General features: G+C 53.9%; 1 long non-coding RNA gene and 1 other non-coding gene across 2 annotated transcripts; both read left to right on the forward strand.

Annotated features, from left to right (window-relative positions):
- Positions 1-12,255: 12,255 nt before the first annotated feature.
- LOC143681218 (uncharacterized) lies at positions 12,256-48,306 on the forward strand. Its single transcript, XR_013174474.1, has 4 exons — positions 12,256-12,584; positions 15,740-15,837; positions 46,173-46,324; positions 47,865-48,306. It is a non-coding gene; the product is annotated as an uncharacterized LOC143681218 (long non-coding RNA).
- Positions 48,307-50,783: 2,477 nt separating this feature from the next.
- Positions 50,784-50,892, forward strand: LOC143681840 (U6 spliceosomal RNA). The gene has a single exon (XR_013174896.1). It is a non-coding gene; the product is annotated as a U6 spliceosomal RNA (small nuclear RNA).
- The last annotated feature ends 19,412 nt before the right edge of the window (positions 50,893-70,304 follow it).

Here is a 70,304-nt window from a genome sequence, read left to right on the forward strand (position 1 = left end):
GGCCAAGCTTATCATAACAAACCCTGACACTCGGCAGCATTTTACAGTTCACAGTATAACTCATATGTCTCATCTGATCAGCCCAACAGCTCTGTAAACTGCATTTTGGTTTCCTTCCCATTTTTACACCAAAGAAAACAAAGATCAGAGAGGTTAAGTGACTTGCTCAAGATTACACCGCAATTAAGTTCTGGAATTAGGATAAAAGACATGGGCCATCTCCTTCCAATTTTTATGCCATACCGGCTCTCTGATCTCAGTGTTAGAAGGCAGGAGGTTGACATGCCTGTCTGGAGGGCCAGAAGCTGAGGCCTGCCACCTCCGAGCATGTCAGGGAAGAGCAGTGCATGTGCTTCACAGGCCTGCCAGGGCTTCTGAGTCAGGATCTGCATTTTCACAAAACTCCCCCAGGTGAGTTGTGTATAGTCAGGCTTGGGGGTTCAGTCTTGGTTTTGCCACACTGGGGAGTCCCTTAGCAGCTGGGAATGGGTCATCTGGGACCTGTGCAAAAATTTCCATCCAGGATCCACTCAAGAGATCTTGACCCTTCCACAAGACCAGGGTATCAGGGGGCCCTTAGAGACTCCCCAGGGGCTTTAACATGCCACCAGGCCTGAGAGCTGTGGGGAGAGACCGTCCCGGGTTTATTCCCCCACTTTCTGAGGGGGCCTTACCTCTGGGGAAGGACTTGGATGTGTTTCACTCCTCCACCCCCAATGCTCTAATTTACCTTTCATGACTCATCCAGCATTTTGCCCTGAACCCCAGTCTTTTCCTTCTCCTGGAGACCTGGCTTTTATAAGCTCCTCTAAGAGTGCCAAGTGCTCTGTGCGGTGACAATGCTGATGGGATGATGTATTTTATTCCTTTCCTCTGCCAGGAAAAAGGAGTGAACATGCAAAGAAGAGGCTGTGAGCATAAAGGAAGCTCCAGCATCATGCGCCCTGGCGGTGCCAAAGCCTCGAGGTTAGGAGGAGCAGCGGGCACCCTCCCTCCTCCTCTGGAGCCGCCCCAGGGCTGGCAGAGCAGGTGCAGATGGCAGGGAACGCCGGGAGGGCAAGGCCCAGGCAGGAGTGGGGTCCCAGGAAAAGCCCGCCACCTCTGGGGAGGTGTGTTCTTCCAAAGACAAACTAACCAGAAAACCCAAACCGTGTTTCCCTGTGTGTGCGGAATCGTGCCTTCAGGCTTGGGAGCGAGTCTGCTCTCCTGTGAGCCCCCTGCCCGGGATATCACGGGAACAGTCCCCTCGCTGCCTGCACTCCACTGTGTCTGAGACATGCGGGTGAGGCGGGCGCAGCCTGGTGCAAGGGTGCCTGTGATCCAGCTGCTTTCCTGTCCCAGCCCACACTGCAGTCACACCCTCACCCAGGGCCCCTCGGTCACCCGAGTCCGTGGGGATGTGTGCAGACTGGCAGCTGCCCCTGTAGCCTGTCGCCTGCCCTGCCTTCACCCTTTTCAAGACTGGGAGGCTGCTGGCTCATTCTTTGAGCGCCCTCTCTCCAGACCGGCCGGGTTCTGCCACGGCCCCTTCTTTGCCAGCCCACTTCCCTAGCTCAGTGCCCAGGCCAGGAACCGGCGGGCCCTGCACGGAGGGTGAAGGCTCTGCTGGCCCTGGGCCGGAGGCAGGAAAGCTGCTGGACACATCACATCTGGAGGCTCAGGTGGTTCTCTTTCCCCCAGCCACTCCTGAACGGGTCAGTGAGATTGCCCACCCAGGAAAAGGCCAAAGCCAGGACGCTCCGGGGACTCTGATGTCCAGGCAGGGGCAGAATGGTTCTCACATACTGCACCACAGCACGCTAAGGCCGTTGGAAGAGTTCGCCAGCTCTGGTCATGGGTCTGGGGACACAAGGGGGGCGGGTGTGTTTGCACACGCGTGGACTGGGCTGAGAGCCAGCACACCCCCTCTCTCCTTGGGTTGGGACCTTGGCAGTGCCAAATCCCAGCTCACCACTCCCAGGCGGGGGCAGAGGGCGTGGGGGGTTATTTCCCAAATTCTAATCCTACGTCCAGCTGACGGGGTGCAGGGAAATCTCACACTTGTTGATCCGAAGTGAATGCTCGTGCTAGGAAAAAATTAGTTCTAGCTGCTTCCGGGCTCAAATATGCTCCTTAATTGCCGGCCATGGAAATGAACAGGATGGAGGATGGTAAGGACACGTCAGGGCCCGAGGCTGGGCTCGCAGCTTCCACCCTCCTCCAGACAGAGTGGCCACCCTTATTCCATCACTCTGCAGCCCCAGCCTAATAGCTTTCAGATTTGCCCTAATTTCTTTTCCAGGAGCACCTGGGGGCCCGGGCCATCTGTGTATCTGTCTAAACGACCGTTTTGGTAGGAGGAGAAGGGGAGCTGCTGCTCTCACCTGCAGCTGGGCAGACTGAGGCCCTGGGAGACCACTTGGCTGTGTCCACTACTGCCTACTCGCCAGCCTGCGGGCAGACCAGCACCCCTGCCATCCAGCTCGCAGTGCGGCCCCAGACAGGGGTGGGGAGAGGCATTGCAGGGGCGCGGGGAGAGGCATTGCAGGGGCGCAGGGAGAGGCGTTCCAGGGGGACACTAATGCCGTGGCTCCAACCCGCTGCTGGGCCCCCTGAGAGCCGGGAACCGGGACACAAGGCAGCCAAAAGGGCACATGGCCAGTTTGTGGCCCTGTCCAAAGACCCTCGGTCCTTGATGGGACTGGTGGAGGTTGCACCGTCCAGTCTGGGAACCATGAGCCACATGTGGCAGTTGAAGCCGCCCGGGGTTACCAAGGAGCTGAACTTCTAAGTTTATTTTAGTTCATTTACCTCCAAGTAGCCCCGTGGCCTAGGGCTGCTGTCCAATCAGACAAGCTGGCCGGCTTGTGCGTGGGCTCGTGGGTCAGAGAGGGGTGGGGGGCAGGGTCAGGAAGGAGGTAGGGTAGGCGTGTGGTGGGGGCATGCGGGGGGGGCAGGGGGCCAGGCGTGGGCACATGGGGGGGGAGGTGGGCACGCAGGGGATGGGGCTGTGGGGGGGTCAAGGAGGTGGTGTGGGGGCTGGGCACATGCGGAGGGGGGCCGTGGGGGGTGGGGTGTGCAGGGGGTCCAAGAGGTGGGGGAGCTTGGCATGTGGGGAAATAGGGGGTGGGGGGAGGTGGCCATTTAGAGGGTGGGGGTGCGGGGGGCATCAGGGAGGCAGGGGGAGCTGGGCTTGTGGGGAGGTGGGCGTGCGGTGGGGGCTGAGCGTGTGGGGAGGCAGGCCGCCCCATGGGAGAGCTGTTCTCCACCGTGGGCATGTGCGGGCTCAGGGGCAGGCCGTGTCCTCTCCAGGTGGCAGTCCAGTTTGACACGGCTGTCTTTAAACGTGGGATAGCTGTGACTTTTCTCCAAGTCCCCCTCCTTCATTTCACGGATGGAGAAACTGAGACGCAGGGAAATTTCTTGTCCTCCCCAAGGCCTTGCAGTCAGTGGGGACATGGCTTCTTCCCTGGGATCCAGGGTACCCTCTCCCCCACCCGCTGTGCCTTTGGTCTGAATTCTGCATTGCCAGCTCTGGGGGCACCCCTTCTACCCTGGCGTGTGCATGTGCCCACGCCCTGGGCGGATGGGTCACTCCTGTTTCCTTGCAGGGCAGGGGGAGCTTTCCTGAGCCTCCCACGTGCCCTTGTCGTGGGGGAGGACTTAGGGGCTTGAGGCAGTCTGTCTACAGGTCTGAAATGTCTTTGAAGTCTCATATTTTATCTTAAAAAAAAAAAGAAGTGCAATCTTGGCAGTCTCCTCCTCCACATACTTGTGCTTTTATTTACTTGAAGACGCAATCCTCCTTCAAAGCCTCGAGTGAAAGGGAAGTTTCAGAGAGAAGCAGCACTTTTTCCTCGTGTGTCACCAATCTTCTGGCCACAGCTCACGTCACCGTGTGCCTTGGACCCCAGTTTGCTAAGTGCAGATGCTCGGCGGACAAATTTAATGATAATTTAACTATCTCTGCCATCCTGATTTTATCATCAGGTAACCGAAAGGGCACGGTTGGTTTGGGGTGTCGGGGTTACTCGTCTTTCCCAGGGACGTGTGGGTGGTTTGGGGGCAGCCCTTAGGTCAGGCTGCCTGCCCTTGAATTTAAGTATTTCAGGGGCATAAAGCAGAGGTGAGCCCAGAGGAGAGCGGAATCAGGATCCAGCGTCTCCAGGCCTCTTGTCTTCCCTGGGAAATTCACTTGGGAAGTTGCGGGAGCTCCGGGGCCAGAGTGCATTGTGTAGGTTGTGGGAATGGCATCCAGGCATGTTCCTGGGGAGCACCTGGGGGGCACCCCAGGCCTGGGAGCATGGAGGCGGGGTGGGGCAAGCAGTGGTCAGAGACGCCAGAGGCTCCAGGCTGGGCGGGGTGTGGTTTCTTGGGGCATCACCTTGGTTTCTCTGTTTTTACATTTCCCCTCCTCACCCCAAAGCTTTCAAGCCAGAGGATGTGAAGGGAAGTTGTGGCTTATTGAAACTGGCGGTAGAGCTGCAGCAACGTGTCCTGAGGCATTTTCGGTGAGTCGTGGGAAAGGTCGTGCCGCTGGGGACGGGTCTTTTACAAATCTCAGGGTCTGTTTGGTCTCTTTCCTACATCCTGTTTTGTAAATCTTGAATTCATAAGAAGGCATCATGGTTTCCACTATCACTCTTCCAGTGTTTTATCTCCCCAAAATGTCACCCCGGTATTTCCAGGTGCCCACTAGATACCTCCTCCCTATTGAGAGAGTAGAAGCATCTCAAATTTAAAATTTCCTAAATGAGACGTCTCACTTTTTCCTTCCACACCTGCTCAAATCCTGTTCTTTCTCTTTCACTCATTCTCTCGAGTTAGAGAACCCCAGCACCTGCTCACTCAGTTTCTCAAGTTAGAGAACCCCAAGCCACCCTTGATTTCTCCCCTCCTCCCGCTGCCACAGTCTGTCGGTGGCCTGTCCCGTCCCACGTCGTGTCACATGTCGGGCAGTGCCCCGTGGCCGTGACTCAGACTCACGCCCTCATCGTGCCTTGCCTGGACAGCTGCTGCATGTCTCTACTTCTTTCCTGGCCTCCACTCCCTTCACTCCCTGGAGTCCTTTTGCACTGTCTCCTAAAACCATTTTTTAAAAAACTGAATTTAGCAGTCTCTTGCTTAACATTCCCCATGGGGCTCCTTTCCTCCCTGGTCTCTTGCCGTCATGAGTGGCTCCACGGGTATCTGGACCAGGGAGCTCATAAGCACCGACTCCTTCAGCGGAAACAAATGGGCATCGACTGCCTTCACCCTGGAGAGGCAATGGTACCTGAGACAGAGATTTGGGGAAAGTAGCCGAAATGTATATGACTACATCAGACGCCATCTTTGTATGTGGATTCAGAACCATTTTGGTGGTGACAAGACAACTGACTTTGGCATGATTCATGATTCCTTGGATGGTGCAAAGAAAGATAAACCCAAACCCAGACTTGTGAGGAATGGCCTGTATGAGGAGAAGAAGACGTCAAGAAAACAGTGAAAGGAGCCCCAGAATACAACGAAGAGAATCAGGGGCATTGCAGAGGCCATCGTTGGGGCTGGTAAAAAGAAGGCATAGAGATTCTTCAGTGACTGGATCCCTGATCATGAGATATTTCACCAGAAGATTAATAAAACTGAAAACTGAAAACAAAAACCAAAACAAAAAACCCCTCCCTGTTGGGCCCCATTGTTCCGGAGTTAGCCGTGATTCCCTCAAATGTTGCAAGTGTGCCTCGAGCTGACCCCAGACTCATCCTTCAGCCTGACCTCTTGGCGTGTCTCAGCTACACAATCAAGGTGAAGCCTCACCGCCCCGTGTGTCGCCCTCAAGTGTGCTCTGCTCCCGTGACTCACACGCTGTGGCGCATGCCTTCCCCCCATCGGCACTAGGACTTCCTGTCTTCTCATTTCCTCACCCACCTTTCAAGTCCAGTTTCAATGGTTGGCCGCCGTGGAGATGCTCCCCTCCTCTTCTGATCGGGCTCGGTTGCCCTGACCCCCGAACTTCCCGTGGCTTTGGCCACAGCCGCCTTAGGGCCGCGATGCTCTGCAGTTTGTTACTTTACAATTTATCCATATTCTCCTCTAGCTGATGAGACTGAGGATATATCTGGTTTATCTCTGTCTCCTCAGGGCCTGGCACAAAGCAGAAACTGAGTAGCCTTCATTCAGAAACTCATCTTCCTCTTCCCAGTATTTTTTCATCAGCAGCACCAACTATCTGCTAAGTGCTCGCAGAAATGTTGTTGGCTCCATGAGCCAGTGGTTTCCACGTGTCGATTCATGGAGTCAGTACCATTGAACACACTGGCAATGCAGTGCTCTGCCACCACAGCTTCGCGGCCTTGGAGACTTGGAAACCAAAACTTCTGAAGCCCAACAGTCCATCATGGTGGTCATATTTTGAGTGTTTCATTTTATATCTGCCAGAAATAATACTAAGAATGGAGGTAGCTACTAATTACTGAAGGCGTGCCACATGCCAAGTTTTGCATTAAAAATTACCTCATACAATTAGCATTTCTTTAAAGTCAGATATGATTGAATGGAAGGCTGTCATCAGAAAAAGCTTGGAATTTATATAAAATTACCTCCTGCACATCTGAAAGACTCGAATTGTTGTTTAAGCCCTGCAGACATTACCCCACTAATCCTTTCGTAATGATCTCATCTTAGGAAATAACATTGGCAGAAAGAAAGTTGCATCTCTCTCATAATAACATAATGAGCAGATTTCGGTATTTGCACAATAACTCACAGTGATTTCAGGGCATTTTAGACCAAATGTATAACTACTTAGATGGCTCTTGCTACCATTGTCTCATCATTTTTAGAAATTAACTGGAGACAGAAGTGGGGGAGCAGACATCTGGGAATTTGGGGATCTGCAGCACTCCAGGTCCACACCCCAGGTCCAAGTGGTTTAGATACTTACATGCTCAGTGTTTTTTGCAAAATACTGCAGTTAGGAAATTTGGTTCATGGAAATGCAACCACCAAACTTCGAACCAGAATGCAAAACATGACCTGCGGTAGGATGTGACATGTGGGGCCGACACGTGGACCTCGAGTGTAGATCTGGCCTGTGGGGTTTGGGGTGTGGACTTGGAGTATGGACTTGGGGTAGACCAGGGGTGTGAACTTGCTGTGTGGACCTGGGGTGTTGACCTGAGGTGTGGACATGGTGTGTGGACCTGGTATGGATCTGGGGTGTTGACTTGGGGTGTGGACATGGTGTGTGAAACTGAAGTGTGGACCTGGTGTATCGACCTGGTGTGGACCTGGGGTGTGGTTTTGGGGTGTGGACCTAGGGTGTGGTTTTTGGGTGTGGTCCTGGGGTGTGGTTCTGGGGAATGGATCTGGGGTGTGGGCCTGGTATGAACCTGGGGGTAGATCTGGGGTGTGGACCTGGGATGTGGACTTGGTGTGGACCTGGTGTGGACCTGGGGTGTGGACCTGGTGTGGACCTGGGGTGTGGACCTGGGGTGTGGACCTGGTGTGGACCTGGGGTGTGGACCTGGGGTGTAGACCTGGGGTGTGGACCTGGTGTGGACCTGGTGTGGATCTGCTGTGGACCTGGGGTGTGGACCTGGGGTGTGGACCTGGGATGTAGACCTGGGGTGTGGACCTGGGGTGTGGACCTGGGGTGTGGACCTGGGATGTGGACTTGGTGTGGACCTGGTGTGGACCTGGGGTGTGGACCTGGGGTGTGGACCTGGGGTGGACCTGGGATGTGGACCTGGGGTGTGGACCTGGGATGTGGACCTGGGATGTGGACCTGGGGTGGACCTGGGATGTGGACCTGGGATGTGGACCTGGGGTGTGGACCTGGGGTGGACCTGGGATGTGGACCTGGGGTGGACCTGGGATGTGGACCTGGGGTGTGGACCTGGGGTGTGGATCTGGGGTGTGGACTTGGGATGTAGACCTGGTGTGGACCTGGGGTGTGGACCTGGGGTGGACCTGGGATGTGGACCTGGGGTGTGGACCTGGGGTGTGGACCTGGGGTGGACCTGGGATGTGGACCTGGGGTGTGGACCTGGGGTGTGGACCTGGTGTGGACCTGGGGTGTGGACCTGGGGTGTGGACCTGGTGTGGACCTGGGGTGTGGACCTGGGGTGTGGACCTGGGATGTGGACCTGGTGTGGACCTGGGGTGTGGACCTGGGGTGTGGACCTGGGATGTGGACCTGGGGTGTGGACCTGGTGTGGACCTGGGGTGTGGACCTGGGGTGTGGACCTGGTGTGGACCTGGGGTGTGGACCTGGGGTGTGGACCTGGGGTGTGGACCTGGGATGTGGACCTGGGGTGTGGACCTGGGGTGTGGACCTGGGGTGTGGACCTGGTGTGGACTTGGGATGTAGACCTGGTGTGGACCTGGGGTGTGGACCTGGGGTGTGGACCTGGGGTGTGGACTTGGGATGTAGACCTGGTGTGGACCTGGGGTGTGGACCTGGGGTGTGGACCTGGTGTGGACCTGGGGTGTGGACCTGGGGTGTGGACCTGGGATGTGGACCTGGGGGGTGGACCTGGTGTGGACCTGGGGTGTGGACCTGGGGTGTGGACCTGGTGTGGACCTGGGGTGTGGACCTGGGGTGTGGACCTGGGGTGTGGACCTGGGGTGTGTATCTGGGGTGGACCTGGGGTGTGGACCTGGGGTGTGGACCTGGGGTGTGGACCTGGGATGTGGACCTGGGGTGTGGACCTGGGGTGTGGACCTGGGGTGGACCTGGGATGTGGACCTGGGGTGTGGACCTGGGATGTGGATCTGGGATGTAGACCTGGGATGTGGACCTGGGGTGTGGACCTGGGGTGTGGACCTGGGGTGTGGACCTGGGATGTGGACCTGGGGCGTGGACCTGGGGTGTGGACCTGGGGTGTGGACCTGGGATGTGGATCTGGGATGTAGACCTGGTGTGGACCTGGGATGTAGACCTGGGGTGTGGACCTGGGGTGTGGACCTGGGGTGTGGACCTGGGATGTGGACCTGGGGTGTGGACCTGGGGTGTGGACCTGGGGTGTGGGCCTGGGGTGTGGACCTAGGGTCGACCTGGGGTGTGGACCTGGGATGTGGATCTGGGGTGTGGACCTGGGGTGTGGACCTGGGGTGTGGACCTGGGATGTAGACCTGGGGTGTGGACCTGGGGTGTGGACCTGGGGTGGACCTGGGATGTGGACCTGGGGTGTGGACCTAGGGTCGACCTGGGATGTGGACCTGGGGTGTGGACCTGGGGTGTGGACCTGGGGTGGACCTGGGATGTGGACCTGGGGTGTGGACCTGGGATGTGGATCTGGGATGTAGACCTGGGATGTGGACCTGGGGTGTGGACCTGGGGCGTGGACCTGGGGTGTGGACCTGGGGTGTGGACCTGGGGTGTGGACCTGGGATGTGGATCTGGGATGTAGACCTGGTGTGGACCTGGGATGTAGACCTGGGGTGTGGACCTGGGGTGTGGACCTGGGGTGTGGACCTGGGGTGTGGGCCTGGGGTGTGGACCTAGGGTCGACCTGGGGTGTGGACCTGGGATGTGGACCTGGGGTGTGGACCTGGGGTGGACCTGGGATGTGGACCTGGGGCGTGGACCTGGGGTGTGGACCTGGGGTGGACCTGGGATGTGGACCTGGGGTGTGGACCTGGGGTGTGGACCTGGGGTGTGGACCTGGGGTGGACCTGGGATGTGGACCTGGGATGTGGACCTGGGGTGTGGACCTGGGGTGGACCTGGGATGTGGACCTGGGGCGTGGACCTGGGGTGTGGACCTGGGGTGGACCTGGGATGTGGACCTGGGGTGTGGACCTGGGGTGTGGACCTGGGGTGGACCTGGGATGTGGACATGGGGTGTGGACCTGGGGTGTGGACCTGGGGTGGACCTGGGGTGTGGACCTGGGGTGTGGACCTGGGGTGTGGATCTGGGGTGGACCTGGGGTGTGGACCTGGGGTGTGGACCTGGGGTGTGGACCTGGATGTGAACCTGGGATGCGGTCCTGGGATGTGGACTTGGTGTAGATCTGAGGTATGGACCTGGGGTGGGGACCTGGGATATGGACCTGGTATGTAGATCTGGGGTGGATCTAGTGTGTGGCCCTGGTGTGTGGACCTGGGGTGGACCTGCCTATGGCTGGAGCCAGAAGATACTCAATTGTTTTCTAATCCTTTGCACAGAGCCATCTCCGATGGCCATTTCCCAATCTTGATGGGTTACTAGGTCCTGAAGTTTCTGCCTGCGCCTCCCCCCCCCATATTCTCGCATTTGTCTCCTTTGCCTTTCTACTGCTTCTCTATTTCAGATCTTGATCACTGTTTATCTCAACTATTGCAGAAACCTTTCACCAGGTCTCCATGTTTCCAGGGTCACTCTCTCTATTCCCACCCCCCCATCGATGCTGACCAGGTCTCACTCCGTTGCCCGTGTGTGTGTACCTCCATGTGCCCAAGTGCGCATGTGTGTCTGTATCTGTGTGTGTCTCTGTGTATGTGTGTGTGTCTGTCTCCATATGTGCATGCATATGTGTCTTTGTGTGTGTTTCTCTCTCCGTGTGTGTCTCTGTGTGTGTGTGTCTCTCTGTGTGTGTGTCTCTGTGTGTATGTGTCTCTGTGTGTCCTCAGCCTGGAAACCAGGTCTTCCCCAACATGGCCTTGATCCAGCCCCCAACCCTGACCCCTCTTGGTGTCCGCAGGGCCAGGCCACACCAGTTTCCACTCCATCCACATCCTGTGCTTTTCTTTCTTCATAACCTTGCTTGTGTCGTTCCCTACTCCTGAAACACATACCCCAGGACCCGGCATATTTGAAAGCTACTTTTGCCTGGCCAGAGGCAGGAGGATTGAAAAGTAAGAGCTGAAAGGGCCTTTAGATTCTTCTACTTTTGCCCAGAGAAACCCAGCCTGGGGAAGTGAGGGGACTTTCCCTGGAGCTGTCCTTCAGTCAGAGAAAGATCTTCTGGCTCTCAGTTTGCCGTCCATTCATGCAGCCAACTCCCTTTGTTGACATTGCGGGACTTGGCTTAGGACATTTGTGACCTTATATTTGTGTTAAAATCATTGTGTTGTCTGGATTTGTAACTCCAAGGGCAGAGACCAGGTCTTAATCCTCTTAGTCTGTCCTGCAGGACCTAGCAGAGGCCTCCAACGTGGGAGTGTATAGTCTGCTCTCTGAGCATGGGTAGCAGAAGGACAGACGTATGGATGGTGGGTAGGTGGATGGACAGACGGATGTATGGATGGACGGATGGGTGGATGAGTAGGTGGATGGATGGATGGGTGGCTGGGTGGATGGATGGATGGGTGGGCGGGTGGATGGACAGACGGATGTATGGATGGACGGATGGGTGGATGAGTAGGTGGATGGACAGGTGGATGGGTGGATGGATGGACGGGTGGGCGGGTGGATGGACAGATGGATGTATGGATGGACGGATGGGTGGATGAGTAGGTGGATGGACAGGTGGATGGGTGGATGGATGGATGGGTGGGCAGGTGGATGGACAGATGGATGTATGGATGGACGGATGGGTGGATGAGTAGGTGGATGGACAGGTGGATGGGTGGCTGGGTGGATGGACAGACGAATGTATGGATGGACGGATGGGTGGGTGAGTAGGTGGATGGACAGGTGGATGAGTGGATGGATGGACGGGTGGGCGGGTGGATGAATGCTCAGACGATTGTTGGTGTAGCGGTTCTCCGGGAATGCTCAGGTGTGGCGCTCTCGTTCTGCGATGTGATGAGAAGAAGACAATGGGAGGGGCCTGGTAAGGGGTGCTCCCTTCCAGGGGTGTAGAGGAATGATAGTAACAGCTCTGAACTTGTTCCTGAGCCTGTGTGAAGCTCTTAGGTACATGATCGCGTTTAACGGTCACGGCAACTTTATGAAGCAGTTGTTCGTATCTCCAGTTTGTAGACACCTGACATGGCTAAACAGCCTACCAAGGAAATTGCAGAGCTGAGATTTGAACTGAGCTTTTCCGGATTCCAGGGTACAGGCCTACTGTCCGCAGCCAGAAGGAATCAGTGTGCTGGCTGGCTGTGAGACCTGGACATCAGAACTGCCGTGTTTGAACCTAGGTGAGTCCCCCTTTTCCTGATGGGTCAATCACTTCATCTGGCTTCTTGGTTTAGTCTGTGGCTTAATGGAAATAACAGAATCTTCTTAGCAAGAATTCTGTGAAAATTAATGAGTGCGTGTAAAGTACTGCAAGATAAAGATTCTCAGATAAGAGGAGCGGGGCGTGGGTGGGGGACGGAGAGGGCTGTAGGAAGCAGCGTGGCCACTGGCCTGCTGTTCCATCATGGAGGGGAATAGAGCCCTCCCTTCAGACAGGATGGTCTTGGCATGGTTTCACAGGTCAGATTCCTGCTCCCGGATTTCTTGGCCCGAACTCAGCCCCACCGTGGCCCACACCCACCGGGTCAGTGGACATTTGTCCTGGCCTCTTCTGGCCCAGCCACAGCCTGCTGCCCAAAAACATGCACTTGGCTGGGGCCACAAACAGGGAAAGATGGGTTTGAGTGAAGAGCTCACTCAGAGAGGAAGAAGTTGAAAACATAGAGAAAAAGGAAAGAATGGAGAAAAAAGGAACTTTGCAGAGGTGGGAAGAGGCAGCTGCAAAGCTGAGGTGGGTGCGAGAAGGCCTCTTTTGCTGACCACGGGTCAGGGGGACGCAGCCCATGGAGGCTGGGCAGCGGCACTCCAAACCATTTTCCTTTTCTTCAGACCCAGCTGGCATCATTAATGAGCTATGGTCATGGGATCTAGTGCCAGCCACATGCTGCCATGCGGCTTCCCAGGGGCTGGCCAAGGGGACTTTGTAGGTTCCATGTTGGAGACGGAGGGCTTGCCCTCCCACCCCCAGCCGCTTCTCACCCTGGACGGTTAGGGGGTTGAGCTGGTAATGTCTCTCATGGGAATTGATAAAATCTTACGGTATTATGGCACAGAGACTATAAGTGACAAGGATCCAGAACACAGGAAGATGGCAGGGGTGGCTTTTGAGAGGGGCATTTAGGCAGAAGCTGGAGGTTGAGGGGCCAGCTTTGCCAGGGGCCCGGGGAGAGAGTTCCAGCAAGGCAAGCACAGATGCAGTCCATGGGGAGACAGCTACATCTGGAATTGTGGGGGTCCCGTGTCACTGGGAGTGTGTGCTGGGTGGGGAGAGGGCAGCCAGGGCCTCTGTAGTGCTGGCTGGGGTCTGGGTACATTCATCTCAAGACTGGCAGGACATTGGATTCCTTCGAAGTAGTTTGAAGCCACGACTGTTGCTGGAGGAGCAGCTTGTCAACTCGCCTGACTTCAAAAGCTGATGCTGAGGCGTGTGGGGAGGAGGCAGGAGGAGGGAGGCTATGGCCCAGGGGCTGCTAAGGGGGCTTTATGGAGGTACTCGAGAGAGGCGTGGCGGCCTGGACTAGGGAAGCGCTGGTGCAGGCTGAGAGCAGCTGGTGGGCTGAGGGTCAGTGTGGAGCAGCCCCCACGGGAAAGGCTGTGGGTCGGATGTGGGAGCTGAGGAATAGAAGAAGGGATGGGCCCCAGCTTTGTCGTGTGTGGATGATAGCCAGTTAATCTGTGGGGTGCTGGGGAGACCAGATTGAGGGGATATTTCAGTTTGCTAAATGCTACCAGAATGCCATATACCAGAAATGGAATGGCTTCCTAAAAAGGAAATTTATTAAGTTACAAGTTTACAACTGTAAGACCATAAAAATGTCCAAACTAAGGCAACCAGAAAAAGAGACCTTGACTCAAGAAAGGCCAATATCTGTCACATGGGAAGGCACATAGCTGGCATCTGCTGGTCCTTGCTCCCAGTTCTGATGCTTCCAGCTTCTGATGCCAGTGGTTTCCTCTCTAAGCGTCTGTGGGCCTTCACTCAGCTCCTCCAGGACACAATTCTGGGCTCTGGCTTGCTTAGCATCTCATGGGAAGGGACATGGCGATGACCACTCAGTTCTGCCCATGTCTGGGCATCTGCTCTCTCTGTTGGCATCCAGGCATCTCCAAACATCTGTGTCTCCGGCACCTCTGAAGCAATGTTTTTCAAGCATCTGCATCTGAGGATTTCCCAGAATGTTTCTCCTTTTAAAGGACTCCAGTAAACTAATCAAAACCCACCTTGTGTGGTGGAGTCACGTCTCTGTATAATCAAAAAGCTGTACCCACAGTTGGGTGTGTTACATCTCTATGGAAACAATCCAATCAAAGTTTCCACCTTAAACAATAGGTCCGGCCCCACAAGATTGGATTAGGAAAGAGGATGTGGCTTTCCTCGGGTTTCAAACCAGCACAGTGAAGATTCAAAGTCTGTTCCGGTCATATTCGTTCGAACCGCAGCAAGTCTGGGGGTCCATGGCTCAGGGGACGCTCAGGCTGAGGATGGGTTGGGTGGCCACAGGCACTTGAAGCCTGGTCTGGATGGGATCACCTGGGCAGGCAGGGGGCAGCTGGGTGGGGTCTGAATTTGGAAGGACCCTGGCTTCACATGCATGTGACCTTTCCTCCCAGCACTGTACCACCTGGAGAGGAGAACAGAGAAGCATCAGGGTGGGCTTGTTCAGAGTGGGTCAGATAAAAAGATGAGGAGGTCAAAAGTTAGAGGATTATGGCAAAAGGTAGCTGAAGAGGTTAACCATGGAGGGGCAGAAAGGTGAAACTGAGAGGAGTCTGAGGGTCTCTTAATGTGGGCTAGAGGCCCCAGACGAACGGGTAGCCTGAGCGAGAAGCCGCAGGGTCAGGTGACAGGTGTGGGCAAAGGAGGCACAGATGGGGGAGTGAATCCCTCTCTCCCCCTTCTTTCCTTTCTCTTTCCCTCCCTTCCTTCCCTTTTCCCTTCCCCTTCACCTTCCTTCCCTCCTTCCCTTCTTCCCTCTTCTCCCCCTCCATCCTCCTGGGGGCGGCCCCTGCCAGTGGCCTCCTTCTCTCAGTGCATAGGGAGACAAAGGCTAGCCCAGGCCCCACTCGGGTGAGGCACCAAACTTCTTATCTGTGAATTGGGGATGATACTAACCCCACTGTCCTTCCCAGGGCAGTTGTGAAGATAAGACAAGATAAAGTGTGTGCAAGCACTTTGAAAAAGTTGACAGCTGTGCAGAAATGGATGTGCTGCAATGAGAGCATGTATTTCTGGGCACCCCCAGCTGGAGACATGTAGGCCACCCCTCTTCACACCCGTCTGTGGCTCGAACTGCTCCCCACCTGCCTTTTGCACCTGTAAATTAAAAACACCGCTCCTAATACCTCACTGCAGGCTCCGGACCCAGCTGGGCCCTTGTAGGTGAGCCTCTTGCTCATGGCCCCTTCTACTAGGCTTGCACTGGGAGAGGGGAGAGAATGGACCTTCCGGCTACAGCAAACCTTCTTCTGTAGGGTGGGTGCAGCCTGGGACCCCAACGAGGGTGGCTCGGAGCAGAGACCGTGCTGGTGTGTATGGCTGGGGGCTGCCTCTGTCCTCAGATGGGCTCTTTGGAGCTCCAGGCAATGGGCTATTTGTGCCCTGAGTCAAGTTTCTGGTCAAAATCTTGTCTTAGCATTTGTCCAGGGTCCATGGGGCAGCTCCCAGAGCCAAGGAGACTGCTGTCCACGTGGTTTACTGGACACATATCAGAGCTGGGCAGGCGGAGCGTGCCAGTTTCCCCCAAGGCTTTTCCACAGTCGGCATGTGCTGTAGATCCTTTGCCACCCTTTCTAGCAACCTGTGCATGTCTCAAGATGCCTTAGATAAAAATAAACTAAGAGCCTGATGCCAGCTTAGGGAAACCACACTGTCAGTTCTTTATGCAGAGAGAAGCAAGCCACCTACAACAGGTGGAGACTGAGGCAATGAAGATGAAGCCTTGACAAGTCCGAGGAGTCTCGGAACTGACCCAGGTTTTCAGCAAGTGAGTCACAGCACCCTATGGGGCAGCTGGGGGTCTGGGTGGGCAGGGTAGCATCCCGAGGCCACGCACGCTATGGGGTTGCCAGGTCTTCTTGGACAAGGTGGCCTTTCATTCCCTGGTCAGTGACTGCGTGTGGGTTTCTAACTGCACACTCACATGCCTCTGAGGTGGCCCGCACTCTGCAAGGAGAGCTGCTGTAAGTTTTTGCAGGTCTGGTACCTGCCTGCATGGACAGGTGACAGGTGAGCTGCAGATCCCCTCAGCCTTCCTGGTGGCTGGGTGTGGCCCTGCCAACTCCCCAGTTGCCACGAATATCGCTGATGTTTATGAAGTTGGGGTGTCTGCCCTGGACCCCATTGCCTCAGCTTGCATGTTTCCTGTGAGGGGGAAGCTATTTCAGCCTAACCATGTGACGGCTGTGTGCTGGTGGCCAGTGTTGGTGGCTGTGTGTTGATGGCCGTGTGCTGGTAGCCGCTGCTGATGGCCGTGTGCTGGTGGCCGGTGCTAGTGGCTGGTGCTGATGGCCGTGTGCTGGTGGCCGGTGCTAGTGGCCGGTGCTGATGGCCGTGTGCTGGTGGCCGGTGCTAGTGGCCGGTGCTGATGGCCGTGTGCTGGTGACCGGTGCTGGTGGCCGGTGCGATGGCCGTGTGCTGGTGGCTGTGTACTGGTGGCCGGTGTTGGTGGCCGGTGCTGGTGGCCGGTGCTGATGGCTGTGTGCTGGTGGCCAGTGTTGGTGGCCGGTGCTGGTGGCCGGTGCTGGTGGCTGTGTACTGGTGGCCAGTGTTGGTGGCCGGTGCTGGTGGCCGGTGCTGATGGCCGTGTGCTGGTGGCTGGTGCTGATGGCCGTGTGCTGGTGGCCGGTGCTGGTGGCCGGTGCTGATGGCTGTGTGCTGGTGGCCGGTGTTGGTGGCCGGTGCTGGTGGCCGGTGCTGGTGGCTGTGTACTGGTGGCTGGTGTTGGTGGCCGGTGCTGGTGGCCGGTGCTGATGGCCGTGTGCTGGTGGCTGGTGCTGATGGCCGTGTGCTGGTGGCTGTGTACTGGTGGCCGGTGCTGGTGGCCGGTGCTAGTGGCCGGTGCTGATGGCCGTGTGCTGGTGGCTGGTGCTAGTGGCCGGTGCTGATGGCCGTATGCTGGTGGCCGTGTACTGGTGGCCGGTGCTGGTGGCTGGTGTTGGTGGCCAGTGCTGGTGGCTGTGTGCTGGTGGCCGGTGTTGGTGGCCGGTGCTGGTGGCCGGTGCTGATGGCTGTGTGCTGGTGGCCGGTGTTGGTGGCCGGTGCTGGTGGCCAGTGCTGGTGGCCGTGTACTGGTGGCCGGTGCTGGTGGCCGTGTGCTGGTGGCCGGTGCTGGTGGCCATGTGCCGGTGGCCGGTGTTGTGGCCGGTGCTGGTGGCCGGTGCTGGTGGCTGTGTACTGGTGGTCGGTGCTGATGGCCGTGTGCTGGTGGCCGGTGCTGGTGGCCGGTGCTGGTGGCCGTGTACTGGTGGCCGGTGCTGGTGGCCGTGTACTGGTGGCCGGTGCCGGTGGCCGTGTGCCGGTGGCCGGTGCCGGTGGCCGTGTGCCGGTGGCCGGTGTTGGTGGCCGGTGCTGGTGGCCGGTGCTGGTGGCTGTGTGCTGGTGGCCGGTGCTGGTGGCCGTGTGCTGGTGGCCGTGTGCTGGTGGCCGGTGCTGGTGGCCGGTGCTGGTGGCCGTGTGCTGGTGGCCGGTGTTGGTGGCCGGTGCTGGTGGCCGATGCTGGTGGCTGTGTACTGGTGGCCGGTGCTGGTGGCCGTGTGCTGGTGGTCGGCCCTGGAGTCCTGGCTCGAGGGCAGACTGCAGGTGTCCTTGTTGAGGTGCGGTTTCCATCTGCTTTTTAAAAAGTTGCTATTTTAGGCCAATTTTCTTTTAAAAAAACAACACTTTCTTTTACTAAGTTCATCAAAACAGGAAGTCAGAGGTGAGCCAACTCTTCCTGTGACCCGACAGAGAGAGCTTTCTTGCCTGCACCTGGGGAGGGAGGCCATGAGTTGGCCACGTCAGGCGGGAGGAGCAGGAGGTGGTACCACTGCCTGGTTGGCATTGCAGGGCCACACCCGGCGGCCCCCTGTGCAGGGGCCTGTGGCAAGCTGGGGCAGCTGGGTGTGAGGGTGCAGGAGGTGGGGGGCCGGGTGGAGGAGGTGGGGGGGCATAGGGGTTGGGTATGGGTGGCCAGGTGGGGGGGGTGCAGGGAGTGCGGGGGTGGAGGTTGCTGGGTACAGGGGATGCAGGGGGTATGGGAGCTGGGATGGGGTGCAGGAGGTGCAGGGGGTATGGGAGCTGGGATGGGGGTGCAGGGGGTACAGGGAGTATGGGAGCTGAGGGGGGGGGTGCGGGGCTGCGGAGCCAGGCAGGACGGCAGTGTCACCCTGCAGTGTGGGTGGCACTCAGTGCACGCTGGCGGCCGTCAGCCTGAGCGCCAAGCCTGGGCCTTGAGGGAGCAGCAGGAGCTGGGGCAATGGTCCACGCTGTGGTGTGTTTCACACACCTTGTGCTGGAGTCACTCAGCCTTGCCATGTGACCAACCCTGAGTCACGGGACCAGGTCTGCAATCAGCGATCTGTGTTTCCGTGTGAACGTGAGTCAAAAATATCAGGGACAAGGGACCATCATGTTTTCAAATCATTTTGTGATATTGCAGGGCTGAAAGACAGCCATTCTCTCCTGGCTGCAGAGCGGCTCTCAAGAGGAGCCAGCCGCGAGCTCCTCAGTACATCACCTGCCTGCTTCCTCCAGGGTGTGGGGCCAAGCAAGGTCATGCGGCATCTCAGGGAATAGGTGAAGGCCTAGAAGCAAAAGCACCAGGGCCTGGTGGGGCTGGGTGCCAAACACCCTGCCCTGGGAGCACACCCTGGGGAACACAGCCTAGGGAGCACTAGCGGTGCTGAGATTCTCTTCTGTTTACATGTGGCAGCTGTTCATGAGGAAGCTGCCTGAACAGAGAAGCAGGGGGTCCGTGGCTCTCCGGAGGCAACTGTGGGCAACAGGAGGCTGAAGGCAGGAAAATGTGCTTTCAAGGGCTGTGTGCAAGGAAGGTTATGCCGACTGACCGTGTGTGCTCACGGGGAGAATTCCCATCCCCAGTCAGGTCACAAAAGTGAAAAACTGGAAATGGCTCAGGCTTCATGGCAACCCCATAGAAGCAGGCTAGAAGTGGGAGAGGCAGAGTAGACGGCAGAAAGGAGTGAAGCAGCTGCTCAGGTTGAGCTGGTGAAATTAAAGACGCATGCTGACAGGGACAAAGTATTGCTACAGACAGACAGATGGACAGGGACAAAGTATCACCACAAACAGAGAGACTTTGCTTTCCGGGTCTTCCCACCTAAGGGAAGCTAAGGAGACACAAACCCATGTGCCCTCCGGACACCAGATGGTCAGAGACTCACGGCTTCTTTAGCCGGCCTGAGAAATTAAGATCATGTCACTTACTTGGGAGAAGCTTTAGATCCTACCCTGGAAACATGCCCTGCTAAAGAGAATTTTCCTCTCTGTAATGTGGAGGTATTATCTTGATGAGGAGCAGTTCTTAAAATAAAGTTGATTCTTACTCGAATGAGTCATTCAAAGATTCAGCCAGTACTCCTAAGAAAGCTTCCGTGTTCAGGTCCATTTCTTCTAATACCGTCGCTGTGTTAGTTTTATTGTTAAAATTGCTTTAGAATTTATTTCCAGTGTGTCATTATTTCCATGATCAGTTTCCTGTTAAATTTCATGTGAGTTTTGTGTTTAAAAGTTGTAGCTGCGAAATGATACCAATGTTTGCATTTACTCGGCTTTCAGCTATGGACACACCCACAAAGGTGGATTTCTCGACCGTGGAGACTGTGCGGTGATCTCGTTCAGTCTTCTAAGTTTTTGCGTGAGGAAGCTGAGGCTTAGGAAGGGGAAATAGACTTCTTGGGGTCACTTAACTACTTTGGAGCATATTCCTATAAAGAACCTCCCAGCGGGAATCACCTCTGCGCTTGGAGATGAGAAGAACACACAGGACAGCTTAACTGCAGGCTCTTTTTCTGTACAAAAGCAAAATCTCCATTTCTGTGACTTTTAGTCATTCTCGTTCCAAGGGAAGGGCTGGGAAACAGGCGACATCAAGGGGCATTTCAAAGTCAGACAAAAGTCAAAATAGAAAGCCCCATAGAAAGAGGGGACGGTTTAAAAAATAAGTACCGTGTGGATGCTGAGCCACTCACCCACCTATCCAGTGTCTGGTGGGCATCTGCCCTGTGCCAGGATCCCCGCCAGGTGCTGGGGCATGGGCTGTATGTGAAAAATAAATATATTGGAGGTGCAAGGTAGCTCAGTGGCAGGATTCTCGCCTGCCATGTGGGATACCTGAGTTTGATTCCCGGCCCATGTGATTTCAACAAAAACAAAACGAAACAAACTAAGTAAACAAAAGAAAGAAAAAAACAAACAAAAATTCAACAAATGGTGCTGCAATAATGGGATACTCATGCAGAAAAACAATGAAATGTGACCCCTGCCATCTAGTATACAAATTATATATATGGAGAATTCGTACAGTATGTGAGGTCTATGTCAGCTCACCTCAATAAATAAAAGGAAGGGGAGAAGGAAGTATAGTAACTGTCTCTCATTTCCCTTCCCCAGCCAAGCTTGTTTGCCTGTCTCGGCACCCCAGGCCCAGTGCTGGCAGCTCACCCTGTCCGAGGCATGCTGTCCCCCTGCCTACCCCTGCTCCCCTCAGTTTTTCCCCATCCCTGCCCACCCGGGGCTCAGCCGCACTAGGGGCTCTGGTCAAAGCCCACAGACTCTGTGAGGTTGGCCTTGACTCCCTGAGCCCAGACTCATTCCTCTCTCTGGTCTCGGCCCTTGGTGCATGTCACCTCTGGTACACATCATTTTCCTATTGCATCAATTTGTTTTTTTTAAAAGTTGTTTAGCTATTTCAGTATAACATATCTTGCACGTTGTGTTTGGTTATTTCAGTGTGTAGCACCAGCTCGGTGTAGCAGTAGGTGGCCAATGAAGTTTGCGGAAGGGAGGAGATTTCGGTGAGAAGCAGTACTGGAAATCTCCTTCTTTCCTGCTCTTTCTTGTATGTTTTCTAGCCTCGGCCTGGCCTCTCCTCATTGTATGAAGGTGTTTCCATTCAGCTTGAGACAAAGCAGGGATTGTGGCCAGGCAAAGAGCACGAGAAAAGTCGGAGGTGAGGCCCCCACAGGGGAGAGGGCACCTCTCTCTTCTGACACTGGGTTCTGTGCTGTGCCCTGCGCATGAAGCTGCAAGGAGGGAGAAGTTCACCAGCACTTCACGTCCTGCGCAAGCCCGTTGGCCGAGAGGCCAGCCGTGCTCCAAAAGCAGGCGCTAGACCCGCAGTAGGCCACTGTTTTAGGGGATGCTGATTTCTCCTCAAGTCAAGGAAGACAGTGAGAAGAGCAATGCAAAGACAGGGAAAAAGTTTAAGGGAGAGTAGCAGGTTTTCAACCACTTACCTGAAAAAGTGAGCTCTGAGTTACGGTAAAACATTATTAATGCTGTAAGTGCAAATGCTCCACATTTGCATAGAGTTTTCAAGCATGCCACAATTTCTCCAGTTCTCCTTCATAGATGACCCCAGGCCCTGCAATGGGGTCAAGGCAGGGGCTAGTTCCCAGGTTTGTGTGGGAAGCGGAGGCCCAGGGGTTTCTCTCTGACCTCTTGGGCAGACTGAGCTTCGCTGTTGGTGATTTAGAAAAATATGCCTCCCTGGGAAATTTACGAGCTGCCATTTTGTTTCTGGAGGCCGGATGGCCCCGTCACTGGGCCTGGCTCCCTTTAAGGTCAGGACAGTGGTGTCAGCCCACGGCAGGCAGGAGCACAGAACTCTCACTCCAAAACGAAGGCGTCGCCCCTTGTGTCTGCCTGCACCACTGTCACCGAGCACTTGCCACGCTCAAGGTCTGTGCCAGGTCAAAGACCCAGAAATTCAATTCTGGGCATCAACTTCCCCATTTCCCGTGAAGGGCATATCTATGCCAAAGGGACAAGGAGCCCACGGAGGACAGGACACAACCTACAAAGCCCCAGACTGGTGGCAGGAGAGCGAGGACAAGCCCTGCCTGCCACTCATTTTTGTTCTGAATGGAGATATGAAAAATGCAATTATTTAAAATATAACAGAGTTCCCTCAAGTTAGAGATTCAACTGTCCAGCTGGCAAAATACCACCTACTGAGCAGTGGGGATGCAAAGGTAACGGCTACTCAGTCCTGTCCCTGGAAGAGCCTATGGTCTAATGGTGAGGTGGACACACAAACAAGAATGATGAAATAAGGAAGTCCATAAGGGTCTGGAGGCCTGGGATGAGCTGCCTGAAGGGGCGAGGAGGGCTTCCTGGAGGTGGTGATGCCAAAGGATCCTGAAGGATCCTGAGGTTAGCTGCAGTCAACGGAGAGAAGGAAAATGACTCCAGGCAGGGGAAACAGTGCAAGGGCCATTTGTTAATATGGCCAATGATTCATAAAATATGCACAAAAATCCAGAATGGAGTATGTTTTAGTGTGCTAGCTGCTGGAATGCAATGTACCAGAAACAGAATGGCTTTTAAAAGGGGAATTTAAAAAGTTGCTAGTTTACAGTTCTATGGCTGAGAAAATGTCCCAATTAAAACAAATCTATAGAAATGTCCAATCTAAGGCATCCAGGGAAAGATACCTTGGTTCAAGAAGGCTGATGAAGTTCAGGGTTTCTCTCTCAAGTGGAAGGGCACATGGTGAACACGGCATCATCTGCTTGCTTTCTCTCCTGCCTTCCTATTTCATGAAGCTTTCCTGGGAGGCATTTTCCTTCTTCATCTCCAAAGGTTGCTGGCTAGTGAACTCTGCTTCTCGTGGGTATGTCATTCTGCTCTGCTCTCTCCGAATCTCTTTCATTCTCCAAAATGTTTCCTCTTTTATAGGACTCCAGAAACTAATCAAGACCCACTCAAATGGGTGGAGACACATTTCCCCCAATCCAGCTTAACAACCACTCTTGATTAAATCACATCTCCAGGGAGATGATCTGATTTCACTTTCAAACATACAGTATTGAATAGGGATTATTCTATCTTTATGAAATGGGATTTTGATTAAAACATGGCTTTTCTAGGGAACATACACCCTTCAAACCAGCACAGAGGAGATCACAAATAAGAACAAAAAGGCTTTTTAGTAAGATGTTGCCATACTCAGGAGGTCCCCGCTCAAATCCCTGTTGTGGGGACTGCTGCCATGAGTGCTGGGTGTCGGGTTTTCCTGCATGTGGAATCTGCACAGGAATGGGGCTGAATTGCAGATTCGGGTACAGCAGGTCTAGGCTGGGCCTGGTGTTGGTGTGGAGGTTTGGGGGCCACTCTGACAGCAGGCTGGAGAAGGGCAGATGGAAGCCTAGTGGGGAGCCCCTGCAGTGCCCGTTAGGTGCGGGCAGCAAAGATGTGCTGGCCAGAGCTGCTACCAGGGCCTGGGATGGTGCTGGAGGGTCCAGACATTTCCTGTGGTTGAAGGAATAGAGAGAACAGGGGAATTCAAGAGAAATTTAGGTAGCAAAACAGATGGGCAAAAGGGTTGATGAGACTGAGGATGGTGAGGGGGTGGAGGCAGAGTGAGGAGAAGAGAACTGGGCACAGCTTTAAGGCCTGGCACTGCCACCTGCAGGACGGGGTGCAGAAGGAAGAAGAGGGGCTGGCTTGGGGTCCAAGCTCCAGGAGAGCTGGATGCGGCCCTGAGAGGTGCAGGTGAAGGCAGAAGAGGTCACGGAGCAGGTGAAGGTGCAGGGCTTGAGACCAGAAGAGCAGGTAGCAATGCCACACGAAGTAGAAACCCCTGGTTCAGGCATTGGGCTGCCTCTGTCAACGAGAGACACTGCAGAGCATCACCCATGAGTGAGGATGGGTTTGGTGTCTCAGGGCTGAGGACATCGATGGAGATGGTTTTGGAAGCATGGAAGGTGCTGGGGCTAAGGGGCATGTGGGGGGCAGAGCGGTGCTCCCCCAAGATGTCCCATCCGAGTGCCTGGAACCCAGTGACCATTGTTATCTTACCTGGCAAGTGCCCTTGCAGATGTGGCAAAGGTGCAGACGCTGAGCTGGGAGGTCACTCTGCGTGTCCAGCTGGGCCCACTGTCACCATGTGAGTCCCTGTAAGTGACAGAGGAGGCCACAGGCGAGACGAGGGCCTGCCCCCCACTGCCGTGCTGGAAGGTGGAGAAAGGGGGCCCTGAGCCTGGGAGTGGGGTGGCTTTCAGAACCAGAGCACGGTTCCTAGTTTACCGCTGGGAAAAAACTGGGGACCTTGGTCCTATAGGCTCATAGAGCTAAACTCTGCCCCAAACCCAAATGAACAGGAAGATTCTCTCCGAGAGCCCGCGGAAGGAGACGCAGCCTGCCGATCCCCAGAAGTTCACCTGGTGAGACCCATCCTGGACCTCTGACTTACAGAACTTAGGAGAATAAATTTGTATTGTGTGAAGCTGCCAAATTTAAAGTCATTTGTTGTTACGGAATACAGAGGGATTAGAAATTAGAGTGATGACAGCCGTGAAAAAGTCAACCACTCCTTCAAGAATTGACAGATTAAAACCATAAGACTGGGCGGGCCACGGTGGCTCAGCAGGCAAGGACGCTTGCCTGCCATGCCAGAGGACCCGGGTTCAATACCCGGTGCCTGCCCATGTAAAAAAAACCCATAAGACCAGCAAGAGCCTTGGAATCACTCAAACTGTGAGTTGGGGTGATGGGATTCAGAGTTTTGCCTGGGCCTTGCTGTTCCCCCCTGGCCGGCCGAGGCTGGCTGCAGTGCCAGGCCACTCTGTTTACCACAGGGCACCTTTTTCCCGGGAGTGGAGCCATCCCACTGGCGCCTTCTCACGTCCATTCCAGCTGATGGCCGAGCAACCACTCCACAGCCTCGTGGTGCCTCCATGGGGCTCAGCCCATGCAGAGTCCCACGCTGGGGGCGCAAGCAGCTGGAAGCACCCCAGATGCCTCTCTCCTTAGCCCAGCAGGCCAGCTGGTACAAAAGGGGCTGGAAACTGGCATCGGCACTGTTGCGGCACCAAGCATGGCGGAGGTGGCCTCTGCTGGCCGCTGACCCCACATGGCTCTCTGTGCCGCTTCCTGCCCTGGGCAGTGGCTGGGCCAGGCTTTCTCATCACAGGCACCTGGTGATACAGGGGCATTCGCAACTCAGTTTGACCTGCATTTGCTCAAATCATCAGGGCCAAATCCTGTCTACCCATCATCCTATGAAGTTGTCTTCTCACTGGCCGCTCTAGCTAAAGGAGAAGCAGCCTTTGCTCCAATCGCCACCTCAGAATTCCGTCACAAGGTTTTCAGGTGTTTGTGGCCCGGAGAAAACTTCCGATGCCTCAATTCAGCAGCCAGTGTTTGCCGACTGCTGCGAAGCAGGAGGTGTGCAAGGAGGAGTGCACCGAGCAAGCACCGTGTCCACACTCGAGAAGCCGACTCCCTCTGATCCACTTTGGCTCCGTGGTGCCCTGAAACTGTTCTCCAGTTGTTTCAGGGACGGTCCTGGAAGGGCTGCAGGTGCCAGCTGGAGTCACATCGGCGCAGGGGAGTCGAATTTGGGCGTGAATTTCAATGCACCCTGTGCATTACACTGAAAATATCAAAATTAGAAGAATGCCCGTCTGCCTGGTATTCCGTTTGTATGGCATCTGACAACACTAGTCATGACTAACTCTGATAATTACATATATGCATTTATGTTTAAGGAAGAGACAGAGAGAATGTGGCACGTTCAGGAATTCTTTTTAAAAAGTTTGATAAATCTGGAGCTCAGAGTGGGAAGAAGGCACAAGGGACGTGATGGAGAGGAGAGGAGCCCCTGGGTGAGGAAGGGCGTTTCTGGTCCCTGATGAAACTGGACTTTAACCCAAGAAGCTTTCTGGTTGTTTTTGGCATTGTTTGTTCTAATGAAGATGCTTCTAATAAAACAAAGACACATGGGATTGCCCAGTAGAGTCGGTGTCTCCACCGGGGCCCTTCCTGCTGATGGCACTATTAAGCAAACGCATTCCTGCTTTTACTACACGCAGCCCTGTGGGTTACATCAGGGCCACACAGGCACACACATCACCTTAAATGTCTGAAGTTCCTGCGGTAACTCTTTTGTGTTAGTGCCAGCACGGGGGGGAGGGAACCGGTGGGCATCTCAGGGTGGCCGTCTGCAGTCGGAGGCGTCCAGGGTGGCCTCTGAGTTTCCAGATCCGGCCGGGTCCGCCGTGGAGAGCTGGGTCAGGGCCTGCAGACATGTCCAGGACTACAGGGCCTGAGGAGAGCAAGCATGGCGAGGGCTGGGGCAGGGCCGCCACTGCGGTGGCGGGCGCCGTTTCCACCTGGGTCCACTCGAGGCACAGCGAGGACAACTGGTTTTCCAAAAGTACCTCAAAAATCGGGAAGCCAATCATCACACTGCTCTGCTTCTGAGAAGTCGGTCTCTTGGCCGGCCTAGGGTCCACAGCCTTTGGTGTCCCCACCAGGCCTGAACCCGCAGCCTTTGGTCTCTCCACCAGGCCTGGGCCCGCAGCATTTGTTCTCTCCACCAGGCCTGGGCCCGCAGCCTTTGTTCTCTCCATCAGGCCTGGGCCCGCAGCCTTTGTTCTCTCCACCAGGCCTGGGCCCGCAGCCTTTGTTCTCTCCACCAGGCCTGGGCCCGCAGCCTTTGGTCTCTCCACCAGGCTTGACCCGCAGCCTTTGGTCTCTTGGCTGGCCTAGGGCCTGCAGCCTTTGGTCTCCCCACCAGGCACAGGGCCCGCAGCCTTTGGTCTCTCCACCAGGCTTGGGCCCGCAGCCTTTGGTCTCTTGGCCGGCCTAGGGCCCGCAGCCTTTGGTCTCTCTGCTGGGCCTGTTTCAGTCCTCTGGGCCCTGGGAGTGTCCTGGGTCGGGCCCTTCCCTTCACATCCCAGACAGACACCGCGCAGGGAAACCCGGACTACTTCCTCCTTGGCTCTGGAGCTTCCCGTTTGCTGACATCACCTCACGGAGGAGGGTTGAAAATGCTCAGGGAGTTGAGTGAGTCTCATTTAGGAAAAGGAAAAGGGAAAGAAACCAAACCTCAGCCAGACACACCTCCGGTGGCCATTGTTCAGCCCGAAATGTGTGGTCCTGAGCCAGGGGGAGGGAAGAGGTGACCTGGGGAGGCATTTCCGTAGTAACAGTGTTAAGACAAAGCTGTGGGGCCGGGAGCGGTGGACGGGACAGGAAAGGCCGCCTCCAGCCAGGCGGTTCGGAGGGAGCCAGTTGGAGGAAACCGAGGGCAGCTAAGGAAACGTCACCATTATCATCGCTGGCCACCCAGGGACCCCCTCAGGACCCCGGGCCCCACCCTCTCCAACACCACAGCAGTGCACTCCCAGGTCTGCAAATGTCTTCTCCTGCCAAGCCTGAATCCCTCCTGCTGCAACTGAAGCTGGAGGGAGGTGGGAAGGAGCCTGTCACTGCTTCCTCCTGTAGAATTCTTCAGATGCTTGATAACTTAAAAATGCAACTTTCATTCTTTGGTTGTTCAGAACTTCTCTCTGAGGTTGTAAATTCTGTTAAATCTCTAAGCTCAGCAGAACACACTCCAGGTACCAAGCAGAGAAAAAGCACAGCAACAAGTATCTCTGTTCAGTAAGGGAAGGTAAACCCTTGGCCCTTGACTCTCAGCCTCCGAACAGACTACGGCACAATTTTTTTTTTGCATGGGCAGGCACTGGGAATCTCAGCAGGTGAGAACTCTGCCTGCTGAGCCACTGTGGCCCACCTTATGGCACACTTTTTTTTTTTTATTAATCAAAAAAAAAACTAACTAACACAACATTTAGAAATCATTCCATTCTACATATGCAATCAGTAATTCTTAATATCATCACAGATGTATGATCATCATTTCTTAGTACATTTGCATCAATTTAGGAAAAGAACTAGCAAAACAACAGAAAAAGATATAGAATGATAATATAGAGAAAAAAATAAAAATAATAATAAAAATAAAAAATAAAAAATATATAAAAAGGGAAAACAACAAAAAACACAAACAAAAACTATAGCTCAGATGCAGCTTCATTCAGTGTTTTAACATAATTACATTACAATTAGATAGTATTGTGCTGTCCATTTTTGAGTTTTTGTATCTAGTTCTGTTGCACAGTCTGTAACCCTTCAGCTCCAATTACCCATTGTGTTACCCTGTTTCTAACTCCTGATGGTCTCTGTTACCAATGACATATTCCAAGTTTATTCTCGAATGTCGGTTCACATCATTGGGACCATACAGTATTTGTCCTTTAGTTTTTGGCTAGACTCACTCAGCATAATGTTCTCTAGGTCCATCCATGTTATTACATGCTTCATAAGTTTATTCTGTCTTAAAGCTGCATAATATTCCATTGTATGTATATACCACAGTTTGTTTAGCCACTCGTCTGTTGATGGACATTTTGGCTGTTTCCCTCTCTTTGCAATTGTAAATAATGCTGCTATAAACATTGGTGTGCAAATGTCCATTTGTGTCTTTGCCCTTACGTCCTTTGAGTAGATATCTAGCAATGGTATTGCTGGGTCGTATGGCAATTCTATATTCAGTTTTTTGAGGAACCGCCAAACTGCCTTCCACAGTGGTTGCACCATTTGACATTCCCACCAACAGTGGATAAGTGTGCCTCTTTCTCCGCATCCTCTCCAGCACTTGTCATTTTTTGTTTTGTTGATAATGGCCATTCTGGTGGGTGTGAGATGATATCTCATTGTGGTTTTGATTTGCATTTCTCTAATGGCCAGGGACATTGAGCATCTCTTCATGTGTCTTTCGGCCATTGGTATTTCGTCTTCTGAGAGGTGTCTGTTCAAGCCTTTTTCCCATTTTGTAATTGGGTTGGCTGTCTTTTTGTTGTTGGGTTGAACAATTTCTTTATAAATTCTGGATACTAGACCTTTATCTGATATGTCGTTTCCAAATATTGTCTCCCATTGTGTAGGCTGTCTTTCTACTTTCTTGATGAAGTTCTTTGATGCACAAAAGTGTTTAATTTTGAGGAGTTCCCATTTCTTTCTTTCTTTCTTCAGTGCTCTTGCTTTAGGTTTAAGGTCCATAAAACCGCCTCCAATTGTAAATTTCATAAGATATCTCCCTACATTTTCCTCTAACTGTTTTATGGTCTTAGACCTAATGTTTAGATCTTTGATCCATTTTGAGTTAATTTTTGTATAGGGTGTGAGATACAGGTCCTCTTTCATTCTTTTGCATATGGATATCCAGTTCTCTAGGCACCATTTATTGAAGAGACTGTTCTGTCCCAGGTGAGTTGGCTTGACTGCCTTATCAAAGATCAATTGTCCATAGATGAGAGGGTCTATATCTGAGCACTCTATTTGATTCCATTGGTAGATACATCTATCTTTATGCCAATACCATGCTGTTTTGACCACTGTGGCTTCATAATATGCCTTAAAGTCCGGCAGCGTGAGACCTCCAGCTTCATTTTTTTTCCTCAAGATACTTTTAGCAATTCAGGGCACCCTGCCCTTCCAGGTAAATTTGCTTATTGGTTTTTCTATTTCTGAAAAATAAGTTGTTGTGATTTTGATTGGTATTGCATTGAATCTGTAAATCAATTTAGGTAGGATTGACATCTTAACTATATTTAGTCTTCCAATCCATGAACACGGTATGCCCTTCCATCTATTTAGGTCTTCTGTGATTTCTTTTAACAGTTTTTTGTAGTTTTCTTTGTATAGGTCTTTTGTCTCTTTAGTTAAATTTATTCCTAGGTATTTTATTCTTTTAGTTGCAATTGTAAATGGAATTCATTTCTTGATTTCCCCCTCAGCTTGTTCATTACTAGTGTATAGAAATGCTACAGATTTTTGAATGTTGATCTTGTAACCTGCTACTTTGTTGTACTCATTTATTAGCTCTAGTAGTTTTGTTGTGGATTTTTCCGGGTTTTCGACATATAGTATCATATCATCTGCAAACAGTGATAGTTTTACTTCTTCCTTTCCAATTTTGATGCCTTGTATTTCTTTTTCTTGTCTAATTGCTCTGGCTTGAACCTCCAACATGATGTTGAATAATAGTGGTGATAGTGGACATCCTTGTCTTGTTCCTGATCTTAGGGGGAAAGTTTTCAATTTTTCCCCATTGAGGATGATATTAGCTGTGGGTTTTTCATATATTCCCTCTATTATTTTAAGGAAGTTCCCTTGTATTCCTATCTTTTGAAGTGTTTTCAACAGGAAAGGATGTTGAATCTTGTCAAATGCCTTCTCTGCATCAATTGAGATGATCATGTGATTTTTCTGCTTTGATTTGTTGATATGGTGTATTACATTAATTGATTTTCTTATGTTGAACCATCCTTGCATACCTGGGATGAATCCTACTTGGTCATGATGTATAATTCTTTTAATGTTTTGTTGGATTCGATTTGCTAGGATTTTGTTGAGGATTTTTGCATCTATATTCATTAGAGAGATTGGTCTGTAGTTTTCTTTTTTTGTAATATCTTTGCCTGGTTTTGGTATGAGGGTGATGTTGGCTTCATAGAATGAATTAGGTAGTTTTCCCTCCACTTCGATTTTTTTGAAGAGTTTCAGGAGAGTTGGTACTAATTCTTTCTGGAATGTTTGGTAGAATTCACATGTGAAGCCGTCTGGTCCTGGACTTTTCTTTTTGGGAAGCTTTAGAATGACTGATTCAATTTCTTTACTTGTGATTGGTTTGTTGAGGTCATCTATTTCTTCTTGAGTCAAAGTTGGTTGTTCATGCCTTTCCAGGAACCCGTCCATTTCATCTAAATTGTTGTATTTATTAGCGTAAAGTTGTTCATAGTATCCTGTTATTACCTCCTTTATTTCTGTGAGGTCAGTGGTTATGTCTCCTCTTCCATTTCTGATCTTATTTATTTGCATCCTCTCTCTTCTTCTTTTTGTCATTCTTCCTAAGGGCCCATCAATCTTATTGATTTTCTCTTAGAACCAACTTCTGGTCTTATTGATTTTCTCTATTGTTTTCATGTTCTCAATTTCATTTATTTCTGCTCTGATCTTTGTTATTTCTTTCCTTTTGCTTGGTTTGGGGTTAGTTTCCTGTTCTCTCTCCAGTTCTTCCAAATTAATTAATTCCCGAATTTTCGCCTTTTCTTCTTTTCTGATATAGGCATTTAGGGCAATAAATTTCCCTCTTAGCACTGCCTTTGCTGTGTCCTATAGGTTTTGATATGTTGTGTTTTCGTTTTCATTTGCCTCGAGGTATTTACTAATTTCTCTAGCAATTTCTTCTTTGACCCACTCGTTTAAGAGTGTGTTGTTGAGCCTCCACGTATTTGTGAATTTTCTGGCACTCCGCCTATTGTTGATTTCCAACTTCATTCCTTTATGATCCGAGAAAGTGTTGTGTATGATTTCAATCTTTTTAAATTTGTTGAGACTTGCTTTGTGACCCAGCATATGGTCTATCTTTGAGAATGATCCATGAGCACTTGAGAAAAAGTTTTATCCTGCTGTTGTGGGGTGTAATGTCCTATAAATGTCTGTTAAGTCTAGCTCATTTATTGTAATATTCAAATTCTCTATTTCTTTATTGATCCTCCGTCTAGATGTTCTGTCCATTGATGAGAGTGGGGAATTGAAGTCTCCAACTATTATGGTATTTGTGTCTATTTCCCTTTTCAGTGTTTGCAGTGTATTCCTCACGTATTTTGGGGCATTCTGGTTCGGTGCATAAATATTTATGATTGTTATGTCTTCTTGTTTGAGTGTTCCTTTTATTAGTAGATAGTATCCTTCTTTGTCTCTTTTAACTGTTTTACATTTGAAGTCTAATTTGTTGGATATTAGTATAGCTACTCCTGCTCTTTTCTGGTTGTTATTTGCATGGAATATCTTTTCCCAACCTTTCACTTTCAACCTATGTTTATCTTTGGGTCTAAGATGTGTTTCCTGTAGACAGCATATAGAAGGATCCTGTTTTTTAATCCATTCTGCCAGTCTATGTCTTTTGATTGGGGAATTCAGTCCATTAACATTTAGTGTTATTACTGTTTGGATAATATTTTCCTCTACCATTTTGCCTTTTGTATTATATATATCATATCTGATTTTACTTCTTTCTACACTCTTCTCCATACCTCTCTCTTCTGTCTTTTCATATCTGACTCTAGTGCTCCCTTTAGTATTTCTTGCAGAGCTGGTCTCTTGGTCACAAATTCTCTCAGTGACTTTTTGTCTGAAAATGTTTTAATTTCTCCCTCATTTTTGAAGGACAATTTTGCTGGATATAGAAGTCTTGGTTGGCAGTTTTTCTCTTTTAGTAATTTAAATATATCATCCCACTGTCTTCTAGCTTCCATGGTTTCTGCTGAGAAATCTACACATAGTCTTATTGGGTTTCCTTTGTATGTGATGGATTGTTTTTCTCTTGCTACTTTCAAGATCCTCTCTTTCTCTTTGACCTCTGACATTCTAACTAGTAAGTGTCTTGGAGAACGCCTATTTGGCTCTATTCTCTTTGGGGTGCGCTGCACTTCTTGGATCTGTAATTTTAGGTCTTTCATAAGCGTTGGGAAATTTTCAGTGATAATTTCTTCCATTAGTTTTTCTCCTCCTTTTCCCTTCTCTTCTCCTTCTGGGACACTCACAACACGTATATTTGTGCGCTTCATATTATCATTCAATTTCCTGATCCCCTGCTCAAATTTTTCCATTCTTTTCCCTATAGTTTCTGTTTCTTTTTGGAATTCAGATGTTCCATCCTCCAGTTCACTAATTCTAGCCTTTGTCTTTTTAAATCTACCATTGTAGGTTTCCATTGTTTTTTCCATCTTTTCTACTTTGTCCTCAATCCCATAAGTTCTGTGATTTGTTTTTTCAGACTTTCCATTTCTTCTTTTTGTTCAGCCCATGCCTTCTTCATGTCCCCCCTCAATTTATTGATTTGGTTTTTGAAGAGGTTTTCCATTTCTGTTCGTATATTCAGAATTAGTTGTCTCAGCTCCTGTATCTCATTTGAGCTATTGGTTTGTTCCTTTGACTGGGCCATATCTTCAATTTTCCTGGTGTGATTCGTTATTTTTTGCTGACGTCTGGGCATTTAATCAGATTTCCCTGGGTATGGGACCCAGCAGGTTGAAAGACTTTCCTGTGAAGTCTCTGGGCTCTGTTTTTCTTATCCTGCCCAGTAGGTGGTGCTCGTCTGTCTGCGGATCCTACCAGTAAAAGATGCTGTGGCTCCTTTAACTTTGGAAGACTCTCGCTGTGGGGGAGGGTCGCCAGCCACCGTGGCTTGTGGGAGTGCCGATCCAAATCTCCCAGCCGGCCCGGGAAGCCACACGTGGGGGGGGCGCCGGCTGCCGCGGCTTGTGGGAGTGCCGATCCAAAGCTCCCAGCCGGCCCGGGAAACCGCGCATGGGGGGGGCGCCAGCCGCCCCGGCTTGTGGGAGTGCCGATCCACAGCTCCCAGCCGGCCCGGGAAGCTGCACGTGGGGGGGGGGCACCAGCCACCACGGCTTGGGGGGGTGCCGATCCAAAGTTCCCAGCTGGCCCGGGAAGCCACGTGTATGGAAGGGGCTCTGGTCACCGGCCTCCGCGGCTTGGGAGACCTCCAATCCAAATCTCCCAGCTGGCCCAGGAAGCCGCACAAGGGGGGGGCGCCAGCCGCCGCGGCTTGGGGGGTGCCGATCCAAAACGCCCAGCCGGCCCAGGAAGGAGGGAGGGAGGGGCTCCCTTATGGCACAATTTTAAAAGAAGATTTTGTTATCCTTTCCTGGAGCCCATTGTGTGGTGAGGGGGAACAGTGAGCAGATGAGGCAGCTACAGTTATTTGAGTCTCACTGCAATGCAGGCCCAGGGGAGCCTGGAACGGAAAGCGTTGTGCCAGGTGTGTGTGTGCAAGTCTGTGTGAGGTGTGTGGGTCTGACTGCACCTGTATGCTTGTGAGCTCCATGTTTCTGTACACGTCCATGTGCACCCCTGTGCACACCCTCGTACAACTGTGTGCATGTCCCTGTGCATCCGTGTGTGGCCCTGTGCATGTCCCTATATGTCCTGTGAGTCTGTGTGTGTCACTGGACACCCCTGTGCATCCTGTGCACATCCCTGTACATCCATCCGTATGCATGTCCCTGTGCATCCGTGTGTGCCCTTATGCATGTCCTTGTGTGTCCTTGTGCATCTGTGTGCATGTCCCTGTGTATCTGTGTGTGCCCTTATGCGTGTCCCTGTGTGTCCTTGTGCATCTGTGTACATGTCCCTGTGTATCTGTGTGTGCCGTTATGCGTGTCCCTGTGCATCCTTGTGCATCTGTGTACATGTCCCTGTGCATCCGTGTGTGCCCCTATGCATGTCCCTGTGTGTCCTTGGGCATCTGTGTGCATGTCCCTGTGCATCCGTGTGCCTTTATGCATGTCCTTGTGTGTCCTTGTGCATCTGTGTGCATGTCCCTGTGCATCCGTGTGCCCTTATGCGTGTCCTTGTGTGTCCTTGTGCATCTGTGTGCATGTCCCTGTGCATCCGTGTGTGCCCCTATGCATGTTCCTGTGTGTCCCTATGTGTGTCCCTGTGTGTCGTGTGTGTGTCCTTGTGTGTCTGTGTGCATGTCCTTGTGTGTCCCTATGTGTTCATGTCCTTGTGCATCCATGTGTGCCTCTGTGAGCGTCCCTGTATGTCCATGTGCTCCCCTGTGCATGTCCCTGTGTGCATCATTGTGCATCCCTGTGTCTGTGTGTGTTGCTGTGCATCCCTGTGTGTCTCTGTGTGTCCCTGTGCATCCCTATGCGTCCATGTGCATCCTTGTGTGTGCCCCTGTGCATCTCTGCATGTCCCTGTGCATCCTGCACATTCATGTGCTCCCCTGTGTATCCCTGTGTGTCCTTGTGTGTCCATGTGCGTCCCTGTGTGTGTCTCTGTGCATCTTTGTACATGTCCCTGTGCATATTCCTGTGTGTCCCTGAGTGTCCATGTGTGTCCCTGTGCATCTGTGTGTGCCCCGGAGGCTAGGTTTTATCGAGCTTAATGCATGGCCCCTCTTTTCTCCCTAGTGGGAGGTTGCCGTGCAGCACTGCGCACACACCGAGGCCTCGAGGGGTTCCTGACTGGGTGTGGGAGACAATAATCCAGACGGGGCGGGAAGAGCCACTACTATAGCACAATGCCGTAATAGGATACAACGTTCTTTACCAATTAATTCTTGTACAGTGGGGATTTTAAGGCTTGGGTTTCCACCTAAAAGGAGGTAGCACACGGCCCCTTGGGTTTCCACACCAACTTCCCCAGTGGCTGAGAATGCATTGCTCGGCCAGTTCAGGAACCTTCTTCTGAGGCTTTCCTTGGACATGGGGAGGGCACTGCTCACTCCGGGGAAATGAGGCCTCTCCGGGGCTGTGCTCCTTCCTCCTGCCCTATGACCAGAGCACAGGCAGGCTCTGCAGAGGGACGGGCTGGCAAGGACATTGTATTAGTCAGCGTTCCCTAGAGAAACAGAGTCAACAGGGAACACTCGCAAGTGTAAAATTTATAAAAGTGTCTCACATAATCCGCAGGGCAGGCTGTGAAGCCGATGATTCCGATGGAGGGTCTGGATGAACTCCATAAGAGAGGCTCACTGGTCGAAGCAGGGAGAGAACCTGTCTCTTCTGAATTCTCCTTAAAAGGCTTTCCTGTGATCAGATTAAGCATCACTCATTGCAGAAGACATGCCCCTTTGGCTGATTACAAATGGAATCAGCTGTGGATGCAGCTGACGTGATCATGATTTAATTCTATGAAACATCCTCATCACAACAGACAGGCCAGCACTTGCCCAACCAGACAAGCAGGTACCACCACCTGGCCAAGCTGACACATGGACCTGACTGTGACAGACACCCTGGTGGGAGAGGAGCACTGGCCTCCACCCCAGCCCCAGGCCTTGACCTGAGGCCCCTGCCAAGATGGGGAAGACTCGGCGTTGCCCTTTTGGACGTGGCAGACGCTCTCAGTGCCACCTCCATAGGGCTGGCCGGCTGAGTCACCCACCCTCGCGCACACTGGTGCCTAAGCCCAGGCGCCGCTGCATCTCAGCTTGGGGCCGTCCCTGTGCTTGTTCTCCTCCAGGGATCCCAGCTGGAGGGGAACAATTTGGGGCACTTCCCAGGGCACGTGGGGCTTTCCCTCGGTCTGAGTGTAGAAAACGAGTTTCACAGTCTCTTTGTCGCATCCATCTGAATAGCCATCTGTGACATTGGCAGAGGTACTCAAAGTACCCCTGTGAATTGGTGGGTTTCAGTAATTCTTTGATAGTACTTCAAACTCTCACCCTTGATTCCACATTGTACTGATTCCTTGGCATATATTTATTTAGAATATTTAATGACATCCCTTCATAAAAACGTCCACAACTTCATGTGCAGATAAGCTGCCCGAGAGAGCAGTGCCTCTTTAAGCACTTTCCAACGCAGGGCCTGCTTGGACAGTCTTTCAGACTTCCCTCGTGACACGTTTATGGGGATTATGACACATTTTCTATTAGGTTTTTATCTGTTCTTTGCATGTCAATGTGACGATCGTTTCTGAATTTCCTGTGCCAGTGGAGGTCCTGAATCTCTCTGTTCTTGTACAGGCAGTTCTTGTGCAGGATTCAGGATGAATTTCAATGGTGAATACCAGCTAACGGAAACAATAAAGTCGGGGGAAGGAGGACCAGGGGCCAGAGCTCTGAGGGTCGCCAGCAAGTGCCAATGAATCAATGATGCACACTCACTCTGGGTAGCAAAAAAGTGGGTCTGGCCGTCTCTGTGCACAAACACCCTGCTTCTGAGCTTGCCAAGAAAGCGCTTTCAGAAACTGCATTTTTTCCAGCCTAAGCGAGCTGGCAGTGGATGCTAGTGGACATTCCACCAAAATCCGGCCATCAGGAGCTGAAGACAAAGGCAGCTGATTCAAGGGAGCCAAATCGGAGTTTTTCTAATCAGATACATTAAATTCACCATCATTCTTGATTGTTTCAATGGAAAGAAAGGGCAGCTGTGTCCTCCGTTTTCTGGGCATGTTGCTTGGTGCCAGGGGTTGGGTGGGGGCGGGGAGCCTGAAAAGGAAGAGGTGGAGATGGCTAGGAGAGCCACAGGCGGCTCATGTTGCTTGTGCTAAAAGCAAAATAATTTTGCATGCTGTTCAGATCCATGTGGTGAGTTCCCAGAGCCGCCATTCACCAAGGAAAACCCCAGTTCACCAGTGTGTGAAGCACTTTTGCACGGAGTACAAAACCAGCCAGGGAAGGAGAGTGGGGACTGGTGCTACTGGGTCAGCTTCACTCTTGCCGTGACGCAGGCTCCAATTGGCACACGCCCCTTCCCTCGTGTACGTGCGCCGTGTGTATGAGGGCATTTGAATTTCAAGTCACCGCGCGGTTTATCTCCACGCCTTTGCACTGTCCTGGCTAAGGACAAACTTGCCAAAGGCCTTCTGCACACTGGAGTGAGGGGAGTTAAAATTTTGGTGATTCGATCAATTTTGCAACTAGCCTCTCAGACAGCCCAGGCAGCTGTTCCGGGAAGGAGGGCCTGGCGCTCACCGGGGCCTAGGACGAGCCCGGGCAGCTGCGTCCCTTCCTCTGTCCACCGACTGGGTGACAGGCCGGAGCTTCAGGGACCTGAGCCAGGTGCTCCACTGTGCCCCAGCTCCCTTTGAGTGGTGGGCACTGGCCATGCGGGGCTCGTGCACCCACATGTGCCACTCTCAGAGGCCCCTGGTGCTGGCTACGGGGATGGGAGCCATCGGTTTAGGGGCTGGCATCCCTCCTGGCGGGAACCCGCCTGCTCCGGCTGGGCTGAGGCACAGCTGCTGTGTCCGGGCCCGGAAAAGCCACAATGCCGAGTGGGCCCGCAGAGTGACACGGGCTCTGCTGCTCCGGCAGCTTCTCTGTAGGTCCCTTTTGGAAGCAGAGGCCTCGATTCTTCTCCTCAGAAAGGAAGGAGGTGGGAGTTCCTTTCGGAAAACGGTATCAGACTGTTTAAACGTCCCCAGTGGGAGGGACCCAAAGTGGACGTGATCAGGCAAGCCGCCTACAGCCCGGGCATGACAGAGCGATCCTGCCGGGGAGAGGCGGCTCCGTCCTCGCGTGACCCTGCCGGCTGGCCCGGGCCCTCACTGTGCTGTGGCCTCCAGCCCCGGGGGAGGGGGGTTTCCTGGCAGGCGGGTGTGGGGAGCTGCCCACTTGTATTCATGGTCCTCCTGCTTGGTGCCCACAGTCCTGGGGTGCAGTCCAGCTGTGAGCATCCTTCTCTGCCCGCAGCTGGGTGGGGGGGAAGCTCCCCGAGGCTCTTGAGCTGCACCTCGAGCTGGCAGGGCTGAGACGGCATCCAGTTCTCTGCGGCTGGGGAAGGGTTGCTGAGCCTCGGGAAAGAAGCTTATGAGCCAGTCGGTCCTGGTGGCAGAAGGTAGAGCCTGGGCTGCTCCTGTTGGCTGGGACTGTGGGCCCCCAGCCCCCCACCCAGTGCTGAGCCAAGGCTGGAGCTAAGGAGCAGGAGCTGCTGGGAAAACCGGGCGGCTTTGTCCTTCCTGCTGATTAGAGTTCTCACACTCCCTTGTGGGGCAAGCTGCAGAAATTCCAGACACACCCACAATTAAGTCTAAGCGCTGAAATGTCCTTGGATGCCCAGCGCCAGTGATTTTGAAATTTCTCTGGATTCGCATTGCCTGCTTGCTTCCAGCTGTGCTGAGACCCAGAGCTGAAGCTGTGTTCTTGTGTTTCCTTTGCACTCTCAGCCTCCAGGAGCCGGGGCCGTGGCGTGGGTGTCCCGCAAGGCCGACACGCTGCCGGCCCACGGGTTAGGTCTCAGAAGCAGGTCTCTCCGTGGTCAGAGAGGAGCGCAGTGTCAAACCTCTTTCCCCCGAAATGGACATCACAGCTGGTCCCTGAGACCTGAATCTGAGGAGCCCGCGGCCTCCCGGAGCCCAGCGTGGCCGACTCCGTGGTCCAGCTGGCCGCACAGGCCACATGGGGCTCGCCCTCCGGCCGGGACCCAGCACCGCACAAACCACAGAACTCGCAGACAGCTCGCGTTGCCGGATTCCGGCAGCACAGGGTGGGAAGTGGGGACCCATCGGGCGTCTCTGTCTTTCTCTGGCTTGAGAGTCACTTTTCAGGCGATTTAGACCACAAAGGACGTGGCACTTCTTTTTCTCTGGGGAGCCAGGCTCCGTCGTGCTGCTCCTCAAGCGCGGAGCGGCCCCTGAGGTGGGTGCTGTCTGCCTTCATGTAGTCGCAGGTCTCAGGTTCCGAGCATTTTCGATGTGGTGGCTGCAGCCAGTGAACGCTGACCCCCCAGCCCTGCTCAGGGTTTTCAACCCAGGCTTTCTGGTTTCTGTCTTCAGAGCTTCCCCCCTCAGACGTCTCCACAGGCCTGAGAATGTCATACTCTCAGTCACTCCCGAAGCTTCAGCTCTCACTATGTTTTTGGTGCAGTGGAGAAAGCGAGGCACGTGGAAGGGGCCAGGGGCTGGAGGCAGGCGGTGCCCTGCAGAGGCGCGTCCCTCTGATGCCAGGACACTGCTAGGAAGTGGGGTACAGAGACGAGCCCGCCGGGATCCTCCTCGGTGCACCAGCCGACCTGGAGATGGTCACCACGCCTCTGAAACGGCATCACAAAGGCACCAACACGCTTTAGGCCAAGGCCGCAGGTGCTTTGGAGTGCTGGAGCCCAGCCCTGCTTCACGCCGTGGGATTTATGTCCTTCGTGCCGGCGGAAGCATGCGCGGTTCCGGTGACCCTGCCTCCGTCGCCTGGCCCTGACACCCTTAGATGTGGGACCTGAGTGTGTGGGCTCTCTCTTGTCGGTGGGGTGGGGCACAGCCTCCCACCTGCCCCCAGGCCTGGACCCCACAGCATTCGTACATGCTAGCGGGAGGTGTGCTGGTGCGAGAGGATTTGCCGGCCTGGGGTGGGTGGTGGGCAGGCTCCCCCCAGGCCAGCCAGAGCGACGGGGTTACCAGGTAAGCATGAGCTGCAGGGTACAGAAACAGCCTGTCTCAGAGGCCCCCAGCAGCCTGATGTTTGCCCGCCCTCCAACCCCTCTTTCTCTGCCTCCTTCTCCTGTTTGTCTTTCTCTTTCATTGCACAAAGTAGCGACTGTGCAAGATTCTGTTGTTGCTTCTTGCCTGTGCCCCCATAGCCACCTCCCTACCCTCTACTAAGAAGAGAAATCTCGAAATGAGTTGCAAGGTTTCACAGCTGCTTAGCCAGGAGAGGTTCTGGGGGTGGGGTGGGGGGTACAGTGAAGTGCTGAAGGCCCCATGCCTTCTCCTCATCGGCGGCAGAGGCCCACCCCGACTCAGCAGGTGGGCGCTGCAAGTTGCCCAGCCTCTCCGCAGCTTGGCTTACTCCTTCCAAACGGGAGCAGGGTAATGAGCTCTTTGCTTGGGGGGAGAACACATAGGTGCACAGGTGCTCACACACAATCAAGCAGACACATGCACACATGCATGTACATGCATGCACACACGCACATGTTCACATGTGCACATGCATGCATAAGTGCACGTGTGTGTGTGATGCACACATGGGCACACATGCAGGCACAGCTGCACACAAGTTCCCATGCATACATGCACACACATGCAGGCACACATATGCACATGCACACACAAACACACGCACGTGCACATGCACATATAGTGCATTAATGTATTCGTGCACACACATGCACATATGCACACAACCACACACATTCACATGCGTGCTTACACATGCATGTGTACATATGTGCAACAGCACCACATGCATACATATATGAAAATTTTCAGTCTAGTGCTGGGCCAAAAGTAAACACCCAGTAAAAGGGCACTCTTCTTGTGAGCTGGGGTGATGGGAATACAGAGGTAGCCCCGACCCAGAGTACTTCCACCCGCCCTGTTGCAGCCGCGAAGCTAGGAATCGGGGTGGGCTCAGGCTGGGCAGAGTCCGCAGGGATTCTCCTTTATGCCAGCCTCTCGGGGACCACCAAATAGAGGACAGAGTTCTGCAAGTCCCAGAGAGAGGACGATCCTGCTCAGGAAATCAGGAGGAAACTTGAAGCTCAGTTGCTTGACAGGTGGAAGGCTGGAGGAATGGCCTGCCATCAGAAGGCAGAACAAACTCTTTGGTAGGGATTCAGGCAGCTGAGAAAGGTTTGGGCTCTAGCTGCGGAGGTGAGGGAGATGAGGCCAGGGGCAGGAGGGGCTGAGTCTGGGAAGGACCATGGGGTCTGGCCAGGAAGGTTTGAAGGCTGTTGACAATTTTGAAGGATCCATTGGGAAAATTCTTGCTTGTAAAAGACAGATGTAATAAAAGGAAGAGAGTTTGTAAAATAAGGAGGTAAAGCCAAGTTGAGCTGTGCCAGCAACGACACCTTTTTGTTTCTACTGGCAGCGTCAGGAGATCATAACTGTCAACAGATGGTCATGTGTTAGACTTTAAATGGGGCTTGGCGGATTGTTACTTTAAAAAAGGAACATGGCGCCAAGCCACAGCCTCTGGGTGTTGGAGAGGTCGGCGATTGAGTAGGACCACGCGAGGAAATGATGTAAGGCTCTTCTGGCGTATTCCCTACTCACGTCTGAACCTTTCAGCGGTGGGGAGCACTCGACACCATGCTTGCCCGCTGCCTCCCTTCCTAGCTGCCCTTCTCTCAATCCCCTGCACGCATCTTGCTTAGCTCCTGTCCTGCTTTGGGTCTCTGTGCTCTCGCTCCACTCTGTGCTTTTGCAAATGCGCTTCCCTGCCCACCTTCTCCTCACCAAAGGCCCCTCAGATGCTGCCTCCAGACCTCTGCTCTCTGCCAAGACCCTCTTCTTTCTCCACCCAGCCACCTGTGTCTAGCCTCATAGTAGAAATTTTTACTTAATCTGCCACCCCCTCCATGGGAGCTCATGGGGCAGGCGCTCTGGGTCTCACCCTCAGGTTCTGGCCCAGAATATGGAGGTGGAAATGGTTTCTGAATTGAAGACGAGCCATCCTGCAGGGCCAAGGTATTGCGTGGTTGCCTCCAAAATGCACCCAGACAGATTCTGGGCCAAGTGACGTCTCACCCTGAGTGCCGAGTGTGGAAGATGCACAGGAGCCCAAACTGGTGACCTAGAAACCGTGAAAAAGCAGGTCCCTCTCGAGGATTTAACCAGGGTCAGCTGTGACCTAGGCCAGTGCTCACATGTGATCTCTGACTACCTGCTTCAGAATCAGCTGGTTTGTAGCTAAACATTCAGATTTCTGAGTCCCAACTTGGGGGATGGGACAGGAGAAATAGCTCTTATAACACTGCCCTAGGGCCTGCGCTGCACCTCACTAATAGAAAACGTATGTATGTCCTGGTTTGTGAATATTCTTTCCAATAGTCGTAACAATAGAAGCAAGACTCAGGAAATGTAAAACGGGGAGTGATTATTTACATTCCAGTAGCTCTCAGGTCTTCTGCAGGGTTGTTTAACCAAATATTCAGAGTCTTTTCCTCGCTACAGTTTTTAGGGCTATATCTATCCCATAAAGCAAGCCATGCCTATTTATTATTACCCACTTGTTGAGTCAGCCCATCTGTTCTAACCCTGATCTCTGAATAATTAGGTGAAAGTTTTTCAGCTATTGCGTAAGAAAACAAACATTGGCACCATGTTCACATCAGAGGCAGGTCTTCATGACCCAGAAAGAAGCTCTATCTTCATCTTTGGAGAAGCCCCATGCACAGCTCACATGCTCAGGCCCCATGGGTGACCCGGCTTTTGGAAGGGGTCAAGGGCATGGCCTGGCCCTGGCTAGGATGGACGCTGAGCTTGCCTTAGGGACACACCCCAGCTGCTCACAGGGACTCAAGAGTGACCTCTGGTGCCTGGTGTGAAGTTTCTCGTTGGCAGCCTGGGTCACACACTAAAGCGCCGGCAAAGTGTCCCATCACCTTCTCCTGTGGCCTGGCCAGCAGGGGTGACTGAGAGGGCAGCTTCCTCCAGCTGAAAGCGTCCTCCCCGTCTTTAGTCTGTCTTTGGGAATATTATTCCTTGCCTGTCCTATGGTGTTATGGTGTTGTCATTACTGAAGCCATAAAGGCTAGACCGGTTCTGACCCCAAAGCATGGCATTTACTGAGCTCTGTGCCTTGGAGAACATTTGGCACTGGTCTAAATCATTTTTAAATGTTAATCTTCTTACCAGCTGTTAAAGATTGATCATGTCCCCCACAAAAGGCATGTTCAGGTCCCACCCCCTGGTGTGAAGCCCTTTGTAAAGAGCACCTTCGAAGATGCTATTAGTTAAGGGCTGCCCCAGCTGAGCGAGGGTGGACCTCACTCCAAAGTGGCTGAGGTCCTTACAAGCAAAGAAGACTGACTGGACACAGAAAGAGAAGCCTCAGGGAGCGGCCAGACTCTGGGAGCCAACAGAACCTGAAAGAGTAGGGAGAAGACGCTCCCTGTGCACTGCCAGGTGATGGAAAAGCCAAGGACCTCCAGAGCCTCTCCAGCAGCCAGAAAACCCCCACCCAGGAAGAGAGTCATTTCCAGCCTCTGAAACCCTGAGCCAATACATTCCTGCCATTAAGCCAACCCATTGGGTGGTGTTTGTTTTAACAGCCAGGACACTAAAACACCCACCTTGAAAGTTTGTTAATATTATCTCCCCATTTTGCATCTGGGCAATCTGAAGTGGAAAGAGGCTAACTAGCTTGCCCAGGTCGTAGAGGAAGTTGGTGGTACAGCACGGACCGGCGCTCCAGCAATGTGACGCCAGCGCCCCTCCTCTTGCTCGCTTCACCACGTGGCTTCCCTTGCAAAGTGTGCTACACCATAACCCCCAGTGTGTGCCCACGAGATAGCCCCTATTAATATCCTCGTTCTGATGATGGCGAAATGGGAGCACAGAGCGGCATGAGGTTATCCTTATGTGGTGGGAGCTGAGTTGCATGTAACTGCTGAGGTCCTTGCTCCATGCGGTCCGGGGAATGGAGGAGGCATGGCGGGGAATTCAAGCAGAGAGGTGAAACCCCAGAAATGGTGCTGTCTCTCAGCTGCCAGCTTTTTGTCCTGTGCTGGTCCCTCAAGATGGCAATGCTGGAGCCTCAGGTCCTCTCCCGGCACGTGGAAGGGGTTAGCAGCTGTGAAGCATGGAGTTTGCGTTGCCTCCAGCTGCAAGCACCCACCAGCTCTACCTCCTGCCACGTTCTGAGGACTTCAGGGTCTCCAGGCTCAGGGCAGGGGCAGGGGCAGCTCCAGTCCTTGGGCTCTGACCCTCAGATTCCTCGTCTTTAGAAGTCAAAGCTTCCTCCTGGAGCAGGAACGACTCCTCTAGTTCCAAGTCTGCAGTGCACCTGCGGGTTTCCCATTAAACTGCCGGCCTCACCAGGGCTGATGGCTCTCAGGGGGAAGAGATTTTATCTGCATTTGAATCAACGTTGAGTTCAAAGTCACAGATTTCTTATTAAGAAGGACTTAGAGCAATCGCCGATATCCTGGGGATCTGTGGCCCGCTCACTGTTTTCCTCTCAATGGGAAGTACTAGAATTTTACAGTTTTTTCAAGTCTTCTTTGCAAAGTTCGGCTCTCTTTATCCCCATGGTCATAATTATAATCATTTTGAAACATTAGTCTGCTCAGATATCAAGGTGTTGAACGGATAATTTCACTCCAATGAATCTGTCTCACATGGGCTTATTTCCCACATCTGTCCTGAGCTGAAGGACTGACTGGTTAATGTGAGAACTGTTCCACTTCATTAGCTTCTCCCTGTTGGTTTCCATAAGGTGGAGCGGGTGCATTGCCAGATGCGAGCCCCGTCAGCTCTTCCCTTTCAGGCAAAGCATGGGCCTACATTCTATTCTAAGGCATCAATGCCAACTAGGGAGAATAAAAAAGTGAAATAGTTTAACCTACCAGAAAAACGACAGGATCTCAAGTGTCTGCTTCTAAGAGAGTAGCAGGAGCTGGCGGCCAGCGTCCGAAAGCCCTGGCTCTGAGCACATGCTGTAGGCTGTGTGAGACTCACTATGCCTGGCAGACACGGGGGTAAGGAATGGAGAGGAAGAGAGGCTTGCTGAGTGCTCGGGAGGGGACCCCGGAGGCTTGAGTTTGAGGATAGAAATTTCCATCCTTTTAAGAAGGGCTGGGGCTGGGCCTGGGGCTGGGGCTGGAGCTGGGGTTGGGGCTGGGCCTGGGGCTGGGGCTGGGGCTGGGGCTGGGGCTGGGCCTGAGGCTGGGGCTGGGGCTGGGGCTGGGCCTGAGGCTGGGGCTGGGGCTGGGGCTGGGCCAGAGGCTGGGGCTGGGGTTGGGGCTGGGCCTGAGGCTGGGGCTGGGGCTGGGGTTGGGGGCTGGGCCTGGGGCTGGGGCTGGGCCTGAGGCTGGGGCTGGGGCTGGGGCTGGGCCTGAGGCTGGGGCTGGGGCTGGGGCTGGGGCTGGGCCTGGGGCTGGGGCTGGGGCTGGGGCTGGACCTGGGGCTGGGGCTGGGGTTGGGGCTGGGGCTGGGGCTGGGGCTGGGGCTGGGGCTGGGGCTGGGGCTGGGGCTGGGGCTGGGCCTGAGGCTGGGGCTGGGGCTGGGGCTGGGCCTGAGGCTGGGGCTGGGGCTGGGGCTGGGCCAGAGGCTGGGGCTGGGGCTGGGGCTGGACCTGAGGTTGGGGCTGGGGTTGGGGCTGGGGATGGGGTTGGGGCTGGGCCTGGGGCTGGGGCTGGGGCTGGGGCTAGGGCTGGGGCTGGGGCTGGGGCTGGGGCTGGAGGCAGGAAAGAACCTCTGGCAAGGTCCCTGGGGGCTGCAATTGGAGGGTCTCTAAAGCAGCTCCTTGCACCTCAGGGGACTAGCCCATGCCTGAGTTCCTTGGTAAGTCACAGCTTCTGATTCAGAGCCGAGGTGGGTATGGTGAGGTGGGGGCTGTGGGACTCTGCATTTCTAACCAGCTTCTGGGGCTCAACCCCACTCTGAGCAACATCAGGGAAGGGGCTTATTCTTTGGAATGTTTATTTGTAAAGCAAGTTCCTTAAGAAAGGCGCTGACATGAAGCAGTTGCTGGACACAAGAGCTAGAGCAGTGCCGCTGAAAGATGACCGGTGAGGGGGAGAGGACAAGTGGTGGCTGCCCTGCCCAAGAACCAGGTCTTCAGGCAGGTACAACGGGCCTCACACCTCACAGAGTGAGAGTTTGGGAGAAGTCTGTAAAAGTTACAGCGCATTTTAAAGCTTATGGAGTTCATTATCCCTGAGATTTGGTAAAGGTTAAAAATGTTCTTACAAAAATGCCTTAAGAAATAGCAAATTACATACTTCCAGTGGGTTCCAACGAAAGTGAGGGTATTTTGGAAAACTTCCCAAACTTTTGAGGTTGACACTCACATAAGCTCTGTGCCTATCATTTCTAAACCAGAAATGGGAAATAAAGACGTGTGATTCGCCAAAGCGTCCCCTTCATCCCTGACTCTGGCAGGGAGCGATACTGGAAGATGCAGTGTGGTGCTAGAACATTACACGTCCAGGCCTCCCTGACGGATCCTGAGAGCCTGGCAGCAGCCTTCTCAAGTGAGTGCCACAGGGGAAATCAGGTGAACGGAGGGTCTTTCAGATGCTGCTGTGAGCTGCATTCCCAAGTCTCTCCTGGGGCCGTGGCAGTGTGGAGTGGGGACCTGGGGACTCATCGTGTCCTCTGCCCGCCTGCACTGCTGGCTCTCTGCTCCTCCTCCCTGCTCCGTGTCACTTTCCCACCATGGTTCAGAGAACGTCTCACTTATTCCCGTCTTGCACACACTGAACTCACCCGTCTTGCCCACAAATATTCATAAATTCTCTGCACCGATATTGGGTAAATAACCATGAAAATAAAACAGCAGCTCCCTCCTCTCATGATGCTTACAATCGAGTGAAAAAAGGTAAGCAGCAAAGCTTGCGATTTTTTATTTATTTTATGACAACTTATTAAAGAACGCTGCCCAGACTGCACAGCTACACGCCACTGGGATGGATTTCGATTGGGCCAGGGAAGGCATCCCTGGGAAAATGGCTTCTGAGCTGAAGCAGAGGAAATGAGGGGTCGGCCTGATGGAGTGAGGAGAATGTTCTGGGGTGTTTGGATGTGCGGGGAGGGGCTTGCTGGGGGGTCATGATCGAAGCTTAGCCTCCAGGCTGTGTGAATTCAGTTCTCCTCTTGCGTGCTCTGAGAGTCCCCCAGAAGATCAAGCAGAGCCTCCGCTCACTGTCAGGCTGGGCACCAGCCCCTAGGGCTGGGCTGGACACTTGCTCCCGAGGGTCGAGATTGCACCTGGTGAGCTCAGCTCCCAGCAGGCGCAGGGCATGGGAAGGGACAGCCGAGTCCCTGCCTGGGTGACCAGTGGTAGAGAAAGCAAAGGTGCCCACCTCCATCCTGTACCCTGGGGCACAAGCAGGAGCTTTTCACACAGAACCTCCCACATCTCACCCAGTCCACATGCGAAGGCTTCCCCAGGAGAGGCGAGCAATGCTGCAGAGACCTGAGAACCAGTCTGGGTCCCCTGCACGCAGCACCTCCTTGGGTTTGGGGTATAATTTAGATTATTATCTGTCTGCTGAAGGATCAGCCTCTCGGTGCTAGCTGGCAGGTCAAGCTGGAATGATACTTCTGATGGCTTGCCATGGTGAATAAGAAATCATTTGCTTTGTTTCTTTTTTAAAAAAATCATCTTATGATGAATTTAGTTTGCAGGAAACGGATTTACATTATTCTCACTTATATTGGTCCCAAAGTTAGAAATGTCTCCACCTCTGGATACGGGGATGGCATTTAGCTCACCCCACTGCCTTAGGAGTGCAGGGTGGAGTCTCCACTGGGGAAAAGGTCTGCAGGCCCCTGGGTGCATGCTCTGGAGACCCATTTGCATCCTGAGAAGCAACAGGAAAGCTGGGCTTAAAGGTCTGCTTCACAATTTTCAGCTAAATAAATCACCTTTCTTGCATTAATTTTAGCATGAAAATTGTCAGAAAGGTTTCTTATACATTCTTGTGTCCCCCATCTATCCAACTCTCAAGAACATGACTCAAAGTTGGGATCCAGCAAAGAAAAGATGAAATTTGGTTTTTGCCTCCACAGGGGGACAAATACCAGATTAGAGAAACTGAGATGCCAAGGACTCAAAGTCTGCAGAACCGAGGACTAGGCTTTATTTTCACCCGCGTGTTTGTGTGTACTCATGCTCAGAGTGTCTCACAGCAGGTCGGGAGCAAAGTGGGGCCACGGTCTCATTTCAGCTTTGGGGTGAGAGCACTGCTGCCCGATCCTCCAACCGAAGAGACTCCTCTGGACCCTGCCTCCGCGAGGACACAGGGACATGCCTGTGAGTGGCCTCATCTTGCTTCCAACCTTGATGCTCCCTGCAAGGCCTCAGCTGAAGAGTGAAAACAGATAAACAGACATTTGGGGAGTTCAAGAGGCAAGCACTGCTGGTGATGCACCGAGGCAATGTTGCAGAAGGAGCCTCTGCTCTATTATCAGTGATAACAATAATTAAAGGGGTTTACAACCCAGTGGTCACCATGGCAGTGTTTCATAGTAATTATTGGGTAATTACATATTATTATATGAAAGACATATAATTATATAATTGTTATTATTAAGGGTGATGCTGGCCATTGTGGCTCCTACCTCTTCTTCATTTGTGGGGCAGCTTTGGGGATGGGAATTGGGATAATGAAGGAGAAGGGAAGGGAAGAGGGAAAGGCATCGGGCGAGGGCATGTGTGCTGGCTCAGCTAGAACAAGGGCTGGAGGCCGCAACCCGTGGCTCTGAGCTGCAAGTTGGTCTAACCCAGGAGACAGCTGTTTTTAGAGTCTGTGGCACCGAGTGCCCCAGCTGCCTTCTCCCACGGCCTGTGCAGAGTGTCTGGCTGTGGCATCGCGCAGGAGCACAGAGCAAGTCTGTGGGATGGCCCAGGTCAGCCGGGAGGAGAAAGTGGGGAAGGGAGGAAATGGAGGACAGACAAGAGGTGGACAGCCAAGGATGGCGCTGACATGGACGGGAGAGCCCTGGACAGGTTGGCGCACATCATTTCAGAGGTCCTCCCGGCGAGCCCTGAAAGGAGGCCACGCTTTCTCATGGGCAGAGCTCGTCCTTGGGTTCCGAAAGCTTGGGAGCCGAGCCCAGGCCCCGGCTCTTTTGCATGCTATTATGGGGTCTCAGATTCCCCTCAGGTCGAGTCGGGGGCAATTGCAATGGTCCCAGACAGCATGTTTAATCTCCTTCAGGGTCCTGCCCGCACACGTCATGTGCCGAGGGAATGGTAGCGGGTGGCAGGCATTGGAGTAAAGATGATGTGCATTTTACAGGCAGGGGAGCCAACCCTCAGAGAGAATAAGAAATGAGCCCGGGTCCCCAGAGCCAGGCTGGGCAGAACTGAGAATCTGACCTGGGTCTCCACATTTTAACGCTGATCTCGTTAGACCGAAGCTGGGGGGACCCTAAGAGCTCCTGTCGCCGTGGTGCTCAGGCCATTCAAGGTCCTTTCAGTGCAGTTCTGCGTTTCTACTGTAGCAAAAGACAAGCCGAGGCTTGTTTTCCTCTACCGCGAGTGTGGTCCAGGTCTCGGGGAGGGGCTTGCCAGGCTATGTGTGGGAAGCCTTCCAAGACAGCTGGACTGCGCTAGAGAACAGGGGAGTTTTGTGGAAAGGGCAAAGCAAAAGGTAGGTGATTCTGAAAAGGAAAGGTTACAGTGATTTCTAAAATGGAGATCATGGCCTCGGTCATTCCATCAGTATTTCAGTTATTTATTCACAAACCTATTTCCAAATGTTTGGTAAGGAAAATGTCCCAAAGCTGTGCACACTCAAGAAGCAAAGAGAAGCTGCATTGGAAGGAGCTTCCTGAAAGAGGCAGCTGGAAAGAGAGCCAGTTAGGGTTTGACGAATGGAAGCAGGAAAACAAAAGACACCTGTGCTCATAAAATCGCTTCCTTAAAGCTAAATATAGAGTTTCTCTAGTTCTTTCTCTCCTGAGAACTCAGATTTAATTCAAGCATCTGTTTCTATCTGTCCATATTTATTTATTTATATCTCCCTTTAATAGTAAAAAATAAATAGAAGGCATAGGTAATCTCACTGCATGTGCCCAGAGTCACCTCTTGAAATCGGGATCTTAAACAAGACCATCATTCCCCAAACTGGAACTGTGCGCCAGGGTCTGTGCTTAACGAGAGTTTTCTCGTGTGTGCGTCTAGTATTTTAAACTTTTTCAGTCACCTCCAAATTAGAAGACTGTTTCTGACTTCTGTATTTTACTGTAAGGCAATATCAGGTTGGCGTGCCCGGGAAGGAAGTTTAGCACTGAGTGACCAGCTGGCCGAGCCAGGAGTTGGAGGCAGAACTCACCTCGGGTGGGTCAGTGCGACACGAGCAGCAGGGCTGGGGTGCTTTGGGGTTTCGCTTAGGCCTGGAGCTTTGGGCAGGTCTGGATTGCTTTGGCCACTGAGCCCAGAGAGAGTCCAGCTCTGGGGCTGCCACCATCCTCGGACTGCGGTTCTCAGCCCAGCCAGAGGAGGACAAGCTGGGGTTCATCGGCTGTCCCAGGCCCCGCATCAGGGCTGTGGCTCGGGGCAAGACTCAGAGGGCTGTTCCCCGAACATGACCTTGACAAGTGGGTGGCAGCACCCTGGGTCCATCAGGCACAGACACGGCTGAGGTCGAGAAGGCCTGTAACAGTCATTCTGGACACAACGACACAGGGACGTCCTGAACAGGCCTGCCCGGGAGTGACCCAGCCTGGTCTGGGGTTAGTTGCCCAACCCCTCTGAGTATCAGTGTCATCAGCTCTAAAGCACAGCTAAAAAGACACAAACCTGCGGAAACGTGGAAAATATTTTTGAAAACAAGGAATCACTATGCACGTTTACAGGTTATTTTTGAGAGGTCCAAAAAGGTGGAAAGGGGGTTTGCACTTAAATGCCGCAAACAAGCGCCCAAGGTTCTGATTTTTTGATTGCAAATAAACTGCTTTTTGGTCAAGGAAGAGTGCTGTGTGGTGTTCGCTTTTTGACAACACTTATACTAAAATTGGAATGATACAGAGAAAATCAGCACGACCCCTGTGTAAGGATGACACACAAATTCTTGAAGCGTTCCATATTTAAAAAACAAATGAAGAGTGGTGTGCACGGCCGAGGTTAGACAGCGCTCCCATTTGGGAGGAAAAGGAGCTCTCCTACCAGGTTTTGAGACTCGCCTCGCCACTGTCATGAGAATTACATCAGAAAGCCAAGGAATGGCCTCCGGTTTGAGGTTTTAGTGTGGTTTTTAAAATGTTTAGAAAATAATCAGACACCCAAGCCTGTCTGTCTCTGCTTGTAACTGTTTCTAAGTGGCATTAATTGGAACAGTATAGTTCCGTGCCACGTCATTTTCCTGTAACACAGACGTGTTCCTTCTGGGCTGCGTGGGGGGACGAGACGGGGCTGTGGGGATGGGAGTCTGTCCCTGGCCCCTTGGGACACACGGTTTTTATGTATCCAGAGGTCCCCGAGCCTGGTTAATGCACTGCCACGCACGATGGTCTTGACTCACGGATAGAAACTGAGACTTTAAGGTCAATCTTTAAAAAATTATTAGGAGAGTTGTTGTAATTACCAGTGTGCTGGGAGCCAAACGTTGATTACTGTTAATTTCACGGTAAACAGAGGGAGAGGAGGACAGGAAGAGCCAGTAGGCTCCAAAGCTAAAAATACTCTTGAGTTGAGACTCAGCATCTGGATTCACCACCCGATAATTACGTCTGAAATCTGATGACTGTTCTTATGTGCCAACCCTGAGGCTCACCTGGACTGCGGCAAACACTGTTTCACACACCGCGGAACTAAACCCAGAAGCGTCTGCACCGAGGAGTTCCAGGCTGCTCGCTCACAGCAAGCGCCTGCGCCCTCCTGGGAGACAGGACACCTTTGTCAACGGGGGCGGCATCTGCTGGAAAGAGCTGCAGACATTTGGCCGGCCCAGGGCCCGCAGCCTTTGGTCTCTCCACCAGGCCCGGGCCCGCAGCCTTTGGTCTCTCCACCAAACCCTGGGCCCGCAGCCTTTGGTCTCTCCACCAGGCCCGGGCCCGCAGCCTTTGGTCTCTCCACCAGGCCCGGGCCCGCAGCCTTTGGTCTCTCCACCAGGCCCGGGTCCGCAGCCTTTGGTCTCTCCGCCAAGCCCAGGGCCCACAGCCTTTGGTCTCTCCACCAGGCCCGGGCCCGCAGCCTTTGGTCTCTCCACCAGGCCCGGGCCCGCAGCCTTTGGTCTCTCCGCCAAGCCCAGGGCCCGCAGCCTTTGGTCTCTCCACCAAACCCTGGGTCCGCAGCCTTTGGTCTCTCCACCAGGCCCGGGCCCGCAGCCTTTGGTCTCTCCACCAGGCCCGGGCCCGCAGCCTTTGGTCTCTCCACCAGGCCCGGACCCGCAGCCTTTGGTCTCTCCACCAGGCCCGGGCCTGCAGCCTTTGGTCTCTTCGCCAAGCCCAGGGCCCGCAGCCTTTGGTCTCTCCACCAAACCCTGGGCCCGCAGCCTTTGGTCTCTCCACCAGGCCCGGGCCCGCAGCTTTTGGTCTCTCCGCCAAGCCCAGGGCCCGCAGCCTTTGGTCTCTCCACCAGGCCCGGGCCTGCAGCCTTTGGTCTCTCCGCCAAACCCTGGGCCTGCAGCCTTTGGTCTCTCCGCCAAACCCTGGGCCTGCAGCCTTTGGTCTCTCCACCAGGCCCGGGCCTGCAGCCTTTGGTCTCTCCTCCAGGCCCAGACCCGCAGCCTTTAGTCTCTCCACCAGGCCCGGGCCCGCAACCTTTGGTCTCTCCACCAGGCCCGGGCCCGCAGCCTTTGGTCTCTCCGCCAAGCCCAGGGCCCGCAGCCTTTGGTCTCTCCACCAAGCCCTGGGCCCGCAGCCTTTGGTCTCTCCACCAGGCCCGGGCCCGCAGCCTTTGGTCTCTCCACCAAGCCCTGGGCCCGCAGCCTTTGGTCTCTCCACCAGGCCCGGGCCCGCAGCCTTTGGTCTCTCCTCCAGGCCCAGACCCGCAGCCTTTGGTCTCTCCACCAGGCCCGGGCCCGCAGCCTTTGGTCTCTCCGCCAAGCCCAGGGCCCGCAGCCTTTGGTCTCTCCACCAAGCCCTGGGCCCGCAGCCTTTGGTCTCTCCACCAGGCCCGGGCCCGCAGCCTTTGGTCTCTCCACCAAGCCCTGGGCCCGCAGCCTTTGGTCTCTGCACCAGGCCCGGGCCTGCAGCCTTTGGTCTCTCCGCCAAGCCCAGGGCCCGCAGCCTTTGGTCTCTCCACCAAGCCTGGGCCCGCAGCCTTTGGTCTCTCCCCCAAGCCCTGGGCCCGCAGCCTTTGGTCTCTCCACCAGGCCCGGGCCTGCAGCCTTTGGTCTCTCCGCCAAGCCCTGGGCCCGCAGCCTTTGGTCTCTCCACCAGGCCCGGGCTTGCAGCCTTTGGTCTCTCCGCCAAGCCCTGGGCCCGCAGCCTTTGGTCTCTCCACTATGGACATTTGTCTCACTGAGGGTGGGGAGGGGGGAAAAGAGGGACTCGCAGCCTGGTTTAATCAGGACCACTTGAGCAGCGTCCCCATCCACGGGGCCTTCCCCGGTTTGGCATGGGAAAGGCTGCACAGGGCCATGCTGATTGGCTTTCAGCATGTGGTCCTGGTTCAAACTAAAAGTATCCAGAACAGGGTGGACATGAGAGACCCGGAGAGGCAAAGGGGAGCCAAAAGAAGGAGAGTGTGAGATGGAATGTAAGCCCTTGGACTAGAACTGGGTCAAAAAGAAAAGGCAGTCGTTGGAGCAAGGGAGAGTTTTCTGCTCTCCTCTCTGGTAAGGCTCTGAGATGGGGTGGGAATAAAATCAGTCATAGCTCATCTGTTTAATTCATTTTCCTTTTTTGTTAGCACATACTGTTGGTTGCTTCTCTGCTGGTTCTTTGACAAAGCCCTGGTTCCAGCGGGATAACTGTCCCCCTTCTTTGCAGCCCCGGGGTGTCGGAAAGCCGATCCTGGCATCCCGCTTCCCTTCCAGGGACCCTGCCAAGCACAGGCGGTGCAGTCTGCCCAGCGCGACGTGAAGGGACATCTGCTGGGTGAGTGGAAGCCTCTGGGAAAGCTGTGTCGGCTTCACAAGAGTGCACCAGGAAAGAGGCAGCATCCTCAGCGCCTCTGCTGGGTGCAGGCATTCGCAGCCTTAGCCCGCCGTCCTGCTGCTGTGTGGGTGAGCTTGAACACCAGCCAAGGCGCCGAGGGTGGCAGAGCTGGAAGGCGGATGGCACTTGGGCACTGAGACGCCAACTTGCCGCAGGCTGCTCTTCCGGGGAGCGTCTTGCCACGTGAATAGCTTCCTTGTCCTGGATGGCAGCGAAGGCAGCAGATGACCATCCCAGCTGGCAAGTACCAGAGTCATGTATCAATGCCACACTGTCTCTTCTCCACCCATAAGGGAACTCATGTCATTAATAGAGGACACTGAGCCCCACGCTGGACAAGGCACAGGACTAGTATAATAACCACAGTACATGATGTTTGCATAGGCTGTATACATTTCCAAATACCTTCACACGAAACCTTTCAACAACTTTAAGAGGCAGGTAAGATGGATGTGATTTTCCCTACTTTTGAGATGAGAAAACTAACACAAGGAGGCAAAGCGACTTGCTTGACGTGTCTAACAACATATTAAAGGTAGAGCTAGGATAAACCTTGGTCTGCCAAATAGAAATGCAGTGAGGAAGAGAAATGTAGGAAAAAATTGAAAAGCATGGGCTTTGGAGGCAGATAGAACTGGGTCAAACTCCCCTCCCGCCTCTTGCTAGTGCTGTGGCCTCAGACAAGACACTGAAGTCTCTGTGACCTTTTCTCACCTCATCTGCAAAACCCCACATCACCAGGATATTTCAAGAAATAAATGAGGAAACGTATTTAAAATTCTGAGTCAAAGGCCCATGGTAGATTTCCCCCTTCCAAGCTGTGTTCTCTTTCTTTTTTTTACCTCCCCCCATCAACATTGTGGTAATCCAGCCTTTTAAAGGATGAAATGGGCAACTGTGGGTCCCAGCTTAAGGCAAAGGACTAGATAGAACTAATTATTTCTAATAATTAGATGCAAAAAGCCTATGGTAAGAAAGAAAAAAAACATGAAACACAAGATTAAAACTGTAAGTGTTCTTGGTGAGTTGGTGTAGGTGAGTGATACAAAACAGGAAAAGGCATAAAAAGGCATGTGGGGCAATTTATGTGGGAGTTAAAACCAAAGCTACAGACACAGGCCAAGAAGGACTGGCCATGTACAGTACAGCAGAAAAAGAGCTGGAGGCCATAGCAGAACACAAGCTAAACATAAGACAGCCGTGCTTTACTCTTATTAAGGAAAAGCTGATGGCAACCTTGGAGTCCATGAACAAGCACCCAGCATGCAGGGTCTTTAGGGTCCTACCACCCTAACCAGCCCAGGCCAAGCCCCTCTTAGAGCCTCTTTCTTACCCTGACTTTGTAGAATGGAGTAATGGAGATGAGGTTTGATGGCAACCCAGAGAAGGCAAATGAGAATGAGAAGGTCTGGAAAGGAGGATGGAAGGAACTGCAGTGATTTCTTTTGTAGAAATGGGGGCAGGCAGAGACCCCAGTAATTTTGGTGCCCCCCTGTCTTCTTGGACTGCAGCACCTTGCCAGAGTTATGCACAGCTGGTGCCCTGTAACCCTCTGCAGGTGGTGGGGTGGTGGAAGTTTCCAGAGCCTTCTAGAGATTTGGGTTGAACGTCAGAAAGAACTTTGTGGCTCTAGATGTAAGAGAATTGGGAATACAAATGGTAAAACCGTCTTTAGGAACCCCTTAGAGACTGCCACGTTTATTTCAGGTCTGCGTATTTAAGCCTCCCGTGAAATGAGTGTGGGTGGAAGTAGTCAGTGTTGGACACAGCACAGTTAGGTGAGAGGCTCTGGGGCCGCAGGCCAGGCATGTGTCCTTGCTCTCTCACTCGAGGTGCTGGGGGAGTTCATTCGCCTCTGAGCCTCTCCCGCACCTGGAAACTGGAGAGCTGAGCACACAGAGCCAAGGCGATCGGTTCTAGCTGTTATTGTAGAGAGCGGTGCCATACGGTGTGTCCGCCTCGGGAGAGCCTTCACAGCCCCTTCGTGGGAGCCAGGTCCAGCCCTGGGGCAGGGGCTGCTCTCCTCGCCCGCTGCCCCCCCCCTTTGCCAGCGAACCCATACCCACTCTCACCTGCGCCCCATCAAGAGTCATGATGTGGGATTGGGGGGAGGGGGCTCTGCTGCGGAACCCGTGCCCCAACTCCGTCCTAAGTGCTCAGTGGAAGACCGCCAGCCCCGCCCCACAAGGTGGGCAGCTCGTGCCAGGAAAACCCCAACTCACTCTCTCTTTAACATAGGGACGCGAGAGCCCAGGATGCCACGAGTGGTGAGGCCCACGTTGGAAGGGCATGTGGATTTGGCGAGGGAGAGGCCAGGGGAGGTGGCTCCACGAGGCCCGTTGTCCCAGGCCCTGGCAGCCCTGCTGGCGTACTCCCAGAGCGAGCCCTGCAGATCCGAGCAAGCCTGAGCCGCTGGGTCCCTTGGAATCGAGTGACTCTGGGGACAGTGGCCTGCAGCCTCCTTGGCCAGGGTGAGAAGCCACTCCACAGAGGCTGTCGATGATGGTGACAATGTCGGGGAGCAGGAGGGGCTGCACCAACACCCCTTAGGCCCCCAGCACGGCCGCGAGGCCGCGGTGCTTAGCCGAGGCCCCCAAGGGAACAAGAGCTCCACTCTTTCCCACATTTAGCTCAGGCACCTCGGTGAGCCCCTTGTCTCTTCGGGGGGCAGGGGTCACTTCAGCTCTAGCTCTGACCTGCCTCTCCCTTAGGCCCCGCTTATCCCTCCGTCCTCTTCCTTTCTAATCTCTCTTACTCAGTCCTGCAGGTACCTGGATCTGTGATTCAGTGGAACCCTGGGTCCTTGGTCTCTGAGTCTTGAGGTAACAGTTCTACTAATTAGCATTACTCAGCCACTTTTTATGGTGGAAAGTGGAATTGCATCTACTTGGAAGACTAGGGGTTAAGTTCGCGCGAGGCCTGGATCGAAGGCGCTCGAAGAGGAGAGCGCTGACCTCCCCTGCAGCGGGGGCCCGTCCACGTGGCCTGGGTCGGGGACCTACCCTGGCACAGACGGCATGCCAGCCCCCGACAGCACAGCAGTGAGAGCTGCGGGGTAGACGTCCCGTCCTCCCACCTCCCCCCCTTTCCACTGAGCACGAGCAGCTTCACTCACCTGAGCCAGAGGCCGGATGCTGCTGAGCTGCTCACGGACGCCAGGGACGCTCAGGGACTCCTTCCCCTCCCGACGTCTCAAGGAGGGCGAGAACAGTGGGGGAAGTCAGTGCCGAGCAGCAAACCAAATTCAGAAAAGACGCCACGGCTGAGCTCATGCACCTTTGGAAGTCTGGCACCGTCCCTCCATAACTCTGGGCCGTCACCTCCTCCGAGGGACGAATGGGGACCCAGGGCCATCTTTCATCTGCAGGGGTGGCATGGTGCTACCTGCGGCCTTCAAGGGCTTCCAGGTGGAGTCCCCCAGCAGCTGGGACCCTGAGCAGCTTTTCAACATCCGGCTTCCCCTGCACCCAGTCCCTGGGGAGGTCAGAACTCTGCACCCCAAGGCCGCTCACAGCAAAGACCACTTGACTAACTGCCAGTGTCCAGGGGAGCCACCGAGGCCTGCCCTGGAGCCACCCTGCCATGCCCCCTTCAGGGAGAAAAGAAACACTGACCCCCTCTGCCCGCTGACCTGCTCAGCCCTCTGGCCACTTGCTGTCCAGTTGGCCACCACCCAGCCACTCTCCCAGGCCAGGAGTCCTTATTTCAGATGAGGACGAGGCCTTAAGCCCAGTGAGACGCCTACTCTGTGTTGACAGAAGCCACACATCAGCAAGGGGTTTCCAGGCCGGACCCTGCAAAGCTCTCGGATACCCCATCACTGTCCATGGGGGACCTGGGTGACATAAGGTGGCCACAGCCTGGGGTTCTTTGGCCGGAGAGGCCCCATGAGCTTCCCACGGTGGGGACGGGGGGCCTGGCTGGGTCTTCTGGGCACTGCTGCAGCTGTCTGAGGCCCACTCCCACCCGCCTGGCCCTGGTTTTGGGACTCAACCCCTCTGGGGGCTGGCAGCCAACCCCCAGGCAGGGTCCCTGTTTCAGCATCCTCTAGGCCACATCCGAAGGAGCTCCAACCAATGAGGCAGGCCCAGCTCAGCCGTCCCGACAACCCAAACTGCATCCGAACCCCACCCCCACCCCTTTGAGCTCTGGACCCTGAGTGACAGTGGCCGGAGCCATCGCTCCAGGGGGCTGTGGGCCTGTTGGGGCACCAGCTCCACCCTGCAGGGCTCTGGGGGTCCCGGGGGTCCCCTCACAGGCCACCTGGGGAGGATGAGAATACAGCTGAGAACAAGGACCCCCATTTAGCCCGGGCAGATGAGACTTGCTCCAACCTGGAGCCTCCCGCCTGCCGGCCAGCCCACCCAATCTGCCCAATCTCACCTAAGGCCCTGCACCCAGGGGACGCCCCGCTCCAGCCCAGGACGCCCTCCAGGCCTCACCTCGTGATGACAGAGCTCATGCAGCCAGGGCTAGCAGGAGGCAGCTCTGGGGTGCACTGGCTCAGAGGTGGGCCACTGGTCCCCAGCCACATGATCCGGGGGGCATCACCTCCCCCAGGCTCCAGGCTTTGCCCACATGAGGAGACAGCCGCTGTCTCGTGGGACGGAATCAGGAGGTGTGCCAGCCTCGTGGTGGGTCGAGCCAGCAGCAGGCGCCCAAGAAAGGCTGTTCCAGACCAAGGGGACTCGAGGCCTGGCATGATGAAGCTTGATTGGCTCTTGGGTTTTTGCAAAACCTAAACGTGTGTGTGTGTGTGTGTGTGTGTGTAATCACATATATGTATCCTGCATGCAGCATTCCTCACGGGTGCACATATGTGTAATTACACACAAATGCACAGGATGGGACGCAGGAGCTGGGACCTGGGCTCCGTGTCCACGGGCCGCCTGCTGCCCACGCTCACCCCCATGCGTGGCACCAAGGCCATGGAAGAGGCTGGTCTGGTTCCTGGGAGACGCACTGAGGCCTGAGGCCTGCACAGGTTGCATGCAGCTCGTCAAACCAGGCCACGCATGGACGCAAGCACGTCGTAGGAAGAGAGGAAGCCAAGGTCCACAGCACGAGTTCACTGCACTGTGACTGCCACTTTTCCTGAGGGCGTGAACGTTTCCCGAATCAGAAGTGCCGCAGGTGAGGGGCCTGTGCACGGAGTACAGGGCATGAGCCTGAGGGCAGCGCTGTGGCTGCAGGGGCCCCTGCCCATCCCTGCCCCTGCCCTCCAGCCTTGCCTCCAATCAGAATTTTAGAGATGTGCAGAAACCCCACATTTAGGGCTGCAAAGTGGAAATGCCCAGTATCCCAAATATTGCACAGGCTGTAGTCACACTAAGGAAGTTCTTCCTTGTTTTTCTGGACTGCAGATCAAGCTGGCTGGACTGTCGCTCTTGCCTGTCTCACCCTCCATCCCACAGACAACCAGGGGCCCCGGCCCCTACAATGCTGGGACCTCGCAGCACAGCGGTGCCCCAGCCCCCTGCCCCTGTCCATGATCAGTTGTAGTAGGAGGTTGGCTGCAGGCCCCCGGGTGCTGTGGCCCCCATGCCGCACATCCAGAGAGGGACAAAGAAGCCGCTGGAGCTGGAGGTTGGGCCATCCCTCTGCCTGCTGGGCAAGTCAGGGCCACTCAGGGACCTGGGGAAAAAGCTGGCACCTGCTGTTTAAGGAGCAAAGTCCTGAAATCTTTGCCAGGATGCTTCTAGTGTCTCCTTTACTCTCTGCTGCCCTTTTTCCATTTGAAGATTACCTTCCTCCCTTCTCTTTACTTCTCAGTTTTCTTTTGATTTTGACTTGCTTTCCTTTACCTTGTTCTTGGTTTTGAAAGGAGGAAAAAGTTGAAAAGCTTCCTGGCTGGCCAGGACAGAGGGCTGTGTTTAGGGCAGCTGTGCACTGGGGAGGCCAAGCTGGGGGACACTGTGCATGGGGGAGGCCAGGATAGGGGATGCCATGCATGGGGGAGGCCAGGCTGGGGAAACACCATGAATGGGGGAGGCCAGGCTGGGGGGACACCATGCATGTGGGGAGGCCAGGCTGAGGGACACTGTGCATGTGGAAAGGCCAGGCAGGGGGACACTGTGCATGTGGGGAGGCCAGGCTGGGGGACACCATGCATGTGGGGAGGCCAGGCTGAGGGACACTGTGCATGTGGAAAGGCCAGGCAGGGGGACACTGTGCATGTGGGGAGGCCAGGCTGGGGGACACTGTGCATGTGGGGAGGCCAGGCCAGGGGGGACGCCGTGCATGTGGGGAGGCCAGGCCGGGGGGACACCGTGCATGGGGGAGGCCAGGCTGGGGGATGCCGTGCATGTGGGGAGGCCAGGCTGGGGGGACACTGTGCATGTGGGAAGGCCAGGCTGGGGGACACTGTGCATGGGGGAGACCAGGCTGAAGGGACACTGTGCATGGGGGAGACCAGGCTGAGGGGACACTGTGCATGGGGGAGACCAGACTGAGGGGACACTGTGCATGGGGGAGACCAGGCTGAGGGGACACTGTGCATGTTGGGAGGCCAGGCTGGGGGACACTGTGCATAGGGGAGGCCAGGCTGAGGGGACACGATGCATGGGGGAGGCCAGGCTGAGGGGACACGATGCATGGGGGAGGCCAGGCTGAGGGGACACTGTGTATGTGGGGAGGCCAGTTTGGGGAGGCCAGGCTGAGGGGATGCTGTGCATGCGGGGAGGCCAGGCTGGGGGATGCCATGCATGTGGGGAGGCCAGGCTGAGGGGACGCCGTGCACGGGGAAGGCCAGGTTGGGAGTCACTGTGCACATGGAGGTCACCAAAGGTGCTCCTGGGATTAGTCCTAGTCTAGGAATCATCCCAGTCCAGGCCAGACATGAGAGAAGGGCTCAGCTCTTCCAATAATTCCTGCACCCTCTGTGGAGTCACCCCAGCTTCCAGGTCTGCAAACACAAGCCACCCCCTTTGTGCCCAGTCTGACTTCTGACCAAGGACCCATTGAGCATGGTGAGACAGGGGTTGTGTGAGCCACTGAGCTTTGGGTTAGCTCATTATGCAGCAGTAGTGCAGTGGTTTGGAGCTGTGTGTACCCCAGAAAAGCACATTCTTAAACTTAACCTGTGGGGGTGCCCCATTGTAAGTGGGATCCTCCAGTGAGGCCTCTTCAGCCAAGGTGTGTTCCACCTCAACTGCATGGATCTTAATCCTGATTCCTCTGAGGAGAATGAAATTCAGACCGAGAGAGAGAGAGAGAAAACCACGGAAGCAAGAAGACGGACTCAGTGGAAGTGGGCAGAGAAGGAGAGACCAGTGGACACTGCCACGGGCCTAGACTGAGGGGCAGAGGAGCCCAGGACAGCTGGCAGCCTGTCTTCAGGAAGAAAGTGTCTCCTTGATGGCGCTGTGATATTTTCCCAGACTAACCATAAGCGAATAAATTCCTGTTTTTGGAAAACCAACTCACTTCATGTATCTCCTCTTAGCAGCTGGAAACTAACACAAATAGTGTCTGGGCCCACCCCGTTGCCCCTTAGCAGAGCCCGTGTCTGCCTTTGTTATTCTCCTTTCCCTCTGCTTCTCTGCAAGAAGAGACCAATCCTCCTTATTAGTGACAGGTTCTTACAGTCGTGTGTTTAGTGCAAATATATTGCTATAAGTAAAAAGTAAAAATAGAAACCCAACTGTTCGTATTTGTCCACACTTCTCCTCTTTGGCTCCATGTGTGACTCCTAACTCCTAACTGGTCTGCGTGGCAGGAGGGAGAGGACCTGGGCTTCCTCTCCTGTTCCTTCCAGCAATGCCGTTTTTTCCCTGCCGTCCAGCCCAGCCCACGTCTTGTTTTTCTTAGCATCATAGATTTGCAATCAAATCTTGTTCTCCTGAAACGTATTTTTCCTCTTTAAGGTTGACTTTGAGCATCTCTTTGTTCCACTGTGTGCGATTCAATAGTCTAAGGTCAGAGGATGTTCCCCTCATTTCCTACTCATTGCTGGTGGTTTCTTTGCCAAGTCCTTTCTACTTCTTTGACTCTTTCCAGTGTGGTGGGCCGCCCTCCTTCTGCCACCCCAAAGTGCCACTTCTGCCAGTCCTCCACTTCTTTCTCTTTCTTTCTGTTACTACCTCCCCATGTTAGGTTTGTCAGTTGCATTGTCTGCTCAGGTAACACTATCCAGAGAGCTGGAAACACAGCCGGAGCCTAGTGAGAGGCCCGTGACCCTGCAGAGTCCTGGTAGGTCAGCCCCTCCTCCCCGTGCCCACTCCCGCTCCCAGCGCTGGTTTCCTCCAGCAATTTGCCAACTTTCCTCGCAACCCAGGCAGTCCCTTGGGCTGGGGGTGCAGGGGTCGCCCTCCCACTGCCGTCCAGGTGTGTAAAAAGCGTGTGCAGGCACAGGGCTGGGTCCACAGGTGGGTACCACCGAGGTGTCAGGAAGGCCTGTCTAATGACAAAGTGAGAGGGTAGAATACAGGACCCATGGGGCGAGGTGAGCCAGGTAGAGTTACATGGCATAGGGTAGGGTCCTGTCTTTATTTAAAGGTTTGATATTTTGCTTATCATTTTCCCCCACTAATTATTATTATTTGTTAAAGCCTTGCTGTATCTTGACTGCTGAGGTTCCTGGCAACCCTTTAAAGGCTGTGCCTGAGGGGTGTTCTCACCTGGCAGGGTCCCTGCTTACTCTGAAAGATCGTTCTCAGTCCAGCTTGGCTGCCTCATCCTCATCCCACCCTCGCTTTCCCTTCGCACGCTGCTCACTCCTCAGAACACCGAATGGGAGACCACAGGTGGAGACCTCGGGTGGAGACCATGGGCAGAGACCATAGGTAGAGAGCACAGGTGGAGACCATTGGCAAAGACCAGAGACCACAGGTGGAGACCACGGTGGAGACCAGAGACCACAGGTGGAGACCACGGTGGAGACCAGAGACCACAGGTGGAGACCACGGGTGGAGACCACGGGTGGAGACCACGGGTGGAGACCACGGGTGGAGAGCACGGGTGAAAACCATGGACAGAAACCACAGGCAGAGACCATGGGCAGAGACCAGAGACCATGGGTGGAGACCTTGGGTGGAGACCACGGGTGGGTCAGGGCCTCGGACTACACTGGACACATGTGGACATGTGGACCAGATGCTTGTCTTCTTCCCATGAATTATCTCAGTGATTATTCCCATGAGTTCACCCCAGTGGACGTGGTGCTGATCATGTCCACAAACGGCCACCGAGATGCCCCCAGGAGAAGAACACAAAGCATCAGAGTGGTCTGCTCAAAATATAAAAACAACTCTTAGAACGGGAGACGTGTGCGCCCTGCATGTCCCCTTCCTGAGCCTCTTGCAGCCCCACGAGTGAGGGAGGGCTTGCTGGGGAGGGGCTTTGCATGGGCGAGATTATCTGCTTCACCCATCCATTTTAAAAAGATACAAGCTGAAATGATATTTATTCATAACAAAATAATTTTTCATCAAAATAGCTGTATGAAAACTCAGTGTCTAAGTGCCATGCCTTAGCTTTGCTGACCATAGCTTCTCCATTCCTACTTTTTAGAGTGGTTATGAATGTAACCTGAATTTAAGAATTATTGGAGCTCCAAAAACAAGTTAGTGAAATGGCAGCTTTCTCTGACATGTGTATATACATGCCTACGGATTCCTCTTCTCTCTCTCATACCCTCCCTCCCTCCACCCCTCTCTCCCTTCCTTCTTTCCATCCAACCATCCATCCATCCTTCCTTCCACCCATTCATCTTTCAAATGTTGAAAGTCTCTTGGGGTTGGCCTGGAAGCATGCATAGCAATGTGCTAGTCCCATCCTAGAGAACGAGCTGCAGTTGTGTATACGTTTTACGTGCAGACGAGTTTGGTTTAGTGATGTGAAGCCAAGGTTTTGCTTGGTCCATTTGAGGAGTCTTCTTCCTGCAGTGCCCAGCCTGGGCGGCGGAGTGCTCTGCTGCAGAGAGGGGCTGGGGTTCCCTCAGGTGTGACATTGGGACATGGCCAAGGGTGCACAGCCCACACAACAGCAGAGTTCCTCTTTTTGGACATGTTTTGATGATACTTAATTTAGCCCCTAAAGGGATGTAAAGTAGGCTCTTTTACCTATAGCATATTTGGCAACACTTTGAATTTTAATGTGAACCCGTGCGATGCAGACAAGATGAAATCTGGCAGCATTTTAATGCTGCTGAGCAGAGTTTCGTCATAGAGTTTACCTTCTCCCCCAGGCCTCGGTTGGGGGCCTGCAGGCAGCGACTAAGCTGTTATGGAAGCACAATGGGATGTCACATAACCGGCGTCCCACCAGACGCTCAGGAGGCAGGGGCCAGGTCCCTACAGGAACACAAGGTACCCAATTCGTCCTGCCGCGTGAATGTCACAAACCAGGACCCGCCAAGGGGCAAGGAGGAAAATAGGTGTTTCCGTGGACATCTGGGGATGCAGTCCTAATTCCCAGAGCACAGCAAACCAGCCAGCAAACTGATCAATTGATCAATCAGTGAGGAGCAATTGCTGAACGCTTAGTGAGGAAGGGAAGGTGCAGTCTTTGTTACACGAGGGGTTGACCATCCAATTGGGAAATGAAGCTTAGAAGAAAATACAGTGTGAGAGTGGCACAGGACCACCACAAGGAGGATGGGGTTAAGACAGTAATATAAAAGCACGTTCTATAGGCCCAAGGAAGGCCAGGTGCCTGCACTCCAGAAATGCCTGGGACCCCTCTACCTGAAGAGATGGAGCTTGAGTTGGGTCAGAAAGGATGCGGGGAATTAGAAAAGAGAAAGAATAGAAAGGACATGGTATGAACAAAGAGAACTGTTGGGAAGCCAAATACTCAAGGAAATACACGAAATTACCTTATGCAGTAGTTCGCAAAATATAAAATTAGACAATTAAATTAGACAATTAAGTTCCTCTTAAAATGGAACAATGCTCCGATAACGTTTAGTAAAAAAGGGTAGATACAAAATTTGTATATGTAATAGGATGCAAACTAAAATGAAGGATGGAGGGATGATTGGATGGAAAAATGAATTCATACGTAGCAGAAAAAAAAGACTGGAAGGAAATATTTCAAATTTTACTATTGGTGTCTTTTCTTTCTAATGGGCAATAAGAATGTGGGTGATTTTTATTCCTTCTTCAAACTTCTCTATATTTTCCAAATTCTAATCTAAACAATAAATCTTTACAATGAAGCAAAAGCAAGGGGAAACAAAACACTCAGAACACATTTTTTTAATGGTGTCCATATATTATACTCTACCATTCATTTAGCCAGAAACTAATGGGCAGAGTGTGTTACAAATATTTTTCCAAAGCATTTCTCTGGAACTTACATTACATGGAAAATATCATTTGTCCGCCTATTTCTTCACTATAAAATTAACATGAAGTGACTCATGACACTGAGCCACCGCAATGGACATTTCCATACCAGTCATGTCTCTCACTCTGGGTGAATCCTTCTGCTGAGCAGCACCAGCAAATTGGCCTTGGGCCAGCCCCTGAGGAAGCTACAGTTTGTCCAGAAAGGCACAGGAGCCCCCGTGATGCTGGCCAAGAGGAAGAAGCAGTGCCCAGGGGCAGCACGGGTGGCCATAGGGGACAGTCCATGGAGGTGTCCCCCTGGGCCCTACGATCCCCTGCAGAGCTGAAGACACTGCTCCTCAGCCTGGGGACCGGCTGCCTGGTTCAACCCCCTCCTCTGGGCCCTGCCAGGGGCACCTACCCCCAGGAAGGCCTCCACCCACCCACCCTCAGGAGGGCCTCCACCCATGGCTGACCGCTGACCAGGCACAAGGCTGCCCCTGTGCAGCTGGGTCTCTCCAAAGAGCCAGTCCAGCTTCAGTGCTCCCAGGGGCAGCTGGCTGTGTCCACAGCCTACCTTAGCCACTGGCTGATCCCCCCACCTTCCTGCCTCCCAAGGAGCTCTCCTGAGGCCACGCCCTGATAAACTTCCCATTGGCTCATCTCTATTTTGGAGTGTCTAGGGCACCAACATGCCCTACATCTCGATCTTTCTATACTACCCCTTCCTGCTGGACACTAAAACTCTTCTCCAGGTAGTCACAGAGCCATAACTCGCTCCTCAGGGATCAGAGTGGACCTTCTGTGAAGCATTCATGTGTCGTTTCAAGACTTCCATCTGTGCAGGGAACTTATCTCTGATTGGATTTTCCAGCTAAACAGTCAACTGAGCGCTGGGGTTAAATCATGAAGGCTTTCCAGCTCTCCCCACCTTCCCTGCCAGCCTCGGGAGTGTGAAACGGGGAGTCTGACCTGGCCACTTGTCCTAAGCAGTTGCCCTATGTTAGAACCTTAGAATTATGAAATATTGAGACAGGAAAGCACGTTAGAAATGAGTGGGCTCTAGACGGGCAGAGGCTTTATTACCTGCTGGGGCTTGGGTCAGTGAGGGGGTCACAGAGAGCTGGGGAGAGAAGGGTCCCAGGAGAGGCGGGTGTCCCCTCCACCACACCCTCAAGAGTCCCACTCTCTCTCCTTCCCCCAGTGGGGAGACTGGCCATGGGGAGGTACGAGGTTGTGTGGCTGCATTGTGGAAGTTTGAGCTACAACCAGTAATGGCTGGACAGTCTAGTTTCCCAGCCTCCCACAGAAGCTGCCTTTAGTGTCTCTGGACAAACCTGCGTCCCAGCTGAGGGTCCACTCATGCACCCATCTCCGGCAGGTCCCAGGCCCCCTTCCTGGCTTCCACATGGCCATACGTGGGCAAGGTCCACCAGTAGGCGCTGTTTCCTGTACTTCACATGGTCAGGCCAGCAGCCTTCTGGGCCCTTGGGGGGAGTGAGCCAGCCTGGCCACAGGTTAATTCTCTGCCTGCACCCTGCCTCCTGTCTCAGCCATTCACTCATCAGAGACTGTTCTAGGCGCCTGTCATTGGGGGTATTAAAATTCTTCCCCCAAAGAGCCCACTGGTAGCTTTGAGCAATGGTTTAAATGCTCCCCTTTTCTCTTTTCTGGGTCCTTGGCAGGGATCCCCGCTTCTCTGTGGCTCTGTCCCTGCTGCACAGGCCAACGTGCCCAAGGCGTCTCCCTTCCAACCCCCGAGTCTGCGGATGGGCTCCTGGTTGCGTGGGGGCCGGCAGGTGGGATCAGGTCGTGGGTTATGGGCTGTGACACAGGAGAGTAGCCGGCTCATCCGGGGTCCAGTGTCATTACAGGGGCCCTGACCGGTAGAAGGAGGAGGCAGAGTGGTCAGGGAGGTACAGACGGCATCTGTGCGTGAGGACACGGGGGCCATTGCTGGACATGAAAGACTGGCCTCAGTGCTGGGGCAGCGTCCACGGCAGTGGAGGGGAGAGGGGCACTCCATCAGTGCCCCTCCACTTCCCTTCTCTTGCAGCACCCGTGCCAGCCTGTGGGGTGCCCTGTCAGCGCCCCTCCGCCTCCCCTCGCCCACAGCGTCCATGCCAGCCTGCAGGGTGCCCCGTCAGAGGCCCTGAGCAGCTGCCCTGCCCAGAGGGAAGAGCAGCCCCTTCCTGGGCACGTCATGAGCCACCAGGGCTGCCCCTCCATAGAGCGTCACTGACCCTGGAGTCAACCTGGGGTTAGGGGTTCAACTGGACCCCTGAAAAAGGACGTACCAGTGAACAGGTACTTGCTTGGAAACAGAGTTAGGTTGGTGGGGCCACGCTGGGGCAGGTAGCCTGTGTCACTGTGAGAAGAAGAGAGGCACAGGGAGAGGACAGAAGCAGAGCCCCAGGACATGGCATGCCGGAAGCCGGGGGCACCAGGAGGGCCCTTCCCATGGCCTCCTGGCTGGGGGACAGGAACGCTTGCTCTGTGCTTTGTCCCTGCTGCCCTGGACTCTTGGCCGCTGGCCCGAGCAGGCCCTAAGTCCCGGGAATGGACTCAGACGAGGTGCCCGCAGCTTCTGGAAACTTCTGGAGAGTGGCACAGAGTGCTGTCCTTGGCAGCCTGCGGATTGCCGGGGCCTGAAATCCTGCTGAGTGCTGGCACTGCCCAGCTGCCTGCGGCACAGCGGGAGACCACCGAGCAGACAGCTCTTGCACCTCTGCCTGCACTTCCACTGGAAGAAGCCACTTCGGAAGCTGGCTCCAGGGGTCTCCCGACTCCACGTGTCCCTAGGCTGGGCCACTGCACTGTGCAGGAGTCTGGACAGAGGGACAGAGGGCACAGGCCTGGGGCACATTTCCAAGGCACACATCTGGAGTAGAGGGCCGTCTGGCAGGCATGCGTGAGGGAAGGGCTTTGCCCACTCGAGTACCCACCTCCCAAGTTTAGCATTTTAACCAAATTTAAAAACACAAATCTTTTGGTTTGGGGAAACTTTTCTCTTGGAAGATGTCTGGATCCTCTTTTATGTAAGAAGGGAAAGAAAGGCTAAGAGCAATGATGACAAGCTTATTTGGACATGAAATCACTGTTGGACAATTTGCTTTCGCTGAGCTAAGTGTCAAAATATCTGCAATTTACAGAGTAAGTTTTCCTGAAATTACACAGGGGCTGGATAATTGCAAGCAAACTGCTGGAGCTGTAGGGCCGGGCCAGCTCTGCCCTTCCCAGGACCCGGGCCCTCCCAGCCAGAGTCCAAGGCAAGTTACCTCCAGCTGCAGGGCTCTCCCCAGCACTGCTGCAGCCCCAGCTCCCCGGCTTTGCCGAAATGCTCCTCATTTCTGAGCAGCTGATAAGATCTGAAGGATTAATGTTCACAGTGCCATTGCTATGTTTTAAAACATGAATCACTTGGAAATGGGAGTTTTATGTGGACTGGAGGGAAGGGAAGCCATAGCTGCCAAACAGAAACGTTCTGCAGGTTCTCCAGGGGCTTCAGACTGCCTGCTAAGGGGTGTCCATCCCAAAGGGAGCGCCCGAGGACCTGGGGCCCCTCCGGGCTCTGATCCGGGGCTCTCCCACCTCCTGGCCCTCTGGCCGGCTTGTCACGGCAGGCTCACCCAGAGGGTCTTTTCCGGAAGCTCTGAAAAGTCTCTGAAGTTTTATTTCAATGTGGAAAATGGCCTCTTGCCCCAAGTCTTTATATAAGGTAGTCTCTTAATTTACTGTGGATGCAGTTTTCTGTGCCGTGGTGAATTAGATATTTGGAAAGCATCACCTCCACCCTAAGGCTCCCCATGGCCCGCACGGGTCTCCCAGGCCCAGCAGCACTGCCAGGCAGGACCAGGTCATTCTCAACGCAGCCAACCCCGGGCAGGTGGTGACGTGCCTCAGGACAGGGCCTTTCCTTCATCACAGTGTCTTGCAGTCACAGCGCTGGCCTCTCCCGGCTCAAGTGTAAATTACTGTTGAGAACAGGAGCTGGTCGATGACGGCGTTCTTTGAACGTCTCTGATTGGGAAGTGTCCTGGTCTTTGAATATCGTTGGAGATCTCAGCCCAGGAAATAAATGAGAGCTCAGTTTTAAGTCGTCAGAGTTAAGGCAAGAATCCCTCTCGGGAAGCAGGGTCCCGAGACTGAGTGTGTTGGACCCAAGAAAGGACGCGGTGCCAGGGGAGGCCCGAGGGTCGGCACGTCTGTGGGGTTTGAGGGGCACGGCCAGTCGGGAGGGTGCAGAAGGCAGGGAGGGGTGTGGGGGGCTGCAGCAGGTGGGGGCAGGGCTGCAGCTGCAGAGACAGGGGTCTCTTCCGGGGGCTGCCCCCAAGCTCAGGGCAGGAGGTGCTGGGACAATGGGAGGGAGTCCCATCTTCTACTTTTCTGAAGTGACCCCCTTTGGCAGGCAAGACTGACGATGACTCACTGGCCTCGGGCACCGGGCTGAGCGCCTACGTGTGCTGTCGTGAGCTCACTCTTTTCATCGCTACCATCAGTTCCGGAGATTTGTACCGTTATCCCCACTTCGGGTCAGATGAGGGGACTGAAGCTCAGAGAGGTCAAAGAACCTGCCCAGTGCCACTCAGCCAGGGCGGTCAGAACCAACCCATGTGGCCTCCACCCACCCCCAGAGTCTGCCTCTTCCTCCTTGCCTCCCCTCTCCAGGGATGGCTCATTCTCTACATTTGTAGGTGGTTGTGAGATCAGCAGAAGAGCCCTAGGCCTTGGGCCCTGGATAGGGAGCTCAGGAGAGTTCCCACGCTCCTCATTTTCAGAGTCACATCCCTGTACCAGGGCCCAGGAATGGCAAGACTGACAGCTGCTGGCTCTAGGCTCAGGATATTGGGCTCCAGGGCTCCAAGGGCCACAGCTGAGGGCAGGGTCTGCCACCAGGGAGCACTTCGAAGGTCCTGCCTAGGGGGCCTCTGCCTTAGGGAGCCTCTGTCTTAAGGAGCTCTGCCTTAGGAGTCTTTGTCTTGGGGGGCTCTGTCTTGGGGTTTCTGCCTCGAGGAGCTCTGCCTCAGAGGGCTCTGACTTGGGGGGCTCTGCCTTAAGAGGCTCTGTCTTGGGGAGCTCTGCCTTGGGAAGCTCTGTTTTGGGGGGCTCTGCCTTGGGGGGCTCTGTCTTG

The sequence above is a fragment of the Tamandua tetradactyla genome, chromosome 4 (assembly GCF_023851605.1).
Source record: "Tamandua tetradactyla isolate mTamTet1 chromosome 4, mTamTet1.pri, whole genome shotgun sequence".
Lineage (NCBI taxonomy): Eukaryota > Metazoa > Chordata > Mammalia > Pilosa > Myrmecophagidae > Tamandua > Tamandua tetradactyla.